Source organism: Macrosteles quadrilineatus, unplaced genomic scaffold (assembly GCF_028750875.1).
Source record: "Macrosteles quadrilineatus isolate MER2022 unplaced genomic scaffold, UCM_ALF_1.0 Scaffold_2__2_contigs__length_208266976, whole genome shotgun sequence".
Taxonomy (NCBI): domain Eukaryota; kingdom Metazoa; phylum Arthropoda; class Insecta; order Hemiptera; family Cicadellidae; genus Macrosteles; species Macrosteles quadrilineatus.
Window position 1 is genome coordinate 93,916,200 of NW_026542595.1, and position 72,089 is coordinate 93,988,288.

At 37.4% G+C, this 72,089-nt stretch overlaps 2 protein-coding genes across 2 annotated transcripts; one reads left to right on the forward strand and one right to left on the reverse strand.

Moving 5' to 3' along the window:
* Positions 1 to 4,205: 4,205 nt before the first annotated feature.
* LOC128987292 (b(0,+)-type amino acid transporter 1-like) lies at positions 4,206 to 36,394 on the forward strand. Its single transcript, XM_054408063.1, has 12 exons — positions 4,206 to 4,322; positions 20,634 to 20,735; positions 20,956 to 21,225; positions 22,329 to 22,454; positions 22,941 to 23,040; positions 23,754 to 23,798; positions 29,241 to 29,364; positions 31,765 to 31,868; positions 32,423 to 32,519; positions 33,105 to 33,254; positions 33,990 to 34,158; positions 35,251 to 36,394. Exons 1-12 carry the CDS (start codon positions 4,214 to 4,216, stop codon positions 35,316 to 35,318), a joined length of 1,464 nt encoding a protein of 487 aa, XP_054264038.1. The 5' UTR covers positions 4,206 to 4,213; the 3' UTR covers positions 35,319 to 36,394.
* Positions 36,395 to 64,514: 28,120 nt separating this feature from the next.
* On the reverse strand, positions 64,515 to 67,766 carry LOC128984597 (uncharacterized). Its single transcript, XM_054403935.1, has one exon. The coding sequence runs from the start codon at positions 67,764 to 67,766 to the stop codon at positions 64,515 to 64,517; it is 3,252 nt and encodes a 1,083-aa protein (XP_054259910.1).
* Positions 67,767 to 72,089: the final 4,323 nt, after the last annotated feature.

The window sequence follows — 72,089 nt, forward strand, 5'->3', positions numbered from 1 at the left end:
TATATTTGTATGTTTGTCCTTTATGGACTCCAAAACCGCTCGACAGATTGTAATGAAACTTTTAGGCATTATTAAGCATTATTCAAGGATGGTTTGTGTGAAGTTTGGTGCAGATCCGTCAATAGGGCTCCGCCTCAGTGGCTCTGGAGTTTCCCATGTTAACCTTATGAGTACTCATATTTAAATGGAATTAAAGAATCTTAACAGCTGGTGCAGCTAAACAATTTGATTCTGTGATGTTCAATAGCATTAAAAAGTTAATAGGTTTACCAACAGGGTGCAGCACTATATATTTTTTTAATTTATGAGAACAGCTAATTTGCAACCAAAAGGTGGGTGAGCGTAGCGAACGAACTTCAACCTGGAGGCGAGTTAGCGTAGCGAACGATCTAACCTGAAGGCAAGTGAGCGCAGCGAACGAGCTCCAACCTAAAGGTGAGTGAGCGTAGTGAACGAACTTCAACCAGGACGTGATTGAGCCATGCGAACGAGCTCATCTTGAAAATGAACGAGCATGTGACATAAAACCACAATAGGACAGGACGACGTCTGTCGGGCCAGCTAGTCTCTCATAAAAATGCCGCTCATTTTGCTGTCTAAAATTAGTCCCCGATCAATTAATATGATATAGCATTGTTTTTAAATTCAATTCATATTTATTACGGTGTTGGATTTTATATTTAACTACAACAAAAATATGCCTATTTCAGTATTTTGAATTGGAACAATTCAGGGAGCATAAAAGTCAACATCGTAAGCATTTCTGTTGTGAAACAGTCAACTAAAGTTTCTGTATGGATAAAAAACGTAGTAGAGCACAATACATTTGAGATGGTATTTAAAATAGTCCTTGACACGGATGTAAAAAAAAACTATATGGATCATTATCATCTTATCTTCTATATACTTGATACATAAAGGGGTTTTGTTCTAACACCCCTTTTCCAGCCGTCCAACTAAACCGATTTGATAAAAATTACGGTGTCTTTTTAAAGCTTAAATGATCTAGCGGAGTGAATATGGTACGGTAACTAAAACAATTTCCCGTAGGACTTTGCCTCATAGCGTTTATTTAGTTCTAGAGTTCTCGCTTAGCGCGGAAAATAACTATCGGAGACTTTTGTGACGAGTGATCAATACTTTTCAGCTTTTTGGTTTTAAAAACAATTAGATATTTTATAGTCTACTAGCAGAATATCCGTCCTTCGTACGAGGTTGGCGTACAAGTATAAAATGCTTATTGCAGTTATACTCGTGCTTTGCGTTTGCAATGGGAGAGATTTGAGAAGATTTGGTTATTTTAATTTACGGTATGCTATTGTATAACACATCTACCATAGCCATAATGATGTTCTATCACTTCAATTAAACAATATAGAAAAGAGTAAATTACCAAATATTTGCACAATATCACAAACAATTTATAGATAAAAAATATAATAACTGTAAACCATCCTTTGTAAATAAAGCATTGCTTTAAAAAAAATCCTACTTGGACAGTTCCCATTGTAGGGTTCCTATATCACAATAAATTGTTTGTTGCTGCTACATTCAAATTAGCTGTTGTCATAGATAAAAAAAAAATTAATAGTGATGCACCCTGTTGATAAACCTTATAACTTTTTATTAGCGAATTTCCCATATAGGGAATAAGCTATTACCGTAGTACTCATGGTAAGACCTGGACGCGGGACCGATTTTTTTTTCGTTTTGAGGTCCCTAGAGGCCAAAAACACCATTCGTTCAAATTCATATATATATATATATATATATATATTTATATATTTATATATATATATATATGTGTCCATTAGCACGATAACTCGAGCAAAAATGATCCGATTTTGATGAAATTTGGTACAAACGTGTAAACCTACGTTTATTCGAACGAGTTTGCGATCCAGCATGATCGGACCATGGGAACAGGGGTTTATGGGGGGTTTTATGGGGTAAAAATAGGTTTTTCCCATTTTTGACTCAAAAAACATAAAATTTTGCAATTTCTTTCCAAACCATTTTGTAGAGCTTAAAAAAACAAATAATTTAGTATATTGAAGCGTTATTATGCGCCTAATGGTTACGGAGAAAATTTAAAAAAATTGTAAATTTAAAATTCCCATGTTATTCTTATGGAGAATAAGTAAACTGTTGTAGTTTGCTTGTTTATGAACATATTTTGATCAAATTTGGAAATTTTTTTATTTCTTACTAACTATTAACATTTTACAAAAAAAAAAACAGTTTTACCCTCCCTGATGCAGCAAACCTAAGTACTTTTTAAACTAATTCTATTTAAATTAGGAATAAATGTTATATTTTTAAGTAGACATTTCAGTGTAAATCCAATCAGTCAAATGGAAATTCGCTTAGTCTGCAGGTTTGCTGCGGCGGGGGTATTGCTATTGAATATCTTAGAACCAACTTGTGTAGTCGAAACAGCTGTCAAAATTCTTTAATTCCTTACAATATCCTGTTTAGTGTTGGTAGACAAACTATATGTCGTGGTTGTTTGTGTACATCAAATAAATTACGACCAAATAAGTAAGAGAAAAATATTTTAATAAAGAGTTACATTTTGTGTACAATCCTGTAGAAAAACAAAAACCAGACTAACTCATAATGCGTTGCTATGACAACGTCATCAGCTGACGCTAGATCAATCTCTTCAAAGTTTTCATAGCATAGTTTTACAAAAATAGTTGGTTCTGAAAGTCAGCTGTTTGAATAATAAGTTGTGTCTTAATAAAAGAACACAATACAGCGGTCCTGTTGAGCTGAACGGGAACCTAATTTGATTGGGACAAAGTATATTTTAGGACAGACAAAATCATATTATGTTTTGATAGAGTTGAAAACAACGATTATCGTATAACTCAGCTGTGCGGAAATGAGCTATTTTCGTATACGGAGTGAAAAATTGTATATTAAGTTTCTAGTCCGGAAAATATATGTTGGAGCTAGACTTCGTTTCTCGCAGGATTACCATAAGTCCGGGAAACACATATTGGATGAGTAACGTATATTTTTCGCAATTTTTACCCTAAACTATCGAACAATAGGAACAACTGGGAAGTGTTTCCACTGATTTAAGGACTTAACACATTTACTCTAATTGTTTAAAATGTGTTGTCGTATGTTGAAGCTCACTACCATCGTAATATTAGACTACTTATTTACTATGCAGCTTTGTGATTTCATATTTCTTGAGTTGAGATTTTAGAGTCCAAGTTTTTAGTTTGCCTCCTAAATTCTTTGCGCAGGATCAACCTTTTGAAGTGCGGTTTGCGGCATTGTATTCTACTAAAAAAGACCTTTAATTTGATGTGCATATTGACCTATGCTTCCATTTAAGATTTTCTTCTGACTCCTTGTGGGACGTCCCCCTGAATAGTTATTGAGTCACTGAATATGTGTTAAAATAGAGTTTTATGCCCTGTAACTTTGTACCAAGTATTTTAGCTCTATCTGCATTATTTTTAAAAATATTAAACCGTTCCGGGACTTTTCAATCACACTGTATAACTTTTAAGGTTAAATAATGTGTATATTAGGAGTTATGGATCCCTTTACTTAGTTTATAGGCCAAAAAGCACTTGGTTTGTTTATGCTGTTTTGCTTTTTTAACTTTGGTTAATAGTATGTATAATGGAACCTCGAACCATTATTGATGTATTTAACTTATATTTGGAATAAAATGAATGTATATTACTTACTTGAAATACTTGATCTCTTCATCCTTGACCAAAAAAAGACCAAACCCTATAACCCTATAACCACCCTCTGTAAAACGCTTTTGTATCATGGAATGAACCCCATCAAGTATTTCAAATCTATCAGTTTTGCTGGTAAAAAACGTTATCCCTTAAGACACAGTAGAGGCATTTCTTTGCCAAAATATTCATGAAAGGTCTACCCACCTTTTTCTTTAGTAGGTTCTGGTTGAGGGCCATCAAACTCCGCTATAGTAAAAATAGCAAATATATTTCTTGAATTCTATTTCTCTGAATTTAAGCCAATTTATCTTTTGTCTATAACCTTGTATATAAGTGAGATGACATTCGAGGAGGTGCTTGCAGGTCGAAGGAGCCTGACGCCGTGGCCATGTCGCTGCTGGACGGTACGGCTACAAACACGGCTCCAGAACAACCTTGTATATAAGTGAGATGACATTTTAGGAGGTGCTTGCAGGTCGAAGGAGCCTGACGCCGTGGCCATGTCGCTGCTGGACGGTACGGCTACAAACACGGCTCCAGAACAACTCACCCTCAAACGAGAACTCGGCCTATTCAGTGCTGTTAGCCTCATCATCAGTGTCATGATTGGTAAGCCTGAACTATTGAATGTTGGTACCGTAAGTTTATTGTTCTCTTTGCCAGTGATTTACACTATAAAACAAAGAGGTATCCACATCTCTATCGCCCTAAAACCAACGGACTAAATACCTGAGATTTTGCACAAATATAATTTACGTATCCATATTATTTACCTTGGCCCTATTCTAGTATCAGCATCTTGACTTGGGTAAGGTAAATAATCGTTTTAGGCTCATTGTTTAATTGTGGCTTGGTTACTAGCTAATAAATATTCCATTTTATTTTTCAATAGCGTTAGAGTCATTCCAGATAGCAAAGAACAATTGGTCATTTGTAAAACCAAAAGTCATTTGTAGAACAAAAGTCATTTGTAACTTTGCTGCAAACTTGTAGTTGACGCATGCTGAACTTGCAGTAATTTCACTGCAAATATTATTTGCAAATAGAAAATTTGCAAATAATCAACTATTGCAAGTTTTCCTGAAACTATAAAAATATTATAAAAAATATTTGCTACAAACTTTATTAGCACACTTGAAAATTTGCAAACAGTAGAATTTTGCTAACTGAAAGTTTACAAATCATTATCTTATGCAAACTGAATATTTTAAAATAGCCATTTTTCCAAACTGCAAATTTTCAAGAAATATTATTCTTGAATATTATTCAGAAATATTTTCTGCAATTTTATAAACAAAATATTTAAAACTTATAGATAATATTTTTTTGCAAACTGAAAGTTTTTCATGAAACGTTAAAATGTTTGATGCAAATTTGTAAAGAAATTTGGAAAACTTACAAATACTATATTTTTGCGAAATGTAAGTTTTTGAGAATTATTAAAATGGTTGCTCCAAATTTATAATCAAAATTGGAAACTTCCTTATCTTTTCAAAAAAGGACTCAAAAACAAAATGACAATAGTAACCAGGATTCAGAGGCTGAACGTTGATTGCATATGCAGGGGGGGGGTTCGTTTTAGTGTCCATCCATTACTTGGCAAGGGTGTAAAAACATTTATGAGTTTTAAATATTAATAATAATACACAAAGAGCAACACCGGTGATTTGAAAGTCTATACTCCATTTTCGAAGTCGATTAAAGAAATCGTCCTGATCAAACTCATCCACATCTTCACTATCACTTGAATCAATGTCATAAGTTTCATTGTCAATTATGAAATTTTCAGGAAATTCAATGGTCTGAAGGCTTGAATTTGCCAAGGGCTTGATAGAGAATCATTTGTAGATGATCGGTCAATGGCAGAATCCGGGTAGAATCACTGGAAGGTGGATTATATGTTAAATCAATGTCAAAAGTTTCATCATCGATTTGGAAATTATCTGGAACTTGAAGTAACGGAGGGCTTGAATTTGTGAAATCTGAGGTAAAATAACAAATATTTTTAGGCCTATGGTCATTGTAAGAAATTGAATGTGGATTAGATGCTAACTGTTTGGAATGAGTACAACAAGTAGGATTGCAGACACCAATCAAGTTACAATCGGGCCTTCGATTACTACAGTAATCTTTGAAGATGCCTACTAAATAACTATTGTCATCACGAGCCAGTTTTTTGGCCCGCTTCCATTTTCCTTGTCTAGTCAATTTAGTGGCCTAGTGTTATCTAGTGGCACTCTCATCAACGCCACCTTGGAGCGTTAATTCTTAGGTGAAACCTAGATTGACGAGTTCGTTGTTTAGGTCTTTCACTTTCACCAAATAGGGGAGACTGTTGTACCTTGGATCACTTTTCACATTTTATTTTTTTAAAAAGGTTGGTTAAGAGATATAACAACAGAAACAGTTCCATAATGAAGAACCGGCATTCCTGTAAACTATATATTTATTTGATAATTTTATTGCTAAACAGTTTTGAATAAAACATATATTTATAGTTAACTGATTAGTGATCAATGGTACAAGACCATTATGTACCATTGATCACAACCTAGTGTACCTTGGATCATTGACGTTGTGTACCTTATGAGGTAAATAAATTAGGTTAAAGACATGTTTATGCAAAGAAAATTGTCAGTATTTATTTTAGTATAAATAAAACTAGACATAAAAATATATCAAACCTGGTTTTTTATAAAAAAAATTACATTTGAAGTTGGTTCGATTTTAAGTTACAGTTCATTTAACGTTAAAGTTGGAAAAGTCAACCTGAAACCACAACTGTCCTTCAGTTCTAGCTGAACCACTTAATTCTACTGGGTTTGGCAGTTTCGCTAAAATATCTTCTGCAACTACATCAAACACCTCAGCGGATTCAGTGATCAATGGTACATGACGTTGTTTTGATCCAAGGTACATGATGGTGCTCATTTCAAGTCTTAGCCTCGTGTACTTTCTAGGTTATGTTCAAACGTGAAATATGACATATCAAAATAATCACGACTAAGTTGTGATTCTGCAGGACTATGATTTTAAAGTCTTCTTAACTCATAACTGGAGATAAAAAATAAGTTTTGGAAACAAAATTTACTACTTTTAGCGCTAGAAAACTAATTTTATGTCTCACTTCAAAACAACACAACTTTAGCAACCAAACTCAGGCATCTGCTGCACTCTAGTGGGTGATCTATGAACTTCTATAGTTATTAGGGCACAGATGGCAGCACCTGTCAATAAACTGAAGGGTGATCCAAGGTACACTATTATCAAGGTACAACAGTCTCCCCTACGGATACCAAGTGCATCAACCATTATTTCCCCATTGATTCCATGTAAAGCCCGTCTGACTGGATCGAAAATCTCAGGCTTGCACATGGCCGCGCATAAAAAGGCTCTAAATCGTATTAAGACGAAAATGGCACCAAATCGGCAAAAAACCCCGAATGAGGAACGAACGTCGCGTCATACGCTACAACGAAACCACCACAGATTGGTGTGCAATTTCGCAGGCATTTGTTTTTGAAAATGCTATTTTCTTTGTCTTCTCTTTGTTCCTTGCAGTAATACCATTGTAGGAATATTCCACTGCAACCTGGTACGACATCAACCTTCGTAGGCAGTTGTACGTCATTGTTTTATATCCTTCCCACCGACCGAGGTCAGAACTTTGAACAGCTGCTTATTCAATTGAGGGGGTTCTAACATTTCCTCCAACTCTTCTATCTACTTCAAACTTTGAACAGGTATCTTTCCTATTATCTCATACATTCTCGTGTTCTTCATTGTTGTTAATGGAACGGTCATCCATCTTCTATTTATTCTTTGGACGGCGTCCGTGAGGTCAGCCACAGTTTCCTGGAGCTGTCCTACGACGATGAATAGTCTATTACAATCTGGGTTGCTGTCCTGAAAGTAGATGTTTAAGTTGTTATCGACGTATGTAGGAAGAATGTGAGAGATTTTTACCCTTAACGATAAATTTTGATTTCTACGAATTTTCACAGATATTTCAGGGTATGGGTGTCTAACTATCAAGGGGTCTAAAGTTAGCCTAAATCTCGATTTCCCTATATATATCAAGGTTTAAGCCCAGTCCGCGGCAACCAAGTACGCCTTCAATGGACTTCTTACTTATGTTTTACCGTGACCCTACCGACAGATTTTTAGGCTAAGGTAACTATCCACTGCCCTAACTTGTGTATCGCGACTTATTCGGTCACGAGATGGCTTCTACCTCGTGTCATAGTCCAAATCCGGTCGAACACAATTCGCTGTGGCATATGTCCCCTCCGAGCAGCCCAGCCTCGCCGCGAGGTATTCCCACACGCAACTAACTTCTCTTTACTGTGGGAGGGTATGTCCCCTCCGAGCAGCCCAGCCTCGCCGCGAGGTATTCCCTCACGCAACTAACTTCTCTTTACTGTGGGAGGGTATGTCTCCTCCAAGCAGCCCAGCCTCGCCGCGAGGTATTCCCTCACGCAACTAACTTCTCTTTACTGTGGGAGGGTATGTCCCCTCCAAGCAGCCCAGCCTCGCCGCGAGGTATTCCCACACGCAACTAACTTCTCTTTACTGTGGGAGGGTATGTCCCCTCCAAGCAGCCCAGCCTCGCCGCGAGGTATTCCCTCACGACAACTAACTTCTCTTTGCTGTGGGAGGGTATGTCCCCTCCAAGCAGCCCAGCCTCGCCGCGAGGTATTCCCTCACGACAACTAACTTCTCTTTACTGTGGGAGGGTATGTCTCCACCAAGCAGCCCAGCCTCGCCACGAGGTATTCCCTCACGGTACCTACCTTCTCGTTGCTGTGGGAGGGTATGTCTCCTCCAAGCAGCCCAGCCTCGCCGCGAGGTATTCCCTCACGGAAACTAACTTCTCTTTGCTGTGGGAGGGTATGTCCCCTCCAAGCAGCCCAGCCTCGCCGCGAGGTATTCCCTCACGACAACTAACTTCTCTTTGCTGTGGGAGGGTATGTGCCCTCCAAGCAGCCCAGCCTCGCTGCGAGGTATTCCCTCACGGAAACTAACTTCTCTTTGCTGTGGGAGGGTATGTCCCCTCCAAGCAGCCCAGCCTCGCCGCGAGGTATTCCCTCACGACAACTAACTTCTCTTTGCTGTGGGAGGGTATGTCCCCTCCAAGCAGCCCAGCCTCGCCGCGAGGTATTCCCTCACGACAACTAACTTCTCTTTGCTGTGGGAGGGTATGTCCCCTCCAAGCAGCCCAGCCTCGCCGCGAGGTATTCCCTCACGACAACTAACTTCTCTTTGCTGTGGGAGGGTATGTCCCCTCCAAGCAGCCCAGCCTCGCCGCGAGGTATTCCCTCACGGAAACTAACTTCTCGTTGCTGTGTGAGGGTATGTCCCTTCCAAGCAGCCCAGCCTCGCCGCGAGGTATTCCCTCACGGAAACTAACTTCTCTTTGCTGTGGGAGGGTATGTCCCCTCCAAGCAGCCCAGCCTCGCCACGAGGTATTCCCTCACGGTACCTACCTACTCTTTGCTGTGGGAGGGTATGTCCCCTCCAAGCAGCCTAGCCTCGCCACGAGGTATTCCCTCACGGTACCTACCTTTTCGTTGCTGTGGGAGGGTATGTTCCCTCCAAGCAGCCGAGCCTCGCCGCGAGGTATGATCCCCAAGTTATAACGCTTGGGTAGAACTAAGTATAAGGTTGACTAACAACCCCGAGCTATTACGTCACGCTTATGGTTATAGTCGCGGTATATTCGACCACGACGGTACTTAACTTGTCAGCTGTCCGACGTCCAACATCAACTGCCCAGTGCCCCAAATGCAACTCCTTATATAGGACCTTCCAGTGGCAAGGGGGTGTAGGGGCGAGGTAGGGGAGGTAGGCTCGGCAGCCCAGTTGTGTTGCTGCACGACTATTGCCCTAACAGCTGATAAGCTCGGCCGCTACCTCAATGTTTACTTCTAACTCTATATTCCTCCCTCTCTCTCTAATCCCGACACTATTATCATTCAAACTATTCAACTAAACTTCCATTGTTATATACCAATAATACCAGAATAATTTTAATAAATAATAATCCTATTTCTAACTTAACAATTGGGTTTATGGCCTTAGGAATAATTAAAGACAAGAAACAAAATAAAACGATTATTCTTCCACAAAATAATCAGTAACTTCTTTACAAAATAAATATTTCATCTTGCAAACAGGATAACTGTAAGAGGAAAATAACCCTTACACACTCCACTAAATTCACAATAGAAAAGAAAACAATCAAAAAGAAAAGAGAATCATCTTACTTCCTGAGGTCTCCGCCTCAATCTCTCCTCGCCCTGGGTTGAGGCGTTAGTCCCAGATGCCGCACATTGATTCTCTTGAATTGACCTAGTTGTGGAATGTATATCCTCATGAACCGACGCTGCCCGCCACGACGGTGCCCACCATTCCGTCTATTCCTCGGCCGCCTGTGAGCCCTAGTGTTATTTCCATTATCACGAAGTCTTGCCAACGAAGCGCGTTCTTCAGCGCTGAGGTCGAAGGGATTGTGGTCAACGGTTTTTCTTTTCGAGTTCTGCGGTGAACTTTTCATTTCGACCCTCTAAGGCTCCTCGCTGATCTCCCCTTCTTCCACATCCATCGGGACGATTGACGGCCGTCCGGGGTCGGCACTGGAATCACATAAATTGAAGAGCAATCGCTGTCCATATATGTATTATTATCCAGTGACAGGGCGGGAATCGATGGTCCTCCAGCTTCGACGCCTTTTCTCCAAGAGACCTTCAGGGGTTGATAGTCCGTTTCTGGATGGTTCTGGAGAGTTGACGTGAAGGGCCCAAAATCATCTTTCTGTAACAACACGAACTAATCTTCCTCTGTCCCTTCCTCCTTGGCTTGCGTCTCCCTATCGGTGGGTAGTAGTGTGCAAGGTGGAGTCCTTGGGACAGCTGCTTCTACAGACTTCCTCTTCGGAGATGAAAGCGGACATATCAAAGGTGGTGGAGCTAAGTTCTCAAACTCGACTTCCCAATCGTCTAAGGTCCAATCGTCTTCTGCCTTGCCCCACCCCTTATCCTTCAGACCTTCTCGTAATGCTGGTTTCAGCTGAGGGGGGTCAATCCCAACCTCCATCTCGCCAGCTTTCAGTCTTGCCATCATCTTTAGGTGATACGCCGGTGCATCCAGCGTCTTCTCTTTGACATCGATGCAGGGGCAGGGCGTCTACATTTACATTTACATTTACATTTGTTGTCATGAGAGCCGAAGCCCCCTGTCTGCTTACCCGGTACCTATCCTTCAGGACATACCCGGGCCCCATGATGTAGGCCGAAGCTTACGCATCAACCTTTAGCACATCATGGGCGGATGACTTAAGGTCATCAGGCTCGCCGGCTGCCGAAGCAGACCCTTCGGAAAGAGGGTTGCCCCTCAATCCTAACCAGGGATTCCGGCTGCTTGTTTAAGCGTCACTCCACCTGGGTTCCACTAGGTCGGAACCTAGAGGTCCATAGTAGAGCGCCCCGACGCATTTAGTGCAAGCAACACTCGGGACCTATCTAATCCCTGACAGGCAGAACCCGCCATCAATAGCCAGGAGGAAGGGGACCATCAGCACGCTGACGGGGGGAACCCCAACCTCCCATTTACACCGCTGCCCGATCGAGGCCTTACCCATTGCTGGGAAACCAGAGATAACCAGAGCGATAGATCCCCAGATACCCCTGGCGGGCTCGGACCCAGCACCCGATCTACTTCGTTTGCCCGTCAGACCCAACATCACTGCCAGGCCATCAGGGTTTCCCAAAAGGAGGCAGGTATAGAAGTGGGACCCACCCGGATGAACCTATCCACCAGAGGTGGCGACACCCTTGACTCAATTGAGGTTCCGGGAAGAACCCCCCACACTCAAGATAACCATACCGTCCGTGCTCAGAGACAGGGATAGGTTTGCATAAGTACCTACAAACCGTTGCCCTCACACTGCGGAAAGTTACGTTGCCCTTGAGTGTCCCCGTGAGCTGCGGGTACTTGCCCGTTTTCACCTCCAGGAAAAGTTACTTCCAAAGTCGAGGATTTGCCCACTGAATGCTGGTCGCACACAACAAGCAGGCCGAAGCCCAAAGAACCACAGACACAGGTAGGTTAGAGATTATGATGTACTTCCATCTCTCCTAGAGCTAAACACCCCTCCATCCTGGATAAAGGAATGTCACTGGGACCCGATGCCCAGTCGACCATGTCTGTGGCCAACTTGAAAATGCCGATACCAACACGGAGCATTTACCTCCCCTCTGGGGGCTAGGTATTTCACCTCCCAGGACGAGGCTACTTCCAAAGTCGAGGATATGCCTCACAAAATGTCAGTCGAACACAACAGGTAGGACTCAGTCACAACCACAGTTACAGGTAGATGAGGAGAGGCGGAATTAACGGCGTCACTGAGAGCTAAACACCCCCCCCCCCACCCTGAATGGAGGGAATGTCACTGGAGGCTCCCCCTAAGGGGCTGGCGCTTACCAGTCGTCCATAACTGTGGTCTACCTGAAGTGCCGGGTCTGACACCGGGCAGTTACCTCCCCTCTGGGAGAGCTAGGGTCCGCGTGGTCGCCCAGGCCACGAACCCACGCAAGCGTGAGCCCCCTGCGGTTCAGGGCGTCTGCCAGAGCACAAAGAAATACTCCACAATCTCTCCCGTTGAACTGCCGCGGGCACGATATTTCTCCCCACAATTTCCATCTTTTCGGCTGACTCATAAGCCTCGATATATAAGCCGGTTTAGGGAATTTAGAACCTCCCTGTGGTCCCGGTTTGGTATTGAGTCGTAGACTGAATCTTGGTGACGTGCTGGTAATATGGTCACCAGATACCAATCAGGAACGTCAATGGGGACCAAGATGAGATCTTTGTCTAACAAGTTTTCCCCTAGCACTTGTCTCCTTATCCCCTGATACCCCCTCCTATTCCATGCAGTGAAAAATAACCTTCTCATTGGATACCTTGTCAATGGATACCTTCTCATTGGATACCTATCCATTGCAAATAATTTTGGCAGTTTCGAGGACAACGAACTCATTCTCTCTAACAGGCACAAATAAGCGGATATTACATCCCCATGCATAATCTTATTCTTTAGCAATTTAAGCAGATACAATGGAGGTGCTTCGTAGTTACGAGCAGTGAATTTACCCATGACTATACTAAGCATTTAAAGGGTGTGCGGCAAGCAATAAGTGAGTAAGCACCTGCAACCAAGCAAACAAAGACAAGACAAGAAACAAAATAAAACGTTTATTCTTTCACAAAATAATCAGTAACTTCTTTACAAAATAAATATTTCTTCTTGCAAAAAAATAAACTGTTAGGGAAAAATAATCCTTACAAAAACTGTACAGATCAGATCTTCAAATGGAAGAGCAGGTCCATTTCGTTAGGGGCTTTGCAATGGGCCCCGAAGAGGGAAGAACGTACACCTCCCTTCGCCCACAGTTTAGCCTTATATTAATCTCATAATTGGATGTTGTCCTCACAAATTTATTTCCTTTGAAATCATACACCGTAGTATTCCCAGTATTTCTGGTATTCACCCTAGAATCACTTTCATCAACACCACTTTTTACCGTTAATTCATTTCGGCGAAGCCTAGATTGACGAGTTCGTTGTTTATCACCTTATTTTGTTTAGGTCACGCCAAATATCCATCTGAGGTTCATGAGGTCCTGAAATGATGACTGTCTTTCTCCAAAAACGGATAGCAAGTGCATCAACCACTATTTCCCCCATTGATTACATGTAAAGCCCGTCCGACTTGATCGAAAATCTCAGGCTTGCACATGGCCGCGCATTATAAGGTTCTTAAATTGTATTAGGACGAAAATGGCACCAAAACGGTAAAAAAAAACCCAATGAGGAACGAACGTCGCGTCATACGCTACAACGAAACCGCCACAGATTGGTGTGCAATTTCGCAGGCATTTGTTTTTGAAAATGCTATTTTCTTTGTCTTCTCTTTGTTCCTTGCAGTAATACCACTGTAGGAATATTCCACTGCAACCTGGTACGACATCAACCTTCGAAGGCACTTGTACATCGTTGTTTTTATGTCCTTCTCCCCGACCGAGGTCAGAACTTTGAACAGCTGCTTATTAAATTGAGGGGTTTCTAACATTTTCTCCAACTCTTCTATCTCCTTCAAAATTTGAACAGGTATTTTTCCTATTATCTCATCCTTTTATTCTCGTGTTCTTCATTGTTGTTAATGGATCATCCATCTTCTATTTAATCTTTGGACGGCGTCCGTGAGGTCAGCCACAGTTTCCTAGAGCTGTCCTATGACGATGAATAGTCTATTACAATCTGGGTTGCTGTCCTGAAAGTAGATGTTTAAGTTGTTATCGACGTATGTAGGAAGAATGTGAGAGATTTTTACCCTTAATGATACATTTTGATTTCTACAAATTTCCACAGATAGTTCAGGGTATGGGTGTCTAACTATCAAGGGGTCTAAAGTTAGCCTAAATCTCGATTTATATATATATTTAGAGGTTTAAGCTTAGTCCGCGGCAGCCAAGTACGCCTACAATGGATCCATCATATACAGGGAGCGGCAGAAATATCTGACGGTTTTCAAGCGAGTACCGTCCGGCAGCCAAGTGGAGGAGGGTGGTGGGGAGCGGCTCATTCTCAAGGCCAAGTGAGACAATTTTAGTCGCCATAGAGCAGTGGACCGGTATACATCGCTCGTTTGTAGTTGAGGCGTATTTTAAAAATGGCAATTTTGTTGTTGATACGCAACGTAAGTTTCGTAGGCATTTTAATGTGGCTCGTGGGGAACCTATCCCATACCGAAACACAATCGGATACCTTTAGATCCACAGGATCAACTGCAAAACGTAGGCCTACAGGCCGTCCAAGGTCAGTGAGGACGCCGGAGAACGTGGAGCGAGTGCGACAAACTGTGCTAACGAGCCCGCATCGCCCGGCGCGTGGACAAGCTGCTGCTCATGGCATGTCTGAGCGCTCTACTCGACGAATTTTGCACTCAGACCTTCACTTTCACCCATATAAAATAGCAATCGTCCAAAAACTTCAGCAAAATTTGTCGAATAGAGCGCTCAGACATGCCATGAGTAGCAGCTTGTCCACGCGCCGGGCGATGCGGGCTCGTTAGCACAGTTTGTCGCACTCGCTCCACGTTCTCCGGCGTCCTCACTGACCTTGGACGGCCTGTAGGCCTACTTTTTGCAGTTGATCCTGTGGATCTAAAGGTATCCGATTGTGTTTCGGGATGGGATAGGTTCCCCACGAGCCACATTAAAATGCCTACGAAACTTATGTACCACCTCGAGACATCGAATTTGGACTATGACCATATGGTCTTTACTATCGAATTTCGTGGTAACTAATATTTACCGTGACCCTACCAACTGGTTTTTAGGTTAAGGTAACTATCCGCTGCCCTAACTTGTGTGTTGTGACTTATTCGGTCACGAGATGGCACTTACCTCGTTCCGTAGTCCAAATCAGGTCGAACACAATTCGCTGTGACAGGGTATAGCCCTCCAATCTGCTTAACTCCGCCGCGAAGTATTCACGGTACCTACCTTCTAAGCCGTCCCGTCGAATGTTCTGTCCAAGTTATAACGCTTTGGTAGAACTAACTATACTAATATGGGGTTGCTTAGTATGCCTAACAACCCCGAGCTTCTACTTACCGACACTATCCACCTCGGGCCTAAGACTGACTTACTATAAGCACGACTTCTTACGCCACGCTTATGGTTATAGTCGCGGTATATTCGACCACGACGGTACTTAACTTGTCAGCTGTCCGACGTCTGCAACATCAACTGCCCAGTGTCCCAAATGCATTTGCTTTTACAGGACCTTCAAGTGACAAGGGGGTGTAGGGTCGAGGTAGCGAAGGTAAGCTCGGCAGCCCAGTTGTTTTGCCGCACGACCTTTGCCCTAACAGCTGATAAGATCGGCCGCTACCTCAATGTTTACTTCTACCTCTATATTTCTCCCTCTCTCTCTAAGTCTGGCACTATTGTAATTCATACTATTCAACTAAACTTCTATTATTATGCACCAATAATGCCAGAATAATTTTAATAAATAATAAACCTATTTCTAATTAAACAATTGGGTTTATGGCCTTAGGAATAATTGAAGACAAGAAACAAAATAAAACGATTATTCTTTCACAAAATAATCATTAACTTCTTTACAAAATAAATATTTCTTCTTACAAACAGAATAACTGTAAGGGGAAAATAACCCTTAAAACACTCCACTAAATTCACAAAAGAAAAGAAAACAATAAAAAAAAGAGAATCATCTTACTTCCTGAGGTCTCCGCCTCATTCTCTCCTCGCCCTGGGTTGAGGCGTTAGTCCCAGATACCGCACATTGGTTCTCTTGAATTGACCTAGTTGTGGAATGTATATCCTCATGAACCGACGCTGCCCGCCACGACGGTGCCCACCATTCCGTCTATTCCTCGGCCGCCTGTAAGCCCTAGTGTTATTTCCATTATCACGAAGTCTTGCCAACGAAGCGCGTTCTTCAGCGCTGAGGTCGAAGGGATTGTGGTCAACGGTTTTTCTTTTCGAGCTCTGCGGTGAACTTTTCATTTCGACCCTCTAAGGCTCCTCGCTGATCTCCCCTTCTTCCACATCCATCGGGACGATTGACGGCCGTCCGGGGTCGGCTCTGGAATCACATCAATTGAAGAGCAATCGCTGTCGATATCTGTATTATTATCCAGTGACAGGGCGGGAATCGATGGTCCTCCAGCTTCGACGCCTTTTCTCCAAGAGACCTTCAGGGGTTGATAGTCCGTTTCTGGATGGTTCTGGAGAGTTGACGTGAAGGGCCCAAAATCATCTTTCTGTAACAACATGAAATAATCTTCCTCAGTCCCTTCTTCCTTGGCTTGCGTCTCCCTATCGGTGGGTAGTAGTGTGCAAGGTGGAGTCCTTGGGGCAGCTGCTTCTACAGACTTCCTCTTCGGAGATGAAAGCGGACATATCAAAGGTGGTGGAGCTAAGTTCTCAAACTCGACTTCCCAATCCAGGTCCAATCGTCTTCTGCCTTGCCCCACCCCTTATCCTTCAGACCTTCTCGTAATGCTGGTTTCAGCTGAGGGGGTCAATCCCAACCTCCATCTCGCCAGCTTTCAGTCTTGCCATCATCTTTAGGTGGTACGCCGGTGCATCCAGCGTCTTCTCTTTGACATCGATGCGTTGGGACAGGGTGCCTGCCAGAGCACAAAGAAATACTCCACAATCTCTCCCGTTGGACTGCCGCGGGCACGATATTCCTCCCCACAATTTCCATCTTTTCGGCTGACTCATAAGCCTCGATATATAAGCCGGTTTAGGGAATTTAGAACCTCCCTGTGGTCCCGGTTTGGTATTGAGTCGTAGGCTGAATCTTGGTGACGTGCTGGTAATATGGTCACCAGATACCAATCAGGAACGTGAATGGGGACCAAAATGAGATCTTTGTCTAACAAGCTTTCTCCTAGCACTTGTCTCCTTATCCCCTGATACCCCCTCCTATTCCATGCAGTGAAAAATAACCTCATTAGATACCTTGTCAATGGATACCTTCTCATTGGATACCTATCCATTGCAACCGTCCATTCGATCCATTCGATCCGTCCGACTTGATCGAAAATCTCAGGCTTGCACATGGCCGCGCATAAAAAGGCTCTTAAATTGTATTAGGACGAAAATGGCACCAAATTGGTAAAAAAACCCAATGAGGAACGATCGTTGCGTCATACGCTACAACGAAAACGCCACAGCTTGGTGTGTAATTTCCCAGGCATTTGTTTTTGAAAATGCTATTTTCCTAGTCTTCTCTTTGTTGCTTGCAGTAATACCATTGTAGAAATATTACACTGCAACCTGGTACGACATCAACCTTCGAAGGCACTTGTACGTCATTGTTTTATGTCCTTCTCCCCGACCGAGGTCAGAATTTTGAACAGCTGCTTATTAAATTGAGGGGTTTCTAACATTTTCTCCAACTCTTCTATCTCCTTTAATCTTTGAACAGGTATCTTTCCTATTATCTCATACTTTCCATTCTCGTCTTTTTCATTGTTGTTAATGGAACGGTCATCTATTTTCTATTTAATCTTTGGACGGCGTCCGTGAGGTCAGCCACAGTTTCCTGGAGCTGTACTAAGACGATGCATAGTGTATTACAATCTGGGTTGCTGTTCTGAAAGTAGATGTTTAAGTTGTTATCGACGTATGTAGGAAGAACTGTACAGATTAGATCTTCAAATGGAAGAGCGTTAATTCGTTGGTCGAATGAAAATGAAATGAAAATCCTTTATTTCTTCTTACACTTAACCTGCATACATAATTATTATAAACGAGTGAACCTGTGCGGTTCAATGCCCCGCAAAATGACATATGAATCTAGAAAACAAATTCATCGTATTATATATTGACTCGACGTCGAAAATTAAATGCAGTAATAATGAAGCCTTGGAAGAGAAAATCCAGCCATTTTCTAGCTGCATGTATATTATATTTAGTAAATTAATAAGTGTTCAAGTTCAAGTATGTTATAGGCAGTGAGCAAGGTTTATAGGGTAGTTATGTTCTAAAGATTTTTATAACACATGTAACAAAACATTTTATCACATCAAACCAATAGGCTTATGTAGCATATTTTGAGGTCATAAAAATGCTGCTTGAAGAAAACACACTTTTAAAAATAAACAAAACAAAACAATATTTTTATCACAAAAGCACTTCCATGAATACTACGATATTAGCCTTAAAGTTACCTTCAGGAAGATTACCCTGGTCAGAGTTTTCCGTAATGAATATGCTTATCCTATTAAAAGATGTAGCCTTACTTAAAACAACATATAATATAGTTACTCATGACTGAAATTGGTCTGGGTAAGAACGCCGCTGCAAATGCCAAAGGTAACAGAAATTAGCATCTTTCCATTTTAAAAGGTAAGTTTGTTTCAGACAGGTAAATTTTTATCCTCGAAATCAAAATATGTCCCCACTCACTTGTTCCAGTTAAGGGGAGGGTACACTGAAAATTGGTCAAAAACTGCTAAAATATGGAAAATATTTTTTTGGTCCCTAATTATTTTTGAGGTCTTTCTGAATCAGACAAACATAATTTTGTTGCAAAAATGTATATATTTATATATAATAATAATTTTTAAAATAATGCTTACACGTAAATTTTGGGCAAATTTCGGTCAGCATTTCGCTGTGTTTTTACCAAAACTATGTTTTTTTATAGTTATGTAAATTATAGCTGAGATAAATTTTGTATTTTGGTGTTTTTGTCTTGTTGTCTTTGATATTTATTGTACACTGTCAGCCAATCTCAGCAAAAACAGCTGTTTGAATAAATAACAAACAGAAACCTTGTGTCATCTTCAAATGTTTGTTGTTGTGAGTGAAACCTAACCTTATATGTTTGTTAGTGATTTATATTGTTAGTGACTTTACATTCTACTAAGTTGTTAACCATTCTGATCACATGAAGCCTTGTGCCATTAATGAGGCCCTTTTTGATGTATTAATATTCATCATCAATAAAACCACTGCCCCCTTTTATTAGTCTAACCTGTGTCTTGGCAATCCACTGACCTCTATATTTAAAAACTCAGTTGGATTTTCTAGATGGGTGTCTCCGCCTGCTTCGTCTGTTTTCAAGGACCCACTCTTCTTCCCCTTCCCCTTGGTAAACTGATAATTAATTACCTGACTTGTCAAGTTCATGTAGTAATTCATTAATACTGTTAGTTTATAAAGAAAATTTGATAAAAGTTACTTGGCTTGGTGCTTTCATAACTGCAAACTCAAAATACACCCACAAGTAAAAAAGAATCAAGATATTGGTTAAAAAAATACTATGTTTGAATAATAACATTATTCACATGAAGTAGATGATTTGTTTGATTTGTCGATCAGCTGTTTAGTTTCAAATGAATTAATAATGTCAAAGATTTGCAATTTAAATATATAGATTATTATAGTAAAGTTTTCTAAATCATGGTAACTTATTATCCACTAAATTTTACTATTCCCAGCATTAAAATAAAGTAGTAAGATCCATTATGGGTAAACTATAAAGTACACAATCCTTGATTGAAATGTAGTAGGTATACATTAAGAGTCATAATACACAGCAATTATTATGTAGTAGACTTTGACTATTTTCAAGTAACAAACATATGTTTCTGTAAATAAAAATTTTGTCCCATGTTATCGTTATGGAGAAATACAAAACTTTAAAGGGCTCCAGGGCCTCAATCTCTCATTTTTTCCCTAAAATGAAAGTTTCCTGCACAACTTCACGTTACCATCTTTCCAATGACACCAAAAACATGTCAATCGGTTCAGTAGTTTCGGAGGAGTAATTGTCACAAAAAACCTGCTTGCGTATTAAATAAGTACGAGAGGTCGTCCAGTGGTCGAAACTCGACCAAAAATATGTAATGTACTCACTTATCTATTTTCACCCCACACTGTAAATAAAACATGTGATTGGAGTTTCCTCCATTTGTTTTGATTTTCTGTTTATATTTCGTTGTTATTTCGTAACCAGCATAGCAACGCATAAGATCCATGTTAATTTTTTCAAATTTTTAAACTCATTTTTTGTGCTTATCTTTGAGCCTATTTAAATTTATAAAGGGATTCTGCACACCTACAGGAAAATAGCTTTCCAACGGTATGCGTAGATTTTCCCTACGATTCACACGAGCTGAGAAAAAAGGTTTTAAAGAAACATGCTTGCCTATTAATATATAGATAGATAGATATAAATAGAATGTGTTGTTGATGTGCCAGGAATTGAACATGTCCCTCCCGCACCAAAGTCCGAGACGCTAACCACTAGGCTAGCAACACACCCAACCAACTCATTTGCTCTTAACAACCAACTCATTCGATTCTTCAGGTGCTGGAATATTCGTGTCTCCATCCAGTGCTTTGGTCCGTGCAGGCTCAGTAGGCGAGGCCCTCATTGTATGGGCGGTTTGTGGCGCCATCTCTCTGCTCGGTAAGAAAACTTTGTGTAACCTTTAGATTCCACAGAATCCTACCTCAATACAAATACTATTAAATATTTTAGAATCCTAAATTTAACCATGCAAGAATATTTACAACCATATTAGTTTGCAGTTGAAATGTTGATAGGACAAGCTGGTAATTTTATCAATCACCATTTCCCCTAATAGGCTACTCAGATTGACAGTCTCTTCTGGTTTCTGCCTTGTCAGGAGCACTGTCGTTTGCTGAGCTCGGGACCGTAGTGCCGCAGTCCGGTGCTGAGTACTCCTTCTTCAGAGCCACTTACTCTCCTCTCCACGGGTTCTGGGGTCCTCTCCCGGGATTTGTCTTCATCTGGGTGGTCGTCCTGATCCTCAGACCTGCAGAGGCTGCTATCATCATCTTGGTGTTCTCTGAGTATGTCTACCAGCCGCTGGCGCCTGCTGCCTGTGCTCAGCACTCACAGCTTGTCAAGAAGATTATTGCGCTCCTAGCCCTAGGTAAAGCATTAATTTAAATCTATTTTTTAGAGAGGCATCTCACATTCGCTGGTCTACATATGCCAGAATATATCAAGCAAAGTATAGAGTGATCCGGAGCAAGGAAAGGTTGAAGAGTATCAACACGTTTTCAGTTACTGGAACTGGATGTGAATCCAAAACATAACCGCTATCAGTTAAGATTTCTTGTTTAAATAAAGATTGTCCAAACCATAAGTTGTTTCTGTTGTAAGCATAGTGGTTAGAGTATCTGTTTTTGGTGGAAAATAAATGGGTTTCACCTTGGCATACTTACAAATAAGACCTTTTTGTGTTTGGGCCGCTAAAAAAAGTTTAGTTCCTTATTTCTCAGTGCCTCTGGGTTTGAAGCTAAATAGGAAAAATATTAATTTTTATTATTAATATTAATGGCCGGTACACTATTTCCAATAAATCACATTACAGTATATTGAACATGGGCAGCAAACACATTAGTAGAGTCGCGGTTATCTGACCACCCACGGTCACAGCGCCAGCGCGAACATCTCCCACGACCACGGAACCATCGACATGTCCGACGTCCGCGGCGCGATCGTCAACAGCTCTCGCGATCACGGAACCATCGTCAACATGTTCGACGTTCGCGGCGCGATCGTCAACATCTCCCGCAATCACGTAACCATCGTAAACATGACCGACGTTCGCGGCGCGATCGACAACATCTCCCGCGATGACGGAACCATCGTAAACATGTCCGACGTTCGCGGCGCGATCGACAACATCTCCCGCGATCATAGCACCATCGTAAACATGTCCGACGTTCGCGGCGCGATCGACAACATCTCCCGCGATGACGGAACCATCGTAAACATGTCCGACGTTCGCGGCGCGATCGACAACATCTCCCGCGATCATGGAACCATCGTCAACCTGTCCGACGTTCGCTGCTTTTATTTGTAAGATGCAATCGTGATTTAATTCATTTTTTTTTATTTGAAAGTAAATTTATAGTGCCTAACCTGCCTGGTGAAATCTTAGTCTGCAATAATGATGATTAGTTGAAAATACTTCTTTCATAGTTGTATAACCTAATTCAATAAACGAGTCTGATTCTGTGATTTTAGGAATTACAACATATGTGAACACAAAGAGTGTCAAATTATTCGTCAAAATGCAAAACATATTTTCTTCATTCAAGATTGTCATTTGTGTCGTTGTCATCGGTGGAGGAATCTACAACTTAAGTCAAGGTAGGATATCAGTTTAAAAATACTAAAAAGCTTAATTTTTAAAAAATATATTTAAAGGGAGCTGAACTGAATAAAAAAAAACACAGCCCTTCATGCAGCTATGCAATGCCATACAGACCCTGGATGAGCACCGTATTGGATGGTGAACAACTTGTCCCAATGAATTGTGAGCTCATTTTTCTGACCATATAAGTAAGACAATATAGTACCTATGCCAATAGCAGATCCACTGTACAGATTCAAAAAACCATTTACCAGAAGCAGGCAAGGTTCTGTGAAATTTTGTTGTGTGTTGATTAGTTTTAAAACCTAAACAAAATCATCTGTGATTGGCTTTTTTCAACTCTCTATTTTATTGTGAAGTAGATTTGTTGTTAAACAAAGTAGCTACAGTAAGAATTACAGATTCTGGGTATTTATTTACTCATTCTTTTTTTAGTTACTTTAAGCAACTTTCTTTTTAATATATAGTTCTTTTATTTATAGGAAATATGGAACATCTTAGTAAAGGTTTTGAAGGTTCCAAAACTGGTGTAAAGGACATAATATTATCAATTTACAGTGGACTGTGGGCCTATGATGGTTGGTAAGTAAGTTCCTTTATGTTGTCTCTTATTTATTAGCATAGGTGTGCTTTTATAAGTACAGTAGAACAAAATTAGTTTTATAATCAATAAAATGCTTTACAAGGGTGAGAAAATGTTCTATTAAAAAAAAATAAATAAAAAAATGTTCTATTTAGTAGTGTTTAAAAACTTCATCACCCTCCTCTTCTTATTCATCTTGTTTTGGAAAGCATGAATGAAGCAACTAGTTAACTTATATAAAAATATGTTATGTTGATCTTATTATTTTTAAGTATTTTTGGTCTCCCAGTTTTAAGAACTTTAATTATATTTTATTAACCTTTGTTATTTTTGCCTGATTTCTTGTAGGTAAGATTTTTGTCACCCTATGCATTTCTCAACCTTGTGTGGCTTCTTCAGGGGTCTTCTTAGTTCATCTTCTTATCACAAACACTATAGTCTATATTTACAATACACATGCATGCAGTCACTAATATTACAGTCGGACAAACGACAGTCCATTGTAACATTGTCCAATCGACCCGATTTTGATACTAGTGACTGTGTGCAGATGTTTTTTTTTTTATATAGATATGGTGTTTGAGATAAGAAGATGAACTAAGAAGACCCCTGAAGATGCCATAAAGGGTTGAGAAATGCATAGGGTGACACAAACATCTTACCTACAAGAACTCAGGCAACAACAACAAAGGTAAATGTAATTCTTTTACAGGACATCTGTGATTGCTGTGTCAGAGGAAATAATAAAACCTAACAAGTGAGTATAAAAATAATTTTTACTGGCTTCTTTTATATTTTGTTCATTAAACTTATTTTTTTGAACCAAACTTTTTGTTGGCCGTTTTTAAAGTACACAATGTAATACATTAACTTAAGAAAAAGAAAGGAGTAAAACTAACGGAACGATAACCTCAATAAATTATGTATTCTGTTAAAAAGGGTGACTTTGAAAATGGTGAGTGGAGAAACACAGTCAAACAACTAAGAGAAGAGTCTACAGAAAAGTTATGCTTGTTGATTGAATTGTCAAATATATATTTTTTTATCACTTTGGTTCTAGATATTTTTATTGTTTGTCACGTTTCTTGATTTACATTATTTAATGTTGTGTCTAAATTCAATAAACTTTAAACGTTTGAGAAATATATTTGAACATTGTAAAAATTACAAACACTAAAACTAAACATTAAATTGTACAACTGACTCACAAAGAAAAACAATAAATAATTAACCATCCAGCTGGTATTAAAACATAGGAAAATAGAATATTGTTAGTTGAGACTGGATTGAATATATATCAACTCTCCCCTCTTAATTCTTAGGGAGGATCTGGTCAGTGTGTCTGGTCCATATCAATCCATTGTCCATTTTTATTCTGTACATGACGTTGCCCACTTGACTGATGATTTCTCCTAACCTCCACTTTTCTTTGGATGCATAGTTCCTTGCTTGCACCTTTTGTCCCACACTGAACTGTCTTCCAATCTTCCTTTGTTCTTTGACGCTAAATCTTTCTGTTTTATCTGACATGACGTTTAGTTTAGTTCTGATGTCTCTGCCAAACATCATCTTGTATGCAGACATTCCAGTTGTAGAGCTTGGCGCCTTCCTCAGCTGTGTGACTAATGCGTTGATCTTTGTTTGTATGTCACCTCTCTCCCCCACCATTGAATTTAGCCCCTTCTTCACTGTTTGTACGAATCTTTCTGCTTGTCCATTGCTAGAAGGATGAAATGGTGCGCATGTTCTATGACAAATTCCATTTTCTTTCAAATAGTTTTGAAAAGCCGTGCTGGTGAATTGTGTCCCGTTGTCTGTAACGACTGTCACTGGAAGACCGAACGTTGTAAATAGATGTTGTAGCTTTTTGATACACCATTCTGCTGTAGTCGATTTTGTATGCAATATTTCTAGCCATTTAGTATGGGCATCAATGATGACCAGGAAGTAATTTCCATTCATGGGCCCAAGGAAATCTAAGTGTATTCTCTCCCATGGTCCAGATGGTTCTTCCCAAGGGTGATTCCTATCTTTCGGAGGTTCATTTCTCTTCTGGGAACATATCTTACAGTTTCTGACCAACTCTTCAATGTCTCTGTCCACATTCTTCCAGTACAAATAGCTTCTGGCCATTGCTTTCATTTTTGTCATCCCAAGGTGGCCCACGTGTAGTTCTTTGAGTACTTCTTTCTGAAGAGTTGAAGGTATCACAACCCTTATACCTCGAAAAACACATCCTTTGTGTAATGTATACTCATTGTTGTTTAGTCCCATTGTCTCAAGATCATCTCCATTTTCAAGGGCTGTCTTGACTTTAGAGAAAAAAGTATCCTTCTTTGTATGTTCTGCAATTGTCTCTTTGGTAAGTGGCAGCATAGATATTTGATTCATCTGAAATTTTGAATAGAGATCTTCACCTTCTTCTAACTTTTCTACTGGGAATCTTGAAAGAAAATCTGCATTGGAGTGGTCTGAAGTTTTTCTGTATTCTATTTTATAGTCAAAACCAGCAAGGAAAAGAGCGTAATTTAACAAACGTGTAGCTGACATTGCAGGTAGGGATTTTGAAGGATGAAAAATAGATACAAGAGGTTTGTGGTCTGTGACAAGTATGAATTTTCTGCCATAGCAGTATGGAAAGAACTTTTTCACACCCCAATAAATGGCAGTCGCTTCTTTGTCAATTTGACTGTATTTATTCTCACTTTTACTTAGTGACCTAGATGCAAAGGCAATTGGCTTTTCTGTTCCATCTTTTAGCCGGTGTGAAATTACAGCTCCTAAGCCAGTTGGTGATGCATCTGTTGACAGTATTAAAGGTAATGACGGGTTGTAGTGGATTAGAGTTTCATCTTTGGCAATGTCCAATTTAACAGATTCAAAACTTCTTTCACATTCATCAGTCCATTCGAATTTCTTGCCCTTCTGTAAGAGTTTGTTCAATGGGTTTAGTTTCTCTGCCAGTTTGGGTATGAACTTATTGTAGTAGTTTGCCAAACCTATGAAAGAACGTAATTGGTTGACATCACGAGGTCGCTTTGCTTCAACAATCGCTTTTACCTTTTCAGACCCCTTTTGAAGTCCATTTTCATCAATTGTATGACCTAAGTAAGCAATCCTTTTCTGAAAGAACTTACATTTTTCAAAATTCAATCTAAGGTCATGTTCCCTCATTTTATCAAGGACTAGCTTCAATCTTTACACAGTTTCTTCATAATTTGATCCTTGTATGATAATGTCGTCAAAGAAGCATTTAACACCGCTAATTCCTTGTAATATTCTGTCCATGAACCTTTGCCATACTGATGGTGCTACTTTAACCCCAAACATCATCCTGTTGACTTTGTAAAGACCTTTTTCAGTACTTATAGTTTGCATATTTGAACTTTCCTCGTCCATTTGCATGTGCAGGTAAGCATTGCTTATGTCCAATGTACAAAATAGCTTCCCTCCATTCATTTCCGCGAAAATGTCCTCTATCCTAGGTATTGGATGTTTGTCGTCTTGTATCACTTTATTCAGTGTAGTTTTATAGTCTGCACATATTCTTACAGAGCCATTGGGTTTAACAACTGGGACAATTGGCGTTCCCCACTGAGCATTGTTCACCTTAGTGATTATACCGGCATTCTCTAGTCGATTGAGTTCGTCTTCTACTTTTTCTTTAAGTGAGTACGGAACTTGTCTAGGTTTGATGAAAATGGGCTTGCAACCTTCTTGAAGGGATAAATGAACCTTCTCGTTCGGAATACATCCAATTTCCTTTTTGAAAACATCAGAGAATTCTGTAAGGAGTTTAGAAAGATCACACGAGTTTTCTTGAATAGTTCTGATATCTCCAATTTTTAAATTAATCTCCCTAAGCCACTCTCTTCCAAAAATGGGTTCAACATTTTGTCCAATTACATACAGCTTGCCAAAGTATGCTTTGTCTTTGAATCTAAACTCGACATACACTACCCCCTTTGGTTTTATAAGTTCGCCCGTGTAAGTTCTTAGTTGTACGTGAGTTTGAAATAGTTTTTTACTCAAATTTAGTTTCTTATAATCCTTGTATGATATCGACGATAAAGCTGCTCCTGTGTCCAATTCCATTTGAATTGGCTTTCCTTCTAGTGTAACTTCAACCATGAACTTGTCAGAACCATTCATTTGTATCTTATATGTGTCGTACGTTGCGTGATCAATATCATTTACATTTTCGCTGTCCTCGATCTGGTTGATATGCCTAGCTCTGTTCTTTGCCATGCAGACCCTGGCTAAGTGACCAACCTTATTACAAGAATTGCAGAATTCATCCTTATACCTGCAACTGTCAGCTTTATGGAACTTATCCCCGCATCGATAGCACCGTCCACGTAGTTGGTCAAATGTAGAGCGAACTGTATAGCTTTCGGTCTTCTTGGTTGGTCCTTTGCTTGCATATTGTTGTTGTTCCGGCTTCTTTCTTTCAGTGCTTCCTGTTAGCTTAAGAACAGCAGCTGTTGTAGGATTTGATATAATGCTGCTCTCAAGTCTTGAGGATTCAAAGGAAATTGCAGCTTGCACTGATTCTTTGAAAGTGCTTGTTTCTTTCTGTAGTAACTGCCCTCTTACATCATTATCTTTAAGTCCTCTAACAAACTGCATTCTTAGTAACATGTCTGATACAGATTTCCCACATTCACATTGAAAGCGACAATCCTTTGCTAGTCTCTTTAGTTCCATTGAAAAATCCATCGTTGTTTCGTCTTGTTGAACATGACACAAAAATTTGTGTTGAAGAGATATAACACTAGGTAACGGTTCCAAATAATCCTTCAATACTATTACCACATTTTTGTAATCCATCTTGTACGGATCATCTGGGGAAACTAGGTCTTGAAGCTGTTCATGCAGTTTTGGTGGAAGCACTGCAAGTAATGTGCAAAGCTTTATTTTATCGTCAGAAATTTCCTTCAAGGAAATAAAGTGTTCAAATCTTTTAATGAAGTTTGTAAATGATTCTCCTTCATCGAACGGAACAAAAGCAATATTTGCTGTAACAGAAGGGTGTGAACCTACTGAAGGCTGATTCGTAACTGTGGTTGGGGATTGCAGTTTGTTTCTTAACACCACTTCGGTTGTAATGTACAGCTCTTCAATTTCACTTCTACTAGTTGCTAATTGCTCTATATCTTCTTCATCAACCAAAGATTCGAGTTCATATTGAGCATTTTCGAATCTGTTCCAATATGTCCGTAATGAAGACAACCGCACTGTGACTTCATCACTACTCATGTCTTCTCTCACTGTTTTATTTTGTACAATTGCATTGTAAGCTTTACTAATTTGAATTTTGCTTGCAGTTAATACCTTTTTAAGCTTAAGTACTTCACTCATCCTCATCGCCAATGTTGTGTCTAAATTCAATAAACTTTAAACGTTTGAGAAATATATTTGAACATTGTAAAAATTACAAACACTAAAACTAAACAGTTAATTGTACAACTGACTCACAAAGAAAAACAATAAATAATTAACCATCCAGCTGGTATTAAAACATAGGAAAATAGAATATTGTTAGTTGAGACTGGATTGAATATATATCATTTAATATTATTCCTGCCCAGTTTAACTTGATCGGCTGGTTAGCTCTTTTTTTTAAATGTTTTTATGTTGTTGTTTTGGATTTATTAGGATTATTGTGAAGAGTTCATAGTGAACATGGATTTGTTGTACAAATTCAGTTTGTATACACCTTTTTTGTTACTTATAATATATAACAATTGTTTACTCCTGAGTTTTTTTTATTAGTATAGCATCTACAATTTATAAGGTTTGAGAATAGTTTTTATTTCATAATATTGTTTTTTTGAATGAAGAGTAGTCTTATTCAAACTTACTTTATATTTATTACTAAAAATCTGATTCTTTCCATTTTGTATGTAGAATTGACCTTTATAAATGTTGTAGAGACTGAAATGTTAATTGGAAATGCATTGTAGCCATTTGCAAATGTAAATATCCAAAATTTATATTTTACGGAGGTTTACATTAAAATTGTTTGCAGAGTAGGGCCTTTTCCAAGAAATGAATCTACTCGGTTTGCCCCACTTGAAAAAAAAATCTGTAGTGGCCTTGAATTTATTCTTCAGTCTTTGTGATTTGTGACTACACACTCAACAATCAGATGCTAAAGAGCGAATAAAAATGTTCCAAAGGAGTTTTCTTGTTTCAGAAACATACCTCGCAGTATACTGATAGCTGTTCCACTAGTTACAGTCTTGTTTGTCAGCATGAACATAGCTTACATGTCAGTGCTGACTGTCGAGGAGATGACTACAGTCCCTGCTGTTGCTGTGGTGGGTAAAAAATAAATAGTTTTCTCATTACCATTACAAACTTGTAGTAAATATCAGATAAATGAAACACTGCATCATGCTAATACAGTGTGCTCTCTAAAACCAACATGCATTAATTTGTTTAAAGTTTAGTCTAGACTTGAATGTCCTGCAAACACTGATGTCCACCATTTTGGCATACGTTTTATCTTAATATTACTTAAAAACATATAAGGATGTATTTCTGGATGAATACAGGTAATTGCAACATATCTGATTACAAATATAGAGAAAGAATATATCTGGATAAAAATTTTCAAAATTGGATAGTAATTGTCTCTGAAATGATTTATTAGAATAGTTAGCAAAATCCTGAATGTTTTTAGTACAATTGCTACTGGCAAGCAACATCATATACCTGCAACTCAAATGAATCCTATTGCAGGAAAATGTACACAACACAATGTAAACAACCTTAGTTGTTTGCTGGGTATTCAGTTATAACTATCCCTGCTAAGTTGGATTGCCAATATGAATATAACCATAGAGTAAAATAATTAAATATAGACCGTCAGCAGAGCTGCGGTTAGCATAAGTTCAGACATCCACCGCTGGTGTAATATATAGAATCTCGTTTAATTGCGGCGCTTGAGATACGTAACTACAAGGTGCTACAAGGTAACTAGAGGTGGATGCCAGAACTTATGCTATCCGCACCACAGGTGATGGTATTTAATTCTATATTTAATTAATAATATATGTATTTAATTCTATTTGTCTATGATAAAACTTAGTAGGAATAATTATAACAGAATGTCCAGCAAATAAGTCTGAAATACACCATTTTCAGTTGCTTGCACTTCATGTGGTGGCTTTCTTTCTATGAGCAGTGGAATCATGCGATCTGTACAAAAATCTTTAGAGCAGATTCTACCAATACCTATGCTTTTCTTCAAATGACTGACAAATATTGTGCTTCTCTGTAGAACAAAGCAAAGTAATTAATTGATTAATTAATTAGTAATTAATTTCTGTTGCACAAAATTAAACAATTCAGGATAGTTAAAGTCTAGATCCTTGTTAGGGTTTGGATAGCTGTTTAAATGACAGTCTTAATGTTTTTGGTATGTCAATTTAGATTGAAATTGATCAAATCAATTAAGCCTGATTTTCAAAGGTTTCTAAAATAATTTTATATGAGGAAAAATTCAAAATTTGGGTGACACTCTAATTTTAGTCCTTGCATTGTTTGTTTAGTTTTGTATAATGGCTTGCTGTTAAGGGCCCTCTACTCGAGGTATATTTCCATTAATTATTAAGGGGGTTTCACACCCGTACTAAAAACTATCCTTATTTTAGCGAATTTCCCTATAGGGAAGTAGCTATTACCGTAGGTCTCATGGTAAGACCTAAGCCCGGGACCGATTTACTTTTTCATTTTGATGTCCCCAGAGGCCAAAAACACCATTTGTTCAAATTTTTATATATCTATATATATATGTGTGTCCATCCGCACGATAACTTGAGTAATTTTTGTCCGATTTTGATAAAATTTGGTTTGAAGGTGTAAGGCAGGATAAACTTGAACGAGTTCGCGAACCAGCATGATCGGACTATGGGAACGGGGGTTTATGGGGGGTTTTATGGGGGGTTTTATGGGGTAAAAATAGGTTTTTCCCATTTTTGACCGTAAAAACACAAAATTTCACAATTTCTTTTTAAACCATTTTGTAGAGCTTAAAAAAACAAATAATTTAGTATATTGAAGCGTTATTATGCGCCTAATTGTTACGGAGAAAATTCAAAAAAATTGTAATTTTAAAATTCCCATGTTATTCTTATGGAGAATAAGTCAGCTGTTGTAGTTTGCTTGTTTATGAACATATTTTGATTGATTTTGGAAAATACTTTTATTTCTTACTAAAATATTTATAAAAAAAATCTTTTTTACCCTCCCTGTTGCAGCAAACCTAAGTACTCGTTAAACTAATTCTATTTAAATAGGAAATAAATGTGCTATTTTTATGAAGGCATTTTAGTGTAAATCCAATCAGGTTAATGGAAATTCGCTTAGTCTGCAGGTTTGCTGCGGCGGGGGTATTTTTTATTACAATTGAAATAAATTTATTATATGGGTTTATTGAAGTAAACACTCTCTACACAAAAAAGCTTTTATTTGCAAAGCATGCGTTTGTCGTTATAGCTGCTTCCAAACTCTTTTTGTAAACTAACTTCTAAAAGACTTTTATTGATTATTAAGTATCATGGACTACTGGGGGTTTACAGACGACACTTTGAGACACTGAACGATTCTATTAAGTATTCAATTAAAACCTTTGAGGTATAGGTATTTTTGTAAACCTGATTGTTAAAATTATGGATGTGTAACCACCAAACATTATTTTACATGCATGTTTACAGGCATTCGGTGAAAGGATCCTAGGTCCGTTGCGGTTTGTGATCCCTGCTGGTGTGGCACTCGCTACCTTTAGCTGTTCAATGGCCAGCCAGTTTGGTGTTGCAAGGTAACTAACAGATAGCAAGATTTTAAATTGTTTTACTTTGATGTAAAGTTGAATCCCTATATCGGATGGCAAGGTTAGATAATACAGTAATACAAAATGTTAAAAGTACAGAGATGAAACAAAAATCCATGATTTTAGCCTCTGAGTTCATGTAAGAATATGTTACTTCCCAGCTTAAATCTGCAAAAATCAACCCGAGTGGTGAGCAATGTGCGGAAATTCCTATCGCACAAGACACAGGGTCTTCTCCACTGTGAGCGTTGTAGTATATGAGGGTTTGGAGGGCGGTGTCAGAGCTTGCCCTAGACGCCAATCAAGTATACCATTGAGTGTTTCCTTTGTAACTTCCCTCTCTGTGGCTTACATGACAAATCAAGTTTCCCAACCAAGAAACTTCACAAGTACAGCTGGCAAATTTGCTCTAGCACCAAAACATTATGTAACAAACATACTACTTTTGAGCTGTCTGATGGGAATTGAGTAAGAAATTCAATGTTATATTATAAAACAAAGGTAAAGTAATTTCATTTGATACCTTTAGTGTATTTTATCAGGTTGACGTTCGCTGCTGGTCGGGAAGGCCATATGCCGGAGTGTCTCTGTTATATCCATGTCCATCGCTACACACCAGCTCCTGCTGTTACATTGCAGGTATAAACACTATAAAAACAATCTCATAAGTTTATATTTAATTTTTAATAGCTTTAATGATATAAGGGACACAAAACCCTATAAATACACCATTGAAAACATTTGTTGTAGCCTACTGATATTGCCAAAAAATCACTATACTTAATTTTTGCGCTGGGTGGCTAAAATAGTTCTTTTTATCTAAAGGGTAAAAAAAGTATCATTGGAGTCGAGAGCCATGTCCATGCCCACCTTGAAATCCTTAATTTTTCTCACTCCACCATGAGGGGGGCTCATCATATGAAGATCTTAAATCATATTCAATTGTGTAATTAATTATTTATAATCTATTTTTGATACGGTAATGTGACAACATTTTAAGTTTTATATAGGTAGCTATTTAAAGCTAAGCATATATTTAAGCGTTGTTTTATATTTTTATTTATTATTTTTCTTAGGGGGGGGGGGTGCCATGAGCACTCACGGCCACCCTGAAATCCTTCCACGCCCCTCTTGGGCGTGAGCCTCCATTTTGACAACCACTACCTTGTCCTGATCATCTAGTTACTAAAAGGAGATTTGAAATTTGTGTTTGCTTGTTCCCAGGGTGTGTTGACTTTGGTTTTTATTCTGGCTGGAGACATCGTCACACTAATCGAGTTTGCCAGTTTCCTCATCTGGACCTTCTACGGGTTGGCTTTCCTAGCACTCATCATATTAAGGAAGACCAGACCCAACGTCTCCAGGCCGTACAAGGTATTTAAAAGCAAAAAAGATTCCAAAACCAGACTTCCTTTTCTCGATTCTTAGTTCTAAAGTAAACAATTCTAATTACTTGAGAATACTCACAGTACAAAATATACGACCATCCCATTTAGTTTTCTCTGTTACATTCCTTTCCAGTTGTCCCACTAAAAACAATTAAAATGTCTGGCAATTTATTTTTTTTCTAATATAATTAAACATTTATTAGTATAGTGACTTCACACCCCTATGAGTGTATGCCATACACCCAGTTGCTAGTCTCATCTACCAACATTGCAACATTACTTGACACCAATGCAGCACAAAGCACTCAGACACTCTCCTTTCATTGTTCATACACTTGTAATGCTGACCATAGTTTACGCATTACGTCCTCTCTTTGTCTTTTGGCTACTGAAGACCTTAAAGACTGAACTAGCTGTACCCAATTTGTAAAAAAACATAGTTGAATGAGCCTCTCACATAATGTGTGCTACAATCTCCAGAATTATATTTTCTTCTATAGTTGCATATAAGATCCTTTACTATAAATAAATTGTTCTTTCACTTTAGCGCTGAGTACAATATTTGGGATATATCTGACTCAGTAATCATAAATTTACAACCACACACTGTTGGCACACATTCATCTACATTATTTTTATTAATAAACTCTGGCTACAGCTTGAATATGGGAATGGAATGCCTAGTTCTATTAATTGTTAAATTTACTATGTAATCCTACAGGTGCCACTAGCTATCCCGGTGTTTCTGGTAGTCCTATCAACAGTGTTGGCCACAGTACCTATTTTCTTGGACCCTTCCCCTGGGCACCTGGGTGCTGTAGGTTTCATCATCCTCGGGCTCTTGGTCTACTACCCTCTGGTCTACCTAGGAGTTCGTCCTCCTGGACTAGGTAAGATTATAAAATTGAATTGATACTCTTAGTTAGATTTCTCAACCTTATGATTTCACTGTACCAGTTTTGTGGATGGGTTTTACCACTACACCAATGTTTCTTCATACAAATTTTGCTTTTGTTCGATCTTTACTATAAATTAAACTTAACAAGAGGGAAGAGTCTACTGAATTTATAATTCATTTTTCTACCTTACTAACCAAAATAAGTTCTTAGTAGAGAACGTAACGTCCACACTTAAAACTCTTGTGGCAGTGAAGCGCAGCGGGCAAAGCTTATCCTCCAACTACTCCAGAGCAACCGTAGCACATTTGGCACATTTGCAGAAGTTTGGTCCAATCGGAACTGCTACGAATACATACTAGAGGATTCAAAAACAGACAAGACATAATGAAAATACACAAAGAGCACCATCATTGATCGTCATCACCATTTTTGTTGCTGCTACCTTGCAATATTGAGGCACTTAACGACGAAACTAAAAGATATCTCTTCAAATTCCCCCAGGGAATCCGAGGATAAGTTTTGGCCCGCTTCCGTGAGAGTTTACAGGTTATACCCATAAAGTAACATGAAACTATTTTTTTGCCGAAACCTTCACCTGAGAACTCCTTTTTGCTGCAACAGACCTTTGCTTCAACGAGGTTTGCTAAGTGTACTACTAGCTTTACTCTCACTGGAACTGAGAATGTAAATGCCAGAAATAAGATGGCAAGAGCTCTTGTACATACCAGTCACAAAACAGACTGTTCACTTTAATCGCCTAGCGAAATTAATGTGCAGACAAAACTCTTGTTATTCACTGATACTGTACAATTTTCTTTTTTTACTCTAAAGTGGTTGTTCTATTGAAACTCAAGAATGATAGTTTAACTGAGAAATTTCTTTACCAAAACTTTAAATATAAATAAATCATGAATAAAACTTAAATTAGATGGGTTGGCACACCAACAACATCCTGGTTAGTTGCTGGGTAGACGGTAGACCTGCTAAAACCCCTCTTGGCTACAATATATAATTTGATAACAACACTAATATGAAAGATGTTTCCTAGACTTATTTTAATTGTAAATTTACTGTTTGTTGCAGACAAACTTAACTTCTTGGTCCAAGTATTGATGCAGGTAGCTCCACCAGCCAAGGCAGCTGAGCTTTGAACACTGATTTTATCAGTAGCTACCATCAGGGGCAATGATTTTTTGTAAGATGGGGGTAGGTGTAAAATAACCAAAGGTCTTAAGGGAGAAGTTAAGAATATTTACAAACAAGTACTAAAATGTGATACTAAACTTATTTATTACAATTTATTGTAAATATACTAGAAAGAATTGATAAGTTACTCAAAACAATCACAGAAAAAAGTTGAATAATCAGTTCAAGATTACCTATGTGGTTTCCATATATTATTATTTAATAATATTATAATGATATAATATCATCTTGTGTACCGTCATCCGGTGTTGTGTCTTAACACAGTTGTGACGTTTCAATGAATAAAGTAGTTTGGGTTTACTAAACATTGTAACTATTATTCTTGCATTGTTGCAAGAAGTGATGCTATATTTTTCTAAACCACGTGTTTTATTCTTTGGAAATATGTACAAGAAAAACTGATATGTAATGTTAACTATATCCTAATGAAAATTATTTAATGGCTTTATGGGATATTGTCATACATTCCATCAAAAGTTATTTCTAACTCTTAAGCTTTAATAAACACAAGGAAAACAGTTAACTTGTAAGATATTTATTGGTTAAAAAATTAAAATAGTTCACTGTAATGTATTGCACTAGACATTCCATTTATATGTTAAATTTGTAACCAGATTTTTTAAATCGTCATAGTTGATGTGAGTCACCTACAGATTGCACTGATTTAAATTACTAAATTCTATCAAATAAACAATCTTTTTTAACAAGTCAAAATCAGGGGATGAATTATTATGAGCTATAACAACTGTTATGACCCATCAACCTGGTCAGCAACAAAAAATAAGGTATAAGAATTTTTGACACTAGTGCATTCTGTGACTGGCTCACACAACTACGTTATTTTTTAATAAAAAATGGGCTACAGCTGGTCCAACAGATGGGAAGTCTACTTCAGTATCATAGTCAATGGTAATACTATTGCTAAGGTAGTTGTTAAAAAAGTTGTTCTACAGTTTTAGTATTGTGAATGTTTACAGAAAATAATCTAATGTATACCTTGTTTCTGTTATACCAATTTGTTGTATACATGTTTAAAATAAATACTTCTTATTCTTAAATTGGCTCATAAATATAGGTTAGTTCCCAAAATTAGTCTGTAGTTTGTTTCTCCAGCAAATCAATTGATAAAACCTGATATGTCAACCGTGCTAAAGTCAAGTCACTCTAAAGATGTCACTACACACGGAGGCTGTAACGTTTGTAAATTAAAGTCTTGACAGATTTGAATTTAACACGGTTGTCGCCAGAAGAACACAAGTCTACAACAACCTTAACATCTACAAGAATGATAAATTTAAATATCGATTTGTTTCTTAAAGGGACTGAAAACTAAAATTTTATTAATCAAATAAATAAATTATTTTATTCATAAATTTTTATTCTGTGCAATCAAATATTATTTTGCATGGTATTAAATAATTTATCCATATACTATTATATTATTATTATTATTATATTATAATAATTTATCTATTACATAAAAGTAAATCCTATTGGAGAAAATAAACTATTTACTACCATGCAAAATATTTCTACAGCAAATATTGCTAAAATAATATTTGATTGTACAGAATAAAAATTGATGAATAAAAATTAATTTATTTCTCATAAACATTCGTTTCCACAAACGAATAGTTTTTTGGTCCTAACACTAAGATTTTTTTAAATAAGATTTTTCATAAATTAATTATACAGTACTTGTAATAAAAATAAATTAATGAGAATATGAATCAAGCAATTCTAAACTTCAAATCCATGGAAAGTTAATTCACATCAATTTAATAGTAAATCAATAAAGAAGATGGCAAATTCAACCTTTGGATCCAACATTTGTCTCATCATTTTGCCAAATCTTCAATAATAGAAGTTGGAAGTTGGATGGGCTTTGCGAAATGTAATTCAAGATCCATTTGGCCAGTATAATATCGTTGTATCTTGATATCACTGGCTCTTTGATTGCATGACCGAATCAAGACCCTCAAATACAATTACTTGCAACTTGAAGATGTGGTTTTGTATAGACTTTTGCTAATACTATATAGTATTGCAGATTGTTCGAAATAATTGCAGCTTGTTTATGGTTACTAATATTATACTTTTAGCTTCTCACAACTCACACATACTTAAAATTATTCCAAGAGGATTTATAAGGATGGTAAATCCACAAAAATTTTACATAAGCTTAGGATCTAGATAAATTAGTACAGTACTTTGAGTACAATACTGTGTACCCATCAATACTATTGTAAATGTAAGGTGTCTGAATTTCCATCAGACCAAAGCCACAGGACTAAATTAGCTGTCATTTTCAACAAAAGATAGTCTCCTACCATAGGATTACTAATGGCCCATTCCTGTTACGATATCAATCCCTGCTCCTCTGGTTCAGGTTATCAAAATACTGTTTAGTTTTTATGGTAACAAAATAAAAATTATAATATTTTTATCACTGTGAGAACGAAAATAGCTCATTTTCGTACAGCTGAGCTATCTGATAATCGTTAATTTCCAATCTAACAAAACATATTATATTGCTTGTCCTAAACCATAGACAAAAATAATTAAATATAGACCGTCAGCTGTGCTGCGGTTACTATAGGTTCTGGCGTACACTGCTGGCAGCACCATGAACTTACGGAGTACGCGCTACGTAAACTACATGGCGCTTCCGGAGGTTTGCGTCAGAACCTATGGTAATCATGGTAACCGCAGCACGGCTGACAGTCTATATTTAATTATTTTTGTCTATGCCTAAACATTACTTTTCCTTACTAAAAAAAAAAAAAACAAGTTTCCATATAGCAAAACAGGAGCACTAACGCTCGAATTAGAACAGAAACTGTTTGAATCATAAACATTAAAAAAATTCGTAACTAGCCCGAACGTTTATGCTTATTGACTAAATAAAGTTTTTTTACAATTCCACTTAAGTAATAATAAATAGTTTATTTACGGCCATTGACGTAATTTATTTATGTTTATGGCCCATACAGTTTTTGTTCTAGGCTAGGCCTAATATCCGTGCACCACCGTATGCACCATTTCGTTACAAGAAACAGCTCTGCCTAATAAATTTCAGACCTATGTTATGACGACTTTAACCACAATTACTTGACTGTGGAATAGTATGTAATTGTTTCAAATCAAGAAGCAAGCTTTGTGTGATTTTTTGCATTGTGATGAAAAAATCGTGCACTACTCCTTCTATACTACAAGACAAAGTTACAAAGCAAGGGTACAGCTACAATTAAAGAAAAAAAATATTGTTATACTTCTAGTGGTATATGCTAATTATATTCTAATTTATTCAATCGACAACAGATATTGTTTATATCACCTTTATAAAAAATACTTTTCGTAACTTGAATTTTGAACAATTCGACTGAATTGCTTGATATTCTGTGCAGAGATCCTGTTCGCAAGGAGTTGTGTATATTTAAATAACCGCTCGGGACAACAGATACAGGACTATCTGAATACTTGATGTTCAGGGTCAATAAAGGTAAAGGAAAGATCGCAGTGAACAGAGAAGGATTATTTTATGAGCGCCGTCCGCTCATGCAGAATGTAGGCGGTAGTTTTATTGCTCAATTTTGTCTGATTACAGTAAGCCGTTTTGTTTGTGTGAAAAAAATAATGCGTATAAGGTTTAACAGTTATAATTTAGTGGATGGTAGATGAAAGCGTTTTGAGTCACTTTTTGTATTTAAAAGTAGTAGAGAAACTTAGCATCTACTTGATCAATAGAACCTCGATAACCAGAGTCTTAAGGGAATTATAAAAGTAAGACTTGTTATCGATGTTTGTATAGCATGTGATTAGGGGTAATAAATCTAAGGGGAGTTGAAAAGACACTTGTTATCAAGTTTCCATACTTGAATTCCCACTAGAAACTCTTCTGCACCGTGGCCGTCGATAGATAGGCCAATCTTCATGGGTTTAGATACTCATGAACAGAGTATACCGGACTTTTAGTTAATGGTCTTTGAGATTGATCTTAAAACTGGAAATAGTATCAATGCTTCGAATTTCGGGTGAAATGTTGTTATTCATTTTTCTTAAGGTGAATCTTGGTCCGTTATGAGATAGGCTAGATTTTACTTGGGTGACGTGTATGTTGTTTTTTTTTGTCTTGTGTGTCCATCATCTCCTCACCTGTACGAAAGTAGTAGTAGTAGTAGTGGAAAAATATAGGTGAACTTGAATATCCTTGAGTTTTACCTTTGAATTACTGGAATACCTTACTAGGGTAAGAATTAGTTTGGAACTAAAATTTAGGTTCAGAACTGTATCCTGAAATAATAACACAAATGAATAGCTTCTTCTGGTTAGTACTATGAAGAGTCCAAAATCCTGAGTCCCGACTTTGACTATTGATTGAAGGTAGAAGAAGGCCTCACATTCTCATGCCAATTCGAGAGCGAGTTTTGGGGAATAAGCATGCTTGTACAGTGGTTTAATTGGGCCTCCGAGGATAGAGTCTGTCCCGTCGTACACACTTAACATATCTTTTTAACATTCTAAACTAAAAACACAGCCTTTTTTAAACTATTGTCTCTTGATTATATGGATACGATGGCCGTCATACCTACTATCATAGTATTGAGGAAAGTAGATAACATTTGGCAGTACCTAGTGCACTCTGTAAAAAGGCTCATTCATTCAATTGTGTAAGCCACTCTTTGAAAATAAAAAAAATACTACAGCTGGCCCGTGTAGGCCTATAACTAATACTATACCTGCCTTTGAAAAATAATTACCATAGGCTTTGAATACTGCGACATATCTTATACGTATACAAATACTCTACTATTACAATTATTTTTTTTTCATTTTTATGGTTAACTGTATTGAAAGTACTAAAATATGTTGCTAAAATGGATACAGTATCCATTTTAGCAATATATTTTAGTATTTTTCTATGTAATCTTTTAAAAGTCCTAATCCCATAAAAATAGTATGAAATTATTACTTCAATAGTATATTTGACACGAGTACTAGTTTTACATTATCTCCAGGTAATTAATAATAATTTTAATTTATTATTAGAATAAAAACATTGCACGTTCCTTATATACAATAAAATTATATTTTGCAACTTTGTTGTATAAAAAATTCACACATAATTTTTTAATCACCTATATTTACACAAAAATCTCCAATTTTATGTTTAATTTTGTTTTTAGTAATTATTATTTCATAGTAAATATCAAAAGTATATGTCAGCATTGTCGATGTAACAAAGTTTTAATAGCAATGGACTTCTCGGACAATACAATCAGATAAGGGAAGGCAATGTGATCAGAGACAAGGACCAGTTATTACTTTGGCCAAATGGAGGCGAAATTACATTCTTATCCAAACCTGTATCATTATATAAAAGAGATTTACCAAATACCATCTAACAACGAACATTTGATTATTTTTAGATTACTTTTTGGGGTTGTGTGTCTCAATTTTGAAGCTTCTTTAGATGTTGACTTATAGTTATATTGTCTCTGAACTCAACGACAACAGTTATTAATAATGACACTTGTAATCCAAGCTAACATTTAAAAAAGTATATGTAAACTGTTTATTTTAATTTATTGTTTTTTTAGTCTTCATTAACTTTTATTACTATTTATTAAGTTCTAAAATCTCTTAAACCGCCTAGTAAAATTCAAAACATCGTTTTAAAAAGTACGATTAGGTATTCGTCACATCTAATTAAGGGTAAAAAATGTATTTATGTTAAAAGAGTGGTCTGCCATGAAAAGCGAACAATAATTTAAAAATATGTAGTATTAGGAACACAAATTAATGTCATATATCAAAATATTGTTTGAATGTTTTTTTATACAAAAAAAAACAATATAATCTGCAGTTAGAGATTTCGTGAAACTTTGCATAGAGACAACCAAAATGTGTAATGCGAATACATTTTCCTCATAATACCATAATAGATGTATAACAGATGTATCTGTTCGACTTATATTTCTGTCTCCAGGCTTATTAACTTATGACACTCTTTCTTAAACCATGTCAAAAGAATCTTAGCAATCAGGTACTAAATATATTATTACTTAGTGGTTGTGTGGTATGTCAAAGATTTCTGCATTTACATAAAATATTCTTTAGAATTGTTCCCCGTAACATTCCAAAAATCGCCAGGACTCTCAAGATGAATTGTTGATGTCCTGCGCCAACAACGTCAAGTCAGGATCGCAGCAACAGTGAAGGATTATTTTATGAGCGTCGTCGCCCCTCATGTAAGTTGCAGTCGCGACTCGTGTGTGTTTATTGTACTACATCTCCTATATAATTCAGCTCCCGATGGATGGTTTTTTTGTCGGATTTTTCTTTACCAGCTCTCTAAAACCTCTTTTCGGTTTATACGATACCGATAGTTTGCATAGTTGAAAATAGCTGTATTTATTGGTTTTGACATAAACTTACTTGCAGTTAAGATCCGTTCAAGGCAAGAGGGACAATTTTAATATTATATCAAGAAAGCAATATCATTATAAAGTGTTCTCTAGCTCTAAAGGACATTCTACAAAACTTGTTATTTCTACGTGTGTTATAATCATTGTTTTAAAAACATACATTCAAATACAGCTTCGGTGGATGTAATTTACACTGCAGCAGCATTACTATAAAATTGTAACTGCACAAACATCGTTTCAGCATCGTCACATTGCGTTTACATTGCAGTAGCATCGCAGCAACGATCAAAAAAACATTGTTGCATTTGATTTTAGATCGCAACAGCATCGTTGAATTGTGTTTACATTGCAGCAGCTTCGTTGCAAAGTGTTTATATTGCAGCAAAATTGTTGCATTGTATTTACATTGCAGCAGCATCGTTGCATTGCGTTAACATAGCTGCAGCATCGTTGCAAAGTGTTTACATCGCAGCAGCATTGTTGTAAAGTGTTTACATCGCAGCAGCATTGTTGTAAAGTGGTAACATCGCAGCAGCATTGCTGCAAAGTGTTTACATCGCAGCAGCATTGTTGTAAAGTGTTTACATCGCAGCAGCATTGTTGTAAAGTGGTAACATCGCAGCAGCATTGCTGCAAAGTGTTTACATCGCAGCAGCATTGTTGTAAAGTGGTAACATCGCAGCAGTATTGCTGCAAAGTGTTTACACCGCAGTAGCACCGTTGCATTGTGTTCGCATTGCTGTAGCATCGTTGTAAAGTGTTTATATCGCAGCAGAATCGTTGCATTGCGTTAACATTGCAGCAGCATCGTTGCATTGTGTTTACATCGCAGCAGCATCGTTGCATTGCGTTTTCATTGCTGTAGCATCGTTGCATTGCGTTAACACCGCAGCAGCATTGTTGCAAAGTGTTTACATCGCAGCAGCATTGTTGTAAAGTGGTAACATCGCAGCAGCATTGCTGCAAAGTGTTTACATCGCAGCAGCATTGTTGTAAAGTGGTAACATCGCAGCAGCATTGCTGCAAAGTGTTTACACCGCAGCAGCACCGTTGCATTGTGTTCGCATTGCTGTAGCATCGTTGTAAAGTGTTTATATCGCAGCAGCATCGTTGCATTGCGTTAACATAGCTGCAGCATCGTTGCATTGTGTTTACATCGCAGCAGCATCGTTGCATTGCGTTAACATAGCTGCAGCATCGTTGCATTGCGTTAACTTAGCTGCAGCATGGTTGCATTGCGTTAACATAGCTGCAGCATCGTTGCTTTGCGTTAACATAGCAGCAGCATCTTTGCATTGCGTTAACTTAGCTGCAGCATCGTTGCATTGCGTTAACATAGCTGCAGCATCGTTGCATTGCGTTAACATAGCTGCAGCATCGTTGCATTGCGTTAACATAGTTGCAGCATCGTTGCATTGCGTTAACATAGCTGCAGCATCGTTGCATTGCGTTAACATAGCTGCAGCATCGTTGCATTGCGTTAACATAGCTGCAGCATCGTTGCATTGCGTTAACATAGCTGCAGCATCGTTGCATTGCGTTAACATAGCTGCAGCATGGTTGCATTGCGTTAACATAGCTGCAGCATCGTTGCCCACGGGACGACGGTAATTGACTCAGATCGATTATCAGATAATCCGCTACTGAGTGTAAACCAATTAACCTGTATTTGTGATTTAATTAATTCAGTCACGTAGTATTGTAATTGGTGTTCGGTTTATTTCAGTAACGAATCATATTATAATAGGCTTTTTAATAATCACTTAACTAAAGTAATTAGTATCCTTTGTATATAGTTAGCTTTGTTTGAAAAAAAAAACACTCTTTCTTTCAGGGACATTGCCAAGTCTGTAATTGTATCAACTACTTTCATTCGATGCAATAGATTAGTTATGCTTGCATTTTTCGTTGATAGTAACTAAATCAACTAATAATAGTATTGCTGTCAATGTTATTTTGTTGTATGTTTTCCCCTTAGGTATAATATATAACCAAACCCCCCTCATATCGCCGTCTCAATGTCAGCTGGCCATTACTGTTTGTAGGTATTTGAAAAGGCTTTCAGCCACACTAATACAATATCATGTCCCTCCATTTTCCCCTTGTTCAGGAAAATCAGGTTTTCAAATTCACTGATGCTAGTCAAACATGTACATACTATTTCAGAATAATTTTATTTGCGTGTACGTACAAGGGTGGTTCTACGTTAAAATATTTGTTAAGATTAAATTTAAATTAGAGAATAATATTCTGAAACGTGGTAGCAATATGATTCTATTCTAATATTATTAACATGTTTTAATTTACCGTCAACCTATATATTTTAATGTTTATTTATATAAATAATAAACCATAGAACCTTATTATTAGTTTGTCTTTTAAGTGCTATAGATGCCTTCTAGTGTACATAAGTAATAGTAATTATCAACAATTAAAATCTTTTAAAGAATTGATTTTATATACTTTTTATCATTAATATATGTATTTATTATTTTCTATGGGACGTTAGAAGAGAAGTATGAAAATTTAAAGCGTGAACACAGTTCATTAATCAGATGAAAGAGGAAATTATGATGAACAAAAGAAACTAAATGCCCCTCCATCTGGTTCCTGTTGAATCAGAAAACACAGTCTAGTATCTCCATACAATAGGACATGGGAGAAAGAAAAGGCAAGTTCACATATTTTTGTCAGAATTTATTTTATATACTTTTTATCATTAATATATGTATTTATTATTTTCTATGGGACGTTGGAAGAGAAGTATGAAAATTTAAAGCGTGAATACAGTTCATTAATCAGATGAAAGAGGAAATTATGATGAACAAAAGAAACTAAATGCCCCTCCATCTGGTTCCTGTTGAATCAGAAAACACAGTCTAGTATCTCCATACAATAGGACATGGGAGAAAGAAAAGGCCAGTTCACATATTTTTGTCAGAATTTATTTTATATACTTTTTATCATTAATATATGTATTTATTATTTTCTATGGGACGTTGGAAGAGAAGTATGAAAATTTAAAGCGTGAACACAGTTCATTAATCAGATGAAAGAGGAAATTATGATGAACAAAAGAAACTAAATGCCCCTCCATCTGGTTCCTGTTGAATCAGAAAACACAGTCTAGTATCTCCATACAATAGGACATGGGAGAAAGAAAAGGCAAGTTCACATATTTTTGTCACTCCGGAGAGGCCTTTATCGAGACCCTACAGAAATATCAACTCCATCTGGTTCCTGTCGAATCAGAAAACACAGTCTAGTATCTCCATACAATAGGACATGGGAGAAAGAAAAGGCCAGTTCACATATTTTTGTCACTCCGGAGAGGCCTTAATCGAGACCCTACAGAAATATCAACTCCATCTGGTTCCTGTCGAATCAGAAAACACAGTCTAGTATCTCCATACAATAGGACATGGGAGAAAGAAAAGGCAAGTTCACACATTTTCGTCACTCCGGAGAGGCCTTTATCGAGACCCTACAGAAATATCAACACTTCTGAAAAATTATACACTTCTGATATTTACATGAATTACTTTTCTATATATACGACACGTGTTAAGTAATTTGTTCGTTAGTATTTTTAACACAACAATTAGCAACAATGATATACAACAACAAAAACCTCTGAGCTTGAACCTAAAATAACATAAATAGAAAAAAAGACAAAAAAACAATACGCCATTCAGAAAGAAAAAAAAAATTTGTATCAATAACTTTACGAGTTTATATAATGAAGTCGAAATCGAAAATAGTTTGTAGCCTTTTTAACAACTCAAAACTCAAGTCTTGGTAAAATGTTTGCACTAGAATAAGATGTTTTTAAATGTAGAATTCGAAACTGTGGGAATCAAGCACGGTTTAATTTCTGTTTATAGTGAAATATGTGTAATAATTGTCAACTAGTCTGAGCACTAAATGATATCAGCTTAATTACTTTACAAGTAGTACTTGGTATAAAATATTTAGGCTGAAAACAGTTATCATGCTAAAACTAGTAGACCTAATATATTGACGATCTGACACATCCACAAATTAAAGGAGTTTCGAAGTTTATCGTACACAATTATATTCAATACAAAACATTTGTTATAATATTAGTTTCTTAACTTATTGTAAATAGGAATACATCGAGTCAAATTTATGTATATAATAAGTTTTAAGAATGTTGTGTAACTAATTTTTAAGGTATTTTGAAGGTTGTATCTGAGAGTGACTTATTAGTTGTGTATATTGGAAAGTTTTGAAGATGCAATTTCCCTGTCATATGATGATATACTGATAATATTATTGAAAACAAACAATAACGTTGATTTTGCTAAAGCAGAGCCAATATGAGACTATAAATCAAGCCAGACCTTAAGCTGCATTTTATTGGATTCATATGGTTACATTGAAAATAACTGTAATTTGATTTACACACATAAATGTATATAGACGTTTTTATGTATGTATTTACAACGTAGGTATGACTGATTACCGCATGCTACATTTTCTGTGTATAGTTAATATTTTTTACTTAACCTTTATGAAAAACAAATACTGAAAGTTAAAAAGAAATTGTAAATAAAGTTAATCCTTTTGAATGCTAATTTTTAGATTATTAATTTTTATAAATGTATCATGTTCAGATCTTATTTTAACAGAAATTATTTCCTTATGAGTAGCTCCCAGTAAAAAAAAAACTTTTTTAATTTTTAATTTAATTTGTTTCTCGGGGAGAAATTATTTATATCAAAATGAATTAAAAAGAATTAAACACTCTGCCGACGGAGATTTTTTCCGTTGAAACATATTCAATCTTTTGCCATGCACATATTTAAATCATCAAGGCCATGCACATTCATTTTTCTTAGTTGCATCTTTGAACATGTGAGATTATTAATGGACTAAATTATGCCTATATCTTTGTTATTTAAGACATTAACAATCAACAGTAATAATTTACGGACATTTTCTATCACGATCAGTAAAAATCCAATTTCTGTTATGTGTGTTGTGATAAATTGTTTTATTCCAGCGTAAGTAAATTCAAGGTAAAAGACAATTAACAAAAAAATCTAAGGTTCAAAATGGTGAATTCAACAAAACATAAATGAATGAAATGAAATGAAATTAAAAATTCTTTATTTTACCAGGCAAAGTTAGGGCCACGTGGCCCTCTCTTACACTTAACATGACAAACTTAAATATAAATAAATGAATGTGCTTAGCCAAATAATAAAAACTGTAGTTCTTGTCAAATTAATGAATTGCCTATGGAAGCGTACTGTATTGCAGATTATCAATTCAGATCAAAAATGGGGAAAGTATGATCACAATATTAATAAATAAATCAATGAATAACTCTTGAGGCTCTAAGGGTTAAAGTAATAGACTAACATACTTAAACGAACTCAATGTGGCAGTTACCACGAAACATGTAGTTTACCAACATAAAACAAGGATGTTGTAAGTTAAAACAATGATTTGATTAATATAAAGCAATATCCAGAAGTAGGACAGTGAATTTTCAAAGAACTATAACACACCGCAATTAAAAATAAAACTTTTAAGTTTTAGCTAGATTTCAAATTTGTAGTTCGTAATAAGTAAGTTGAATATAAAAGTTCTTTGTAAAAATGATACAAGACATTCAGAATATCCAATAACAGCTGGGAGCAATACACAGTCTCCAGAACGCGTGGACAATGTCCATCTTATTGCGCATTCTTGTCTCTGTAGCAAAGATGTATGTGGAAATACCTCCAGCAATGTGTTACACATATGAAATTCAATACCGTAGCCACTTAGCTCGGTTTGATTCTTAGTATCATTTTTATTGGTACGTTGATTTCAAGAGTATAAATCAAAACATTAGGAAAAGGGGTTGAATAAGGTAATACCGTAAATCTAATATAGAAACATTTGTTAACTCAAATCCAGCACTGAAGAGATTAGTAAATTTGTATAGGAGTGAAAATCAATAAATATTCCCATGGAACCTAATATCGTAGTTATATATTTAATTTTAATTCCTTAAATTCATACATTTTTCATTTTTTTAGTCAATTCATTTCGAGGGTTAACACTATTTTCATACGTTATAAGCCTGGCGTTATTTTGAGAAGGATGCAAATAAGATAGAACATTATTAACTTAGGTATAAACTATTTTTGTATTGTAATATACCTGTAAATGAAAAACCTCACAATGACATAAAAAAAAATTTAGTGATAATATAATGGTGATGTTTCGAGATTTTTATAATAGTAACTTTGACAAGATAAACTATTAAATATTGTTCTCATATTTGAAAGAATTACTAAAAATGAACAAGTTAAGAAAGGTATAAGGCTAATAGTAATAAACTAGCAATACGAAACCAAGTTTAAGAGAAAGAAATAAATATCGTATGGCTAAAACTAATAAATACTTCAGTAATGCTTTGACGTATGTTTGTGCGTAATCACACCAATAATAATTAAGTGTACTAATGATAAATGTTCTTACTGCTTTCGAACCTTTTCATATACATAATTCATAGTACTTTTAGGCCATTGGTTCGAAGGATATTTTAAATAGTGGCATTTTCATACAAGTAAAATCATAATTTGGTTTAAATACTTACACAAAGTAATCCTCGTTTGCTGTATTGGCAACTAATTTAGTTCATGCCACTACTGGAACCAAGGATACTCTTATGCCGGCAAGTCAACAATTTAAAATATAAAACAGGAATCCAGAGACGAAACCGCTTTTTGTCTAAGTAAAAATAACAATAACTAAATAACAACGGAAGAAAAAAAGTGGAATGAATATATGAATGATCACGATAGAAAGCAACGTTAAAAGACTTTAAAATAATATAGCAGAAACACTATTAAAAACATCGATAATATATAGATAAAACTAGTAGGCCTACAATGTCTTTCAAAGCTTTAAAACAAATATTACTTACTATAACTCAAGAATTTACTGTATAAAATGTGGCTTAAGATAGAAGCTAAAGATGGTCGAATTTATAAACGTTTATTCGAGAAATATACAAAGATTGATACCTTAAATCTTACTATAATGTAATTACTTTTTTTAAGAAGAAAGGTACCAGTTATCAGGAAAGAAAATAAGGTTTTTTAAAACAATGCATGAAGGGCTATTGGTTTATCATCCATCCGGCTTAAATCAGTTCTTTCATAAAAAAATTGTTCAAAAGTAAAATTTTCAAAAGTAAAATTTTCAAAACCCATAGATCTGCTGTCAATTAGTAATTGAAAGATATTTCTCATTAACATGTTTCCGTAAAACTTAGGGTTTTTCATCATGATATGAATTAAAGTTAAGTATATAGTTAACTTCAATGATTGGAGTTTGACTTAGGTACAACAACCAAGAACAAAAGTATACTAAATGACCTAATAGAGAATATGTTGTTGGATTAACCTGTAAGTTAAACTTAATTACTTCAAATACAACCTGCAATAATTAATATTATGCACACATAAAGGCTGAATCAATATAAATCCTAACTCACAACGGACGAGGTTAATCATCGATCTGAGCCGCATGTTTACAAAGTAGTTGAATCTAATTGGAATCTCGTGTAAAGATGTCAGTGGCCATTATGGGGCAGCGTTTAATTGCAATTGCTTGTTCCGCTAACTACCGAATCACTAGCGCTAACAACGCTCACTGTGTTTCGTCATGGTCACCGCATCACTAGCGTTAACAAAGCTTGCTGTATTGTGACATGATCACCGCATTATTAGCGCTGACAAGCTTGCTGTATTGTGACATGATCACCGCATTATTAGCGCTGACAAGCATGCTGTATTGTGTCATGATCACCGCATCACTAGCGTTGACAAGCTTGCTGTATTGTGACATGATCACCGCATCATTAGCGCTGACAAGCTTGCTGTATTGTGACATGATCACCCCATTATTAGAGCTGACAAGCTTGCTGTATTGTGTCATGATCACCGAATCACTAGCGTTGACAAGCTTGCTGTATTGTGTTATGATCACCGCATTACTACCGTTGACAAGCTTGATACATTGTGTCATGATCACCGCATCACTAGCGTTGACAAGCTTGCTGTATTGTGACATGATCACCGCATCACTAGCGTTGACAAGCTTGCTGTATTGTGACATGATCACCGCATTATTAGCGCTGACAAGCTTGCTGTATTGTGACATGATCACCGCATCACTAGCGTTGACAAGCTTGCTGTATTGTGACATGATCACCGCATCACTAGCGTTGACAAGCTTGCTGTATTGTGACATGATCACCCCATTATTAGAGCTGACAAGCTTGCTGTATTGTGTCATGATCACCGCATCACTAGCGTTGACAAGCTTGCTGTATTGTGACATGATCACCGCATCACTAGCGTTGACAAGCTTGCTGTATTGTGACATGATCACCACATTATTAGCGCTGACAAGCTTGCTGTTTTGTGTCATGATCACCGCATTATTAGCGCTGACAAGCTTGCTGTATTGTGTTATGATCACCGCATTACTACCGTTGACAAGCTTGATGCATTGTGTCATGATCACCGCATCACTAGCTTTGACAAGCTTGCTGTATTGTGACATAATCACCGCATTATTAGCGTTGACAAGCTTGCTGTATTGTGTTATGATCACCGCATTACTACCGTTGACAAGCTTGATGCATTGTGTCATGATCACCGCATCACTAGCGTTGACAAGCTTGCTGTATTGTGACATGATCACCGCATTATTAGAGCTGACAAGCTTGCTGTATTGTGACATGATCAACGCATTACTACCGTTGACAAGCTTGATGCATTGTGTCATGATCACCGCATCACTAGCGTTGACAAGCTTGCTGTATTATGACATGATCACCGCATCACTAGCGTTGACAAGCTTGCTGTATTGTGACATTATCACCGCATCACTAGCGCTGACAAGCTTGCTGTATTGTGACATGATCACCGCATCACTAGCGTTGACAAGCTTGCTGTATTGTGACATGATCACCCCATTATTAGAGCTGATAAGCTTGCTGTATTGTGTCATGATCACCGCATCACTAGCGTTGACAAGCTTGCTGTATTGTGACATGATCACCGCATCACTAGCGTTGACAAGCTTGCTGTATTGTGACATGATCACCGCATTATTAGCGCTGACAAGCTTGCTGTTTTGTGTCATGATCACCGCATTATTAGCGCTGACAAGCTTGCTGTATTGTGTCATGATCAACGTATTACTACCGTTGACAAGCTTGATGCATTGTGTCATGATCACCGCATCACTAGCGCTGACAAGCTTGCTGTATTGTGTCATGATCACCGCATCACTAGCGTTGACAAGCTTGCTGTATTGTGACATGATCACCGCATCACTAGCATTGACAAGCTTGCTGTATTGTGTCATGATCAACGCATTACTACCGTTGACAAGCTTGATGCATTGTGTCATGATCACCGCATCACTAGCGTTGACAAGGTTGCTGTATTGTGACATGATCACCGCATTACTAGCGTTGACGATACTTGCTGTATTGTGACATGATCTACGAATTACTAGCGGTGACAGTGCTTGGTGTCATGATCACTATATTACTAGCGGTGACGATGCTTGCTGTAATGTGACATGATCACCGCATAACTCGCGTAAACAAAGTTTGCTGTATTGTGACATGATCACCGCATTACTAGCGGTGACGATACTTGCTCTATTGTGACATGATCACCGCATAACTAGCGTTAACAAAGCTTACTGTATTGTGACATGATCACCGCATTACTAGCGTTGACGATACTTGCTGTATTGTGACATGATCACCGTATCACTAGCGTAACTACGCTCTAAGTATTGTGTCATGGTACTAGCGCTGAAAAACTGTCACTATTGTCGCATTAATAGCCTTAACTATGCTTACTCTCTCATGTAATGACCCCCGTATCAAGCTTCTAAATAATTTGCTCATAATAAAAGTATGAAACGAGAAAAACGAATCTGGTACGTAGTAAAGATTCAGTATTATTATTTTAGTGATAGCGTTAATTTATTCTATCTCAATTTACAAAGGATTCAATTAAAAGTTATTTAATTATTTTGACTTTAATTAAACCCGCGTTCGGTAACTATAATGAACATCACCTCAACTTGAAATGGATTTTGTTAATTACTTCTTTAATTAAGTGTCCCTCGTTTTACTAATATTATAATTAGCGAACAGAAAACTTTTCCTAACTTGCTCAAATAAGTTATTTGTTGTTTTATATTGCAAAGGTAATATACACTTGTATATTGGTTAAAACTTTATTTTTGAAATTACAATTGTTGGATAAGTAATTAACTGTTAAAACTATTTATATTACTTAAAGTTAAAACAAATGTAAAAAGCAATCGGCATAAATTTCACGTATCCTAAGACGTATCTATGGATTGGATATAAGTATTGCAAAATTTTTAAAGGGATATTAATTTTGCACAAACAATGTCAAAAATAGCTCGTATTTAAGATTTTTATTACATGTGCTTACCGTTACGATTTGTGAAAATTATAAATTATAATTACCGACAATAACCTTAACATGAAATGGAAAATTAGTAAACTTTTGTAATATAGTGTAAAACTCGCCTTTGGCTCGCTGGGGGCTCCGCCCCCAGGCCCCCTTTTTTGGTAGGGGGTAAATAGAAATGGGCCATGGCGCAAGACCTGCAATTGAGCCAAATTTCAGATTTTAGCTATTCTAGAAGTGGGTAAAATTGATTTAGACCGATGCACCTGTAGGAATAACATTGGGGGGGGGATTCTATATTTCGTGGGGGAGGGAGTTATATTTGTAAAATGTCACTTTTCGGAAAGGGCGCAAGATCTACAATCATGCAAAATTTCAGATATCCAGTTAATCTAGAAATGTGTAAACGTGATTTAGACTTATGCACCTGTAAGAATAACATTGGGGGGATTTAATATTTGGGGGGGGGGGTTGTAAATACGATAGGGGGATAAAACCTTAAGTAAACCAGAGTAAATCTTTAGCATGAACGGACCATGGGAACGGGGACTTATGGTGGTTTTTATGGGGTAAATGTTTTCTCCATAAGAATAACATGGGGCTCGTAAAAACTTTCAAATGTTGACATTAAACCTAAGTTTTGGGGGTTAAGGAGTAAAGTTACGAAAAAACACGTACCGTGTAAAATTTAAACTAAAGTAAGGAGAATACAAAGCAATAATAATATTTGCAAAAAGGAATGATTTAAGAATGAAAAAATAGCGAAAACCGCTATAAAGTTGAAAGAAATTTACCAAATTTTGAAAGTAGGGAGTCTTTTGAACCCGAAAGAGTGCGATTTTTGGAAAACACTTAAGAGGGTTTTGTAGAAAATTTAATTGCTGTTCCTGGATATTCTTTCAAATCTTTTCTAGCTCTTACTGTTTTCGAGCTAAATCCGTTTGAAAAAAAGTGTTTTATCGTTTTCAGAGGTCCGCCATTTTGGATTTTTGGCGGGGTTAAAATTTGAAAATGGGACTTTTGAAAATTTCACCGTTAATATAAGATCCCCTACAACAATAATACCAAGTTTCAAGTCTCTAGCACGTTTCTAAACGGTTCAGATGCGCACACCAAAGTCGACCACTTTCAATGTTATTCTCCATAAGAATAACATGGGGCTTGTAAAAGTGGCAAAAAACCTTCAAATTTTGAGATTAAAATTAAGTTTTGGGGGTCAAGGAGTAAAGTTACCAAAAAACATGTAGTGAGTAAAATTTAAAGTAAAGTAAGGAGAATACAAACCAAGAATAATTTTTGCGAAAAGAAATTATTTAAGTATGAAAAAGTATCGAAAACCGGTAAAAATGTAATAAAAATTTACCAAATTTTGAAAGTAGGGCGTTTTTTGAAGCTGAAGGAGTCCGATTTTTGGAAAACGCCCAAGAGGGTTTTGTATAAAATTTAATTCCTGTTCCTGGATATACTTTCAAATCTTTTCTATCTCTTACCGTTTTCGAGCTACATCCGGTTGAAAAAAAGTGTTTTTGTCGTTTTCAGAGGTCCGCCATTTTGGATTTTTGGGGGGGGTTAAAATTTGAAAATGGGACTTTTGCATATTCCACCGGTATTGTAAGACCTCTTACTACAATACTACGCAAATTTGAAGTCTCTAGCACGTTTCTAAGTTGTTCAGATGAGCGTACCAAATTCGGTATTTTTCAATGTTATTTCCCATAAGAATAACATGGGGGGGGGGAATTCGTAATTTCGGGGGGGTTAAATTTAGAAAATGCGACTTTTCCGATTTTTCCCGGGGGTTTGGGCACTAGACCTACAAAACGCCGAAAATTTCAAGTCTCTAGCTCATCTAGAAGTGGTCTAGAATTTGTATCCCTTAGTTACATATGCGGCTGTATAGTATTTAGACTCGCCTTTGGCTCGCTGGGGGCTCCGCCCCCAGGCCCCCTTTTTTGGTTGGGGGTAAATACAAATGGGCCATGGCGCAAGACCTGCAATTGAGCCAAATTTCAGATCTTTAGCTAATCTAGAAGTGGGTAAAATTGATTTAGACCGATGCACCTGTAGGAATAACATTGAGGGGGGATTCTAATTTTCGTGGGGGGGAGTTATATTTGTAAAATGTCACTTTTCGAAAAGGGCGCAAGATCAACAATCATGCCAAATTTCAGATATCCAGTTAATCTAGAAATGGGTAAACGTGATTTAGAATTATGCACCTGTAAGAATAACATTGGGGGAATTTAATATTGGGGGGCGGGGGGGGGGGGTGTAAATACGATAGGGGGATTATACCTTAAGTAAACCAGAGTAAATCTATAGCATGAACGGACCATGGGAACGTGGATTTATGGTGGTTTTTATGGGGTAAATGTTATTCTCCATAAGAATAACATGGGGCTCGTAACAACTTTCAAATTTTGACATTAAACCTAAGTTTTGGGGGTCAAGGAGTAAAGTTACGAAAAAACACATGCTGTGTAAAATTTAAAGTAAAGTAAGCAGAATACAGAGCAAAATCAATTTTTGCAAAAACAAATTATTAAAGTATGAAAAAATGGCGAAAACCGGTAAAAATTTAAAGAAATTTACCAAATTTTGAAAGTAGGGCGTTTTTTGAAGATTAAGGAGTGTTGATTCCCGTTCATGAAAATCCTTTCAAATCTTTTCTATCCCTACCGTTTTCGAGCTATAGGCGATTGAAAATAAAATGTGTTTTGTCGTTTTTAGAGGTCCGCCATTTTGGATTTTTAGGGTAGTTAAAATTTGAAAATGGGACTTTTGCAAAATTCACCATTAGCTTATGATCCCTTACTACAATACTACCAAATTACAAGTCTCTAGCACGTTTCTAAACGATTCATATGACCATAACACAATTAATTAAATTTCAATCTTATTCTCCATAAGAATAACATGGGGCTCGTAAAAATGGCAAAACACCTTCAAATTTTGAGATTAAAATTAAATTTTGAGGGTTAAGGAGTAAAGTTACGAAAAAACATGTAATGTGTAAAATTTAAAGTAAAGTAAGGAAAATACAGAGCACTAATAATATCTGCAGAAAAGAATTATTTAAATATGAAAAAATTGTGAAAACCGTGAAAAATTTGAAAGAAATTTACTAAATTTTGAAAGTAGGGCGTTTTTTGAAATTTTTGAAAAGAAAGTTTTGTAGAAAATTTAATTTCCTTTCGCTAAGATTCTTTCAAATCTTTTCTAGCTCTTACCGTTTTCGAGCTACATTCGGTTGAAAAAACGTGGTTTTTTGTTTTCAGAGGTCCGCCGTTTTGGATTTTTGGGGGGTTAAAATTGGAAAATGGGACTTTTGCGAAATTCACCGTTAATTTAAGATCCCATAGTACAATACTACGCAAATTTCAAGTCTCTAGCACGTTTCTAAACGGTTCAGAAGGGCACACCAAAGTTTTCATTTTTAATGTTATTTCTCATAAGGATATCATGGGGGGGGGAATTAAAAATTTTGGGGGCGTTAAAATTTGAAAATGCGACTTTTCGGAATTAATTAAGTATGAAAAAATAGCGAAAACCGGTAAAAATTTTCAGGAAATTTAACAAATTTTGAAAGTAGAGCGTTTTTTGAAGTTGAAGCAGTGCGATTTTCTGAAAACGCCTAAGAGGATTTTGTAGAAAATTTAATTCCTGTTCGTAAAGATACTTTCAAATCGTTTCCGAGCTATAGCTAAAATTTTAAAATGTGACTTTTGCAAATTTCACCCTTAAATTAGGATCCCATACTACAATACTACCAAATTACAGATTCGGATGACCATAACAAATTTCAATGTTATTCTCCATAAGAATAATATGGGGCTCGTAAAAACTTTAAAATTTTGACATTAAACCTAAGTTTTAGGGGTCAAGGAGTAAAGTTACGAAAAAACATGTAAAGAGTAAAATTTAAAGTAAAGTAAGGAGGACACAAAGCAATAATAATATTTGCTAAAAGGAATTGTTTAAGTATGAAAAAATAGCGAAAACCGGTAAAAATTTGAAAGAAATTTACCAAATTTTGAAATTGGGGCGTTTTTTGAAGACGAAGGAGTGCGATTTTCGGAAAACATCTAAAAGGGTTTTGTAGAAAATTTAATTCCTGTTCATGAAAATTCTTTCAAATCTTTTTTAGCTTTTACCGTTTTCGAGCTATAGCTCTTAAAAAACGTGTTTTCTCGTTTTCAGAGGTCCGCCATTTTGGATTTTTGGGGTGGTTAAAATTTGAAAATGGGACTTTTGCAAAATTCACCGTTAATTTAAGATCCCATAGTACAATACTACCAAATTTCAAGTCTCTATCACGTTTCTAAACGAATCAGATGAGCACACCAAAGTCTTTAAATTTCATAGCTATTCTCCATAAGAAAAACGTGTGGCTCGTAAAAGTGGTAACAAACCTACAAAGTTTGACATTAAACCTAAGTTTTAGGGGTTAAGGAGTAAAGTTACGAAAAAAATGTAAAGAGTAAAATTTATAGTAAACTAAGCAGGATACAAAGCAATAATAATATTTGCAAAAAATAATTTTTTAGGTACGAAAAAATAGTGAAAACCGTTAACATTTTTTTAAAAATTTACCAAATTTTGAAAGTAGGGCGTTTTATGAAGCTAAAGGAAAACGTGTAAGAGGGTTTTGTAGAAAATGTAATTCCTGTTTATGAAAATTATTTCAAATCTTTTCTAGCTTTTACCGTTTTCGAGCATATAGCCCTTTAAAAAACGTGTTTTCTCGTTTTCAGAGGTCCGCCATTTTGGATTTTTGGGGTGGTTAAAATTTGAAAATGGGACTTTTTACCGTTTTCGAGCTATAGCCCTTGAAAAAAACGTGTTTTCTCGTTTTCAGAGGTCCGCCATTTTGGATTTTTGGGGTGGTTAAAATTTGAAAATGGGACTTTTGCCAAATTCACCGTTAATTTAAGATCCCATACTACAATACTACCAAATTTCAAGTCTCTAGCACGTCTATAAACGAATCATCTTCATAAGAAAATCAGGCAGTTGAAAGTATTTAATAGAAGGGTCGTTTGTGGTGAATATAAAACACGTCTTGACATGTTACAGTCCTGATGTAAAGTTGCTGCTCTCAAGATCGAAAATTTGCTAATTTACTGTAAAACTTATATTGGGTTCAATAGGTATTGCAATAAAGTTATAATATTTGGAGTAAGAGGGAGGCAACAATATTACAAATAAAATTAGGCCCCCTTCGGGGGCTGGATGGGGGGTTAAAATCATCGGTGAAGGGAATGGGCCCCCTTCGGGGGCAAGCCACGCTGTTGTAGTAAAAACATTAAAAAAAATAGTATACTTTTATTATGAACGTTATTATTATTGCCACTTGTACAGTTTCTGCAAGAGGGGTTAAGGGGGTGGGTGACATAAACAACGACTTTCAACTTGGTTGTAATAAAAAAAAAATACCGTTTCACAACATTAAACCTACACAAATTAAAAATATCTAGAACGACGAGTAACAGTTTTACATGAGATTTGAGTTTTTTTTTAAGGGGGATGTTGTAGGTTTGGGGGTGTATAAGATGAGATTGGCCTCTTTTTTATTTTTCAAATAACTTACGACAATGAATAACTGACAAATTTTTACTAAGACATCAATATGCTCGAAATGCCATTTTATTCCCCGCATGCTAATTCTCTATTTGATTAACATGGGGGATATTTTAAACCATAAGGAGGGTTTAAAATGAGAAAATAACGATTTTAATCATATTTAAGGTAATTTGGACCGAATACCAACACCGCTAAAAAATTGCAATGTTCTAGCGCTAATATGAGTGTTTGTAAGTAGGCTTATTCCTAAATTCCAAGGACACAACTATCGAAATGGGGTTTTTTGAGGGGGTTGGAGTATAGATAGGTAAAAGGCGCCATAGAACAAAATGTACACCATAAAATTTTGTATACAGAACATTTGTTTGTTTAGATATAAACTTGCGATTATATAATTTTTAATTGACGAGAATCTTCAAAATCGGGATTTTTTATTTTAACAAAAATTGTCCCCCCGATTTTGAGGGTTAAGTAGGGTGAGTGAAAATTCCGAAATCGGTTAAGGATGAACTTTAGGCATATTAGAAAACAAATAATGGGTCAAACATACCCAAAACGGATTTTAACCCACTCCAGGGCAGCCAACCCCCCAAAAAACAAGGAAAAAAGGCAAAATTTCAAGTTTAAGCATGAATTTGGGGGTGAAGGAGTGAAGATGGAAAAAAATGTTAAGTTACAAAGTTGTAGATCGTCAAAAGTTAAGATGAGTCGGTGCTATCCGTTTCTTGATCAGACCTATGGTTGAGCCGCAACGGACGTTTGAACAAAAAAACATTATGAAAAATTCCAAAATTTTGTGTTTAGAGCGAAATATAGGGGGGAAGGGGCGGAGATAGAAAGAAACTTTATGTTATAAAATTGTTGCTAGTTTAATTCTAAATACAGTAAGTGTGCTCCGTTTTTTGATTAGATCAACGGTTTAAGCACAATAAACGTTTTAAAAAAACGCCTTTTTCGAACTTTAAAAAAAACCGCCATTTTGATTTTTTTTGGGGGGGTTAAAATTTGAAAATGTCACTTTTCGCAATTTTCTGTGTGGTTTGTAACCAATACCTATAATTGTACAAAATTTCAGATCTCTAGCTATTCTAGAAGTGGGTAAACATTAGTATACCTGATCAGTGAGTGAGTCAGTGAGTTACACATCGGGCTGTATATTTAGTTAGACTCGCCTTTGGCTCGCTGGGGGCTCCGCCCCCAGGCCCCCTTTTTTGGTAGGGGGTAAATAGAAATGGGCCATGGCGCAAGACCTGCAATTGAGCCAAATTTCAGATTTTAGCTATTCTAGAAGTGGGTAAAATTGATTTAGACCGATGCACCTGTAGGAATAACATTGGGGGGGGGATTCTATATTTCGTGGGGGAGGGAGTTATATTTGTAAAATGTCACTTTTCGGAAAGGGCGCAAGATCTACAATCATGCAAAATTTCAGATATCCAGTTAATCTAGAAATGTGTAAACGTGATTTAGACTTATGCACCTGTAAGAATAACATTGGGGGGATTTAATATTTGGGGGGGGGGGGGTTGTAAATACGATAGGGGGATAAAACCTTAAGTAAACCAGAGTAAATCTTTAGCATGAACGGACCATGGGAACGGGGACTTATGGTGGTTTTTATGGGGTAAATGTTTTCTCCATAAGAATAACATGGGGCTCGTAAAAACTTTCAAATGTTGACATTAAACCTAAGTTTTGGGGGTTAAGGAGTAAAGTTACGAAAAAACACGTACCGTGTAAAATTTAAACTAAAGTAAGGAGAATACAAAGCAATAATAATATTTGCAAAAAGGAATGATTTAAGAATGAAAAAATAGCGAAAACCGCTATAAAGTTGAAAGAAATTTACCAAATTTTGAAAGTAGGGAGTCTTTTGAACCCGAAAGAGTGCGATTTTTGGAAAACACTTAAGAGGGTTTTGTAGAAAATTTAATTGCTGTTCCTGGATATTCTTTCAAATCTTTTCTAGCTCTTACTGTTTTCGAGCTAAATCCGTTTGAAAAAAAGTGTTTTATCGTTTTCAGAGGTCCGCCATTTTGGATTTTTGGCGGGGTTAAAATTTGAAAATGGGACTTTTGAAAATTTCACCGTTAATATAAGATCCCCTACAACAATAATACCAAGTTTCAAGTCTCTAGCACGTTTCTAAACGGTTCAGATGCGCACACCAAAGTCGACCACTTTCAATGTTATTCTCCATAAGAATAACATGGGGCTTGTAAAAGTGGCAAAAAACCTTCAAATTTTGAGATTAAAATTAAGTTTTGGGGGTCAAGGAGTAAAGTTACCAAAAAACATGTAGTGAGTAAAATTTAAAGTAAAGTAAGGAGAATACAAACCAAGAATAATTTTTGCGAAAAGAAATTATTTAAGTATGAAAAAGTATCGAAAACCGGTAAAAATGTAATAAAAATTTACCAAATTTTGAAAGTAGGGCGTTTTTTGAAGCTGAAGGAGTCCGATTTTTGGAAAACGCCCAAGAGGGTTTTGTATAAAATTTAATTCCTGTTCCTGGATATACTTTCAAATCTTTTCTATCTCTTACCGTTTTCGAGCTACATCCGGTTGAAAAAAAGTGTTTTTGTCGTTTTCAGAGGTCCGCCATTTTGGATTTTTGGGGGGGGTTAAAATTTGAAAATGGGACTTTTGCATATTCCACCGGTATTGTAAGACCTCTTACTACAATACTACGCAAATTTGAAGTCTCTAGCACGTTTCTAAGTTGTTCAGATGAGCGTACCAAATTCGGTATTTTTCAATGTTATTTCCCATAAGAATAACATGGGGGGGGGGGAATTCGTAATTTCGGGGGGGTTAAATTTAGAAAATGCGACTTTTCCGATTTTTCCCGGGGGTTTGGGCACTAGACCTACAAAACGCCGAAAATTTCAAGTCTCTAGCTCATCTAGAAGTGGTCTAGAATTTGTATCCCTTAGTTACATATGCGGCTGTATAGTATTTAGACTCGCCTTGTGCTCGCTGGGGGCTCCGCCCCCAGGCCCCCTTTTAATAGTAGCCGTGATGAGAAATGTTCACGGGGGACAGGATGTTTTCCGGAAACATTTTTGCTTTTTGCGTAAAAGACGTAGTGATAACTAGGCAGTTGCGAAGTATTTCATAGGGGGGTTTTTTAGTGCAAACCAAACCAGTCTTGGCATGTTAGAGTCTCGATGTAGGGCCGGTGCTATGATGAATTAAATTTGCTAAGTCACAACCTCTAAAACTTTCTTCACATCAACAAGCATCGATATTAAGTCTTAGGAGTAAGAGTGAGGTAAAATAATATTTTAAAATAATCTTAGGCCCCCTTCGGGGGCGGGGGGTTGGTAAAATTATCGACATGAAAAATGGACCCCTTGCGCAGTAAAAATCAACAAAAATAGGGAAAAAGGTAAAATTTCAGGTTTTAACACGAATTTGGGGTGGAGATGGGAAAATAATTAAACTAAACGCATGGCTCAATCATATCCTGGTTGAAGTTCGTTCGCTACGCTCACTCACCTTTAGGTTGGAGCTCGTTCGCTGCGCTCACTTGCCTTCAGGTTAGCTCGTTCCCTGCGCTCACTTGCCTTCAGGTTAGTTCGTTCGCTACGCTCACTCACTTTTAGGTTGGAGCTCGTTCGCTGCGCTCACTTGCCTTCAGGTTAGCTCGTTCGCTACGCTCACTCACTTTTAGGTTGGAGCTCGTTCGCTGCGCTCACTTGCCTTCAGGTTAGCTCGTTCGCTACGCTCACTCACCTTTAGGTTGGAGCTCGTTCGCTCCGCTCACTTGCCTCCAGGTTAGCTCGTTCACTACGCTCACTCACCTTTAGGTTGGAGCTCGTTCGCTGCGCTCACTTGCCTTCAGGTTAGCTCGTTCGCTACGCTCACTCACTTTTAAGTTGGAGCTCGTTCGCTACGCTCACTCACTTTTAGGTTGGAGCTCGTTCACTACGCTCACTCACCTTTAGGTTGGAGCTCGTTCGCTGCGCTCACTCACCTTTAGGTTGGAGCTCGCTCGCTGCGCTCACTTGCCTTCGGGTTAGCTCGTTCGCTACGCTCACTCACCTTTTGGTTGCAAATTAGCTATTGTCATAAATTTAAAAATTTTAATGGGGATGAAAGAGAGGGGGTTGGAATGGGATTGGAATACGTTAAAAAAAACGTTAAAAACTACCTTTTTCAATGAAAACCCGCCATTTTAAATTTTTTAGTACGTTGAAATTATAGAAGATCATTTAAGGAACTTTCTTCTTAACGTTAAGACCATAACAAGTACAAATATATGTACGAAAATTCGTTTTATAAATTAAAAACACAAAAAAAATCAAGGATTTTCACAATTTTTGGAAGTAGAGCGTTTTTTGTAGGTGTAGGAGTAAGATTTTCGATATGACTCCTTCCAAGAGAAAACTATCTTGTAGAAAATTTAATTCTGAACCTACGATTTTCCTCAAATCGTTTCTAGCTCTTACCGTATTCGAGCTACAGCAGTTTTAAAAAATCATGTTTTTCCCGAAAAAACTAGGGTTTTACGGAATTACTTTTAGCGGGTTTCAGTTGGAAAAACCAAATTTTGGGACCTTCTGGGTGGTTTGGTACCCAGACAAACCTTTACACAAAATCTCAGCTCCGTAGCTACTCTAGAAGTGACAAAAATGTTTTTTTGTCGCCAAACGCCCATATTTCACCTACTGACGTTTACTTCTAGTTTGCTTGTCGTTACATGTTCATTTTCCATAAGAAATACGTTAAAAAACGAACTTTTTAATCGAAAATCCGCCATTTTGAATTTTTTTTAGTAGGTTTAAGTTATAGAAGGTCACTCTAGGGACTTTCCTTTCAACGTTGGGAGCATAAAAAGTAGAAATATATGTGCGAAAAGTCGTTTTAAAAATTAAAAACGCTTAAAAAAATAAAGAATTTTTACAATTTTTGGAAGTAGAGCGTTTTTTGAAGGTGAAGGAGTGCGATTTTCGAAAAACGCTTAATAGTGTCTTGTAGAAAATTTAATTCCAAACTCACGATTTTTCCTCAAATCGATTCTAGCTCTTACCGTTTTCGAGCTACAGCTGTTTTAAAAAAACATGTTTTTCCCAAAAAAGGGCGTTTTTAATGGAATTTTTTTGGGGGGGTTGCGGTTTGAAAATGTAACTTTTTGGGATTTTCCTGGTGGTCTGGGACCTAGACGGACCTCCACAAAAAATTTCAGCTTCCTAGCTATTCTAAAAGTGCCCAAACATTTGTATACCTGATGAATCAGTGAGTCAGTCAGTTACACAAGCGGCTGTATATAATATAGATGCGGTTTGAAAATGTAACTTTTTGGGATTTTCCTGGTGGTCTGGGACCTAGACGGACCTCCACAAAAAATTTCAGCTTCCTAGCTATTCTAAAAGTGCCCAAACATTTGTATACCTGATGAATCAGTGAGTCAGTCAGTTACACAAGCGGCTGTATATAATATAGATGTATAGTTATTTAGACTCGCCTTTGGCTCGCTGGGGGCTCCGCCCCCAGGCCCCCTAGCTGTTAGTCGTCATTAGTAGATAGTAGTTTAGTTGTAACAAAGTGGGTAACAAAGCAGTCAGTGAAACAGTCAGTATTACGTTATATCAAAACAATTTACGAATATATTTGAGGAGGCTGGCAAGTAAATTTTAAAAGTTGCAGTAAGAGAGTACGTTAGTAAAGTATGTTTACAACTGAGTTTTTGGTCAAACGAAGTGATAATATAATTGGCATTGCAATAGCGAAAATCGATATTGAAGTAACAATTATTTTACAATATATATTAGAGTAGATTGATAAGTTCGATAGTAAAGTATTATAAGTAAATAAGTTGATAATTGTAAAGTATTATATGAAGTAAATAGATTATAGTTAATATTCATGTATATATTTATGAAAATAGATAAAGTTATTTTAGTTTTCCTGTCAGCCACAAACTGTATGGCATATCCAGTTCCGGCACGGGGAGGCCAGGAAACACAAGAACCATATTAATTTTGAATCATTTATATTAACAGTAATAGTATTTCAAGTAAAAATATGTTATTAAATATTTATAAATTAACTAATGAAAATTGATCAAGCAATGTTTGTTTCCCTGTCGGTTAGCCATAAACTGTATGGCATATCCAGTTCCGCCACGAGGAGGCCAGGAAACGTCGGAACCATATTTACAATTGTAAAAAAATGCAGTAGAATTTTGTATAAGATAAGTAGATTGATAAGTGAATAAGTTGATAATAGTTAAGTATCATATGAAGTAAATAGATTATAGTAGATATCCATGTATATATTTATGAAAATAGATCAAGTGTTGTTTGTTTCCCTGTCGGTTAGCCATAAACTTTATGGCATATCCAGCTCCGCCACGAGGAGGCCAGGAAACGTCGGAACCATATTTACAATTATTTACAAATGTACAAGTTAGTAATCTTTACTAACTACTTAAAGAAATATAGAGAACAACTTAACTAACTGCTAAAAAGAAGAAAAAATATAAACAACAACTGGGACTTTTGATAAGGCAGGCCCCCTATCGTACTGCCAAACTAAAATACTAAAAACACACAAAAAAAGACTTATTACTAAAGAAAAAACTAAAATGAAATATATACAACAACCTAAAGCTAAAGTCAAATCAGGGTTAGAGGAGGAGATCGTCATACACGATATTTTTCGCGTATGCGATTCCCCCTTGGACACGGTCGGGACGGACAAGGACGACTATATGGTCTGGATGCCTGACTCTACTGAGCAGGACGTACAACTGACCATGAGTGAAACAGTCACTGCGAAGATCGACTCCGACGCGATCAATCGTCTGGCCCTGGCTTTTGTGGCCAGTCATGGAATATGCCAGCATGAGAGGAAACTGAAGACGGCGGACACGAAGCGGTGACCCCTCGACGAACGGGAAAACGAATTGAATCCGGGGAATACAAATCGGATCATGTTGTCCAGGGAGTCGCACTGTGATCAGACGAGGTCTTATTGCAGTCACGATCACTTTAGTGCCGTTTACGAGTCCGCTGTCAATGTTCAAGTTCCTCATGACGAGACACACGGAGCCAATCTTGAGTCGCAGGACATGGTCTGGTACACCCTTGCCAGTAGCTTGGTTCAACAAGTGAACGTCTACATCCATACCATCGTCGTTCTCCTTGTCCACAGAATCCGCACTCCTCAACTCATGAACGACGCCGTCCATCAGGTTGAGAACGGTGTTGTTGATCTGCTGGACATTGGCGTTCATGGTTGAAAGGATGGACCTGCCAGCAATTCTGTCAGTGTGGTGTAGGTCACAAGCAGGAAACACAAAATCGATCAAGTCGGGAAGAGATGTCACGTATTTCACACCGGACAGTGGGATCAGGGCAACAGAGTCACGGCCTTCCCCAAAAGGAACAGATGTAATTGTTCCATTGCCTACTTGGAGGAGGAAGTCAGAGTAGGCAGTGGACCCAGAAGTCCGGTGAGGAGTGGAGAGAGAAAAGATTTTGAAACTTGACCACAGAGATGACGCACACAGTGATACACAGGCAATGTCGGCCGGAGTACGAGCCTTGGCAACAACTGGTGCGATCTGACGGAAATCTCCGCAGCAGATAAAGATCTTATTCCCGAATGGCTCAGGCGAATTCATGAGGTCACGCAGAGATCTGTCGATGATTTCAAAAATGTACCGGTGAGCCATCGGGGCCTCATCAAAAACTATGAGCTGTGCGGCTCTGATGAGTTCTGCCCGCTGAGATCCGTTGGTCAAGTTCCAATATCCAGTGCCATCGCCGAGATCGAGTGGTAGCCGAAACATGCTATGTGCTGTCGTGCCACCAGGCAGATTACCAGCGGCAATGCCGGAGCTAGCGACAGCAATAGCGACCTGGTTACGACTACGGACGTAAGCGAGGATTACGTGTATTAGGAAGGTCTTGCCGTAGCCTCCGGGTCCGTCAAGGAAGATCAATTTTGTTGATCGACGATCGACTTGGCCCTGTAGTAGAGACAGAACATAATCGAAGACCGCCCTCTGGTCACGGGAAAGTTTAGGTTCCCACTCATCTACAAGTGATCTCTGACGATTTTCACCGTAGATGAGAAGTTCCCTCCCCAGTTCGGTCGTGTCGTCGTCTACAGTAGGGAGACCGTGATCGGCCAAGCAGGATCCCTGACGTCGAAGGCTTCGATCGATCTCAATCAGAGCCAGCTTGTACGCAACCTCGTGATCAAGAGGATTCCGCTCCAAATGGTCTTCGCACAATGCTTCACGGAAAGCATCCCACAAGAGGGCCGCAGGAGCTCCCATGTTGCACAGAAGGACAAAGAAAGAGCGGAGCCTCGGGCCGACCATGAAACGAGCTGCTTCCTTGAGGGCTTGGTGGTACTCGTCCTCGTCCTCAACCAAACCGAGGGTGCGCGCAACCTGTTGGTATGTCGTGCAACCATCACCACCACGAGCAAGCAGGTCGGCGTATCCCCGGCACGGAATGACCATCAAAAGGAGCCTAAGAAAGTACTGCTCGCTTCTGTTTGGCGAGACCCAGAAGAGACGACAGATCTTTTGACCACGCTTTCTTGAGGTAAGGAAATGCTTGCCGTCTGGATGGTCGTACACCTCAGCATTACTAGGGCGTTTGTTATGAATAACGTACTGCTCGAAAAAAGACTGGTAGGTTAAATCGTCGAATACCGAGTCAAGAGGCCTATTGAAATACAAGAGCAGGTCAGAGGTAGCTCCCGAAGTGGCGTGTGTCAAGTTGTTAGGGCGGAAGCACACAGTCTGTTTTCCCTCTAGGTGGACAGGGAGACAATCGACTGTGGGCTCAGACTTTGAGATGGGAAAGTCCAAGAGACGCCAGCATGCATCGCTGGCTCCCACCATACGCTTCGTGACGTAGTGCTCAACTTCATCGTCTTGTTTACTAAGAGGAGTAACTTTGACGTTCTGAAGCGAGCCACCCTTCATGAGGTATTTAAACAGATACTTGATCACACGACGAGTGGAAGCTACCTCCAAGTTGATGTGTGCCTCGTATTTAAGTAGTAATGCCGAGTTGTACGGCACGACCCAGCCGTCATGTACAGGAATCGATTTGTTTCTTGAAGTTATACTCCCCTCGTTACCATAATCACGTCGATATTTTACAAAGCCCCTCTCGTCTACATGGGTTGATTCACAGGGAGGTTTGGGGAAAAATTTAGAACAGCTGCCTTTGGCAGTGTCCCAGCAAGGGAAGTCGGTCCTGTGATCCGTACCACAAGGTCCGTGGATCATGTGACGCAGAACCAACGCCCTTAATCGGCCTCCTGCCTCCTCCGGAGATGGAATGTCAGCGCGGATGAGGGAGTCTATGTCGGAAGCCTGCACAGGTCCATCGCCTTCGATTTTAAACACGATGTGGGCATGTGGAAGGCCCCGCATCTGCATCTCGATGACGTGGACTATGTAGACAGACCGACCGAACATAGCTCCGCTGCGCAGATCGCGGAGGAGTTCCAGCAGTTTGATATAGAAAACTCTGCAGGCCGTGCTGGGATCACTGCGACCGCTATTTCGAGGACAGGCTTTTTTGTTCTCCTCCCAAGTCGCACTATACGTGAATGTGAGAAAAAATGTGGGGAAGCCGAGACGCGAGACCAATGCCATAGCATTCTCGTATCGAAGTTTCATGTATCTCGGCCCCCCGGTAAACGAACTTGGGAGGTAAACCTTTCCAGCTTGTACCCCACCCTCCCCCTGAACGGTCTCGTCATTGTTAATATCGTTGAGGACCTGACGTCCACCACGATTCGCCGCTTCAATCTCATCCAACGGCCCTATCCTAATGGCATTTTCAGCTGCCTTCGTCTGCGTGAACTTGATGTAGTTGAGCTTCTCGTCCTCGTATCTGGCATACATTTCGACCTGCCACGCTTGAGACAGTCGGCCGAGGTGTGAGAAACGAGGCTCAGACAGCAGAAGGCAACGGGAATAATCATACTGGGACAATTTGTTGTTAGCAGACTCTCATATCGTCTTCCAAAGACTTTAAGTTGAGAACGGGTTTTGGTCTTGATTGTGTTCATTGATGAGAATGCAGCTTCCCAAATGTACGAAGTAGTAAAGGGCAATATTGCTTTCATGGCTTTCTTTGAAATCAACAGATACTCCTTTAGAAAAGTAATCCAAAAAGATGAGATATCAATATTCACTTTGGTTTTCTTCAGTTTTGATTCTGCTTCCGCATCTTCAACTAATTTGGAGTAGCCTACTGTAGCTTTAAACCACGATCATTTTTCAAGTAGATCAGCTCACTTTCTTCATCAGTCGTAAACACTGCAGTCTTGTAAGCAGTTTCGATGAAAGGATTTCTCACCCAGTCCATTGAGGAAATATCAAGGGATGAGAAATGTTTTTTCCTAACTGGGACGAAATATTAAGTTTTTCTGTGTTGTGTCATGTTTTTTATGTGTAATCGAGGCTAAACTGGACTATGTCTAACAGGTAAGCTAGCTGATCCTTGTAAATAATAATCCTAATCAGCCAATTGGCCTTTCCTTAACTCCTAAACCTATTATGAGATCAAACATTTTTTGGCTACTTAAAATTTCGCCGCACACCTACAGAGGCCTACTGGCACACCAGTGTCAAAAGTCAAAGTCAAAGTCAAAGATTTTTATTGTCTTTAAACACATGTGTGCAATTGACAAACTCACAAGCATATCATGTATGTAAATAGCCTATTCTAAGTAAAAGGTACATTGAAAAATAGAAAATTTATAGATAAAAACAATAACAAAATATAAAAACGCCAGGGAATGACATAACAAACAATTAATATAAAATCTAAACAATTATCCAATTCAAATTCTTAAAGTGCTAATGTCACAAGCTAAAAATTCATCAACAGTATAAAAAATATGTTCTCTTAACCATATTTTAATCTTATTTTCAAACTGTTTTGAAGTTATACGAGGTGTGGCTAGAAAAAAACCGGACTAGTCCCGGTGCAACAATAAAACAAATGCAATAAGGCTGAAAGTCGCGTGGACTGTCACGTGACTCTCGCCCCGCCTACTGCTCGAGTTTCATCTGCCTTCTTTACTCAGTCTGCCCGTGGCGTCTGTTCTAAGTAGTTGTCGTTTTGTCTGTGCTTCGGAAAAATGTTGAGTGTACAAAAAATCGATTGGCGTTTGGTTTCGGGATCGTAAGTAAAAAACCACGATTCATCACAAGTAATAACATTTTGTAAGAAGGTGGGATCACTATCAATGTTTTCTAGGATGTCAAAACAAATCATTCTTCGGCATTCTTTCTGTTCAATTGTGAGACACTTTGGAACCATTTTTGAACACACTTTGATCATGTTGAAACTTTCATGAAGAATCTGCCTAACACTTTCCTTGTCAATTCCTGTTAACTCAGACATTGCTCTGATTGTTAAACGGCGATCTTGTCGAACAAGTTTACAGATTTTTTCAATGTTTGCATCAGTTTTTGCTGACAATGGTCTGCCAGTACGAGTGTCATCACTTGTGTCTTTGCGGCCATCTTTAAATCGCCTAAACCACTCAAACACTTGTGTTCGCGATAAAAAATCATCGCCGTACACTTGTTGTAACATTACAAACGTTTCACTTGCAGATTTTCCAAGTTTGAAAAGAAATTTGATGTTAACACGCTGTTCTTTTTGTACACTCAACATTTTTCCGACGCACAGACAAAACGACAACTACTTAGAACAGACGACACGGGCAGACTGAGTAAAAGGCAGATGAAACTCGAGCAGTAGGCGGGGCGAGAGTCACGTGACAGGCCACGCAACTGTCAGCCTTATTGCATTTGTTTTATTGTTGCACCGGGACTAGTCTGGTTTTTTTCTAGCCACACCTCGTATTCCACATGTTTTCTGGCAGTTTATTAAATAATTTAATTTTCATATAAACATGACTGTTTCTTGTTTTTTCTAACCGTACAGAGATTAAGTCTAGAAGATAGTTTTTCCTCGTTTGATAGTCATGTATTTCTTTTCTAACAGACAATTTACACATAGAATTCTTAACATCCATCAGGCAGCAAAAAATGTACAAATTTGGAAGAGTTATTTTAAGCTCTTTGAATAAAGGAACACATGACTCCCTATCTGAAACATTTTTAATGACTCTTACAGCTCTTTTTTGCCACTTAAAATCTTCTAATGCACTACACGAGTTGCCCCATAAAGTTATGCTATACTTTAAGTGAGAATGAAAAAAAGCATAATAGGCAGTTATCAGCATGTTTTTGGTTACACAATCTTTCAACTTTCTAAGAAGGTGAATTACTCTAGACAGTTTTCTACACAACTGCTCGACATGAGTTTCCCAACTTAACCTACTATCAAGATAAATACCTAACAACTTAACAGGTTTCACATCTTTATAAATAGAAAAGTCCAAAGAAAAGATAATTTTTTCAGTCTTTTCCCATTAACAATTAAAAGATTAGAATGAAACCATTCCATTGCTATTTCTAAGGCTTGGTTCTCAGTTCTTATTAGATCATCTAGGTGTTTTTTACTGTTAAGAAGTGTGGTATCATCTGCATATAACACTGTGGTACAAGGAATATTTGAAGCAAAATCGTTCACAGCAATAATAAATAAAAGAGGTCCAAGGACTGATCCCTGAGGCACACCCATTAATATCGTTCTAAAGCCAGACTTATCACTGCCCTGTACCACCATTTGTTCTCTACCACTCAAGTATGATTTAAATAAATTAAGTTCTTTACCTCTGATACCATAGTGAAACAGTTTGTCTAGCAGTAGCTCATGATTCATGCAATCAAAAGCTTTAGTAAGATCTATGAGTATGGCAGATGATAACAGCTTATTTTCTAAGTTTTCTAACACTGTTTCTATCACATTCTCTACTGCTTTTACTGTATTTTTACCTTGCATGAAACCATACTGTTCCTCACAAAACAAATTATTAGTCACAAAAAATGTATCAAGTTGAGCCTTAATACAGGATTCAAAAACTTTACTTATTATAGAAACCAGAGATATTGGTCGGTAACTAGATGGGCTCAACTTTTCACCCTTTTTATAGACTGGTATCACTTTTGTTACTTTTAGTGCTTGCGGATATATACCCTGTTCCAAGATCATATTAAACAGTAAAGTCAACGGTGTCACTATCACCTGACATATTTCCTTTAGAACTCTATTTGATAAACCATAGTAATCTTCACTACATGATGAACTTAAGCTAGTAACAACTTTAGTTACATCTTTACCTTCAATTATTTGCCAAACCAGATATTTATTCAAATCTCTTTTTCTTTCAAGGACGAAATTATTTACTAATTCTACTGCCTTGTCATGGGATTTATTCTTATCACTAACAACATTTATACTACTTAAAATATTAACAAAATAGTCATTAATAGTCATCAGTGTGCCGCGGCACAACGGTTGGGAAACACTGTAATAGAAGTTTGGTAAAGAAATTTGGAAAAGACTCCCTAGAACTGTCTAATTTAGCTGAAGAGTCCAAAAGATTGTTAAAATCACATGATTAGCCTAAGTTCATAATTACCTTAAATTTTCTTGCCTTTCTCGTTGGGAGTATTCATCATCAAGCCTTGTTAAAATCTTTATTATTGGTCTAGATAGAGAAATAAGTCCTAAGGGGGTAAATTAAATAAAAATTGTATAAGCTTAACTGCAAAACAACTTAGTAGGTCTACACAATTAAAAATATCGTAATAATGCAAACTATTACGTTTACAACTATGTAAATGTATTATTTTGACAGATTCAGTAAATTCTTATAAAATCTTATCAGCTGTTTCATTAAAAAATAGTGTAACATTATCCATATGGTCGTACTGTAAACAAATCTGGGGAGGGAACTTTAAAGACCACTGGGGCAGATGCCGAAGGAAATTTACCTCGTTTCTCTTTTGATGGCTCGTCTACAGACCAAGACTTTTCTTTAGACACCCCTGGCCCTACCAAGTTTCTACACCCAGCCCTTCTCTCAAATTAGCTGTGAGGAAACCCCCGTTTTTTACTCCGTAAGAATAACATGGGATGGGAATTTTAAAGGCCACTGGGGCAGAGCCCCAAGGGAATTTACCCCATTTCTCTTTTGATGGCTCATCTATAGAAAAAGACCTTTCTTTAGACACTTCTACCGAGTTTCTACGCCCAGCCGTTCTCTCAAATTAGCTGTGAAAAAGAAAAACAGTTTCAAA

Coding starts and splice junctions, on each gene's coding strand:
- LOC128987292 (XM_054408063.1), top strand. CDS start 4,214: ATGTCGCTGCTGGACGGTACGGCTACAAACACGGCTCCAGAACAACTC. Junction 22,455..22,940: donor AATCTACAACTTAAGTCAAG/GTAGGATATCAG, acceptor TTTTATTTATAG/GAAATATGGAACATCTTAGT. Junction 31,869..32,422: donor AGCCAGTTTGGTGTTGCAAG/GTAACTAACAGA, acceptor GTATTTTATCAG/GTTGACGTTCGCTGCTGGTC.
- LOC128984597 (XM_054403935.1), bottom strand. CDS start 67,766: ATGTATGCCAGATACGAGGACGAGAAGCTCAACTACATCAAGTTCACG.